This window comes from Neltuma alba, unplaced genomic scaffold (genome assembly GCF_004799145.2).
Source record: "Neltuma alba isolate B1F8T4 unplaced genomic scaffold, ASM479914v2 tig00011326_pilon, whole genome shotgun sequence".
Taxonomy (NCBI): domain Eukaryota; kingdom Viridiplantae; phylum Streptophyta; class Magnoliopsida; order Fabales; family Fabaceae; genus Neltuma; species Neltuma alba.
Window position 1 is genome coordinate 291603 of NW_021636032.1, and position 53780 is coordinate 345382.

General features: G+C 34.9%; 6 protein-coding genes, 1 non-coding gene and 1 pseudogene across 7 annotated transcripts; 2 read left to right on the forward strand and 6 right to left on the reverse strand.

Annotated features, from left to right (window-relative positions):
- Positions 1 to 657: 657 nt before the first annotated feature.
- On the reverse strand, positions 658 to 7925 carry LOC114712004 (uncharacterized). The gene is made up of 6 exons (XM_028896452.1): positions 7916 to 7925; positions 5640 to 5737; positions 2618 to 2663; positions 1864 to 2513; positions 1641 to 1755; positions 658 to 848 (listed from the first exon to the last, which is right to left on the reverse strand). The coding sequence occupies exons 1-6, from the start codon at positions 7923 to 7925 to the stop codon at positions 835 to 837; spliced, it is 933 nt and encodes a 310-aa protein (XP_028752285.1). The 3' UTR covers positions 658 to 834.
- A 1621-nt stretch (positions 7926 to 9546) lies between these two features.
- On the reverse strand, positions 9547 to 10710 carry LOC114712005 (formin-like protein 7). The gene has a single exon (XM_028896453.1). The coding sequence runs from the start codon at positions 10708 to 10710 to the stop codon at positions 9547 to 9549; it is 1164 nt and encodes a 387-aa protein (XP_028752286.1).
- An 11407-nt stretch (positions 10711 to 22117) lies between these two features.
- LOC114712018 (AAA-ATPase At2g46620-like) lies at positions 22118 to 23922 on the forward strand. The gene has a single exon (XM_028896467.1). The coding sequence runs from the start codon at positions 22435 to 22437 to the stop codon at positions 23857 to 23859; it is 1425 nt and encodes a 474-aa protein (XP_028752300.1). The 5' UTR covers positions 22118 to 22434; the 3' UTR covers positions 23860 to 23922.
- Positions 23923 to 29783: 5861 nt separating this feature from the next.
- TRNAE-CUC (transfer RNA glutamic acid (anticodon CUC)) lies at positions 29784 to 29856 on the reverse strand. Its single transcript has one exon. It is a non-coding gene; the product is annotated as a tRNA-Glu (tRNA).
- A 1224-nt stretch (positions 29857 to 31080) lies between these two features.
- On the forward strand, positions 31081 to 37047 carry LOC114712008 (U-box domain-containing protein 44-like). Its single transcript, XM_028896456.1, has 5 exons — positions 31081 to 31154; positions 31860 to 33178; positions 33923 to 34226; positions 34892 to 35379; positions 35893 to 37047. Exons 2-5 carry the CDS (start codon positions 31973 to 31975, stop codon positions 36880 to 36882), a joined length of 2988 nt encoding a protein of 995 aa, XP_028752289.1. The 5' UTR covers positions 31081 to 31154; positions 31860 to 31972; the 3' UTR covers positions 36883 to 37047.
- Positions 37048 to 39425: 2378 nt separating this feature from the next.
- On the reverse strand, positions 39426 to 40038 carry LOC114712022 (calcium-binding protein KIC). The gene has a single exon (XM_028896471.1). The coding sequence runs from the start codon at positions 39957 to 39959 to the stop codon at positions 39576 to 39578; it is 384 nt and encodes a 127-aa protein (XP_028752304.1). The 5' UTR covers positions 39960 to 40038; the 3' UTR covers positions 39426 to 39575.
- A 3415-nt stretch (positions 40039 to 43453) lies between these two features.
- Positions 43454 to 43936, reverse strand: LOC114712023 (protein yippee-like At4g27745; annotated as a pseudogene).
- Positions 43937 to 48207: 4271 nt separating this feature from the next.
- LOC114712006 (probable serine/threonine-protein kinase WNK4) lies at positions 48208 to 51365 on the reverse strand. Its single transcript, XM_028896454.1, is given in 10 exon segments — positions 48208 to 48339; positions 48342 to 48445; positions 48448 to 48501; positions 48629 to 48839; positions 48842 to 49036; positions 49128 to 49285; positions 49384 to 49604; positions 49694 to 49921; positions 50105 to 50142; positions 50736 to 51365. Coding segments are annotated over 10 exon segments (1437 nt in total). The 5' UTR covers positions 50832 to 51365.
- Positions 51366 to 53780: the final 2415 nt, after the last annotated feature.

The following is a 53780-nucleotide window of genomic DNA, read 5'->3' on the forward strand; positions in this document are numbered from 1 at the left end:
AAAATTGTTTCTAATAAAAAATATATGTTTAATTAAAAAAAAAGCATTACTCCAAAATAAAAAAGAACTCAGCGAAAAAGTAAGCGCCTTCACCGCCCTAACTTGGTCAGCATTGCATTTTCTCGGGCGGAGCTAGGTTCCCGGTGGTGGTTGACCTTTAATTGTCTTTATGAACTACATGGTTGTCAAAATCCATTCAAGCAGTTCAGATTTTGCCAGAGTCTCTCAAGGCTGACAGATATTTTTTTCTGTCTCACAAAAAAAAAAAATCTAAGACAAAAGGGCTGCGTGGTCCTCAAACCCCCCCCATGTCTCTCTTACTGTGCTAGTGTTGTGGGGCAGATGAGATCTGCGTTGTAGGCTATGAAGATCTTTTGGTCATTGGGCTTGTCTACTTCATTGGTCTGCCCTATTTTCTCTATCGTATGGGCTGTATTGTCTCTTGGACTTGTTGGGCCAGGCCCATCAAGTTTACGGGGTCATAGGGTAAGTGGAGTATTATGATATTAGCCTTTGGAATGGACAAAACTAAAACATAGGAAAACCATTAATCTCCTCAGGAAACGACTTGACCGAAAACAGAGAAAGGTTGTGATGAACGACTGACAAAAATGAGTGCTCAATGAATGATTACCCAAAATATTGCATCAAACACTATTTAAGTCAAAGTAATAAAATTCAACACAAACAAATTAGAGGTATCAGACAACACAATCACATGCTTTGTTCATAAAATACGCCAACAAAAATTAACCTGATTAGCATATGTCCTTACATTATCAAAAATAAAATATAAATACAATTGTAGCTAATCAACAGACTTCAGATTAGAGATCAACCGCTAGTGCCTGCAAGAAGAAGAAAGGGCATCCACATCAATTTAGATTAATTTAGTAATAGCTCAAAAAAATTTAGTAGTAATTTTTAAAATTGAAATTCACAAATGTTTAGTTTGTAATAAAGTAACCTGATTAAAAAATCAAATGACACAAAAAGGCCTAATGACCTATCGCTGATGACAATGTTAAAGCAAATGAAAATATCCATATATAGAGAAAGTCATGTGGCTGACAAAATTACATATTGATCAAATAGTTTTATAAAGTGGAATCACGTAATTAAATTGAGTTTTACTGATCTGCAGGCTGACTACAATATAATTATTCAATTTGGCATTCTTTGTTGGACTGTTCAGTTACTTTTTGTGGGAGGGCCCCAGACAGATAATAAATGACTCCTACCACATGGAAAATGACACCTCTTCGAATTAGGGTAAGCTTTTCATCAACTGATCACTTTGAATCTATCTTCCATTAAGCCGTATGCTGAGAATATACAAATTGTATCATGCAAGTAACAAGTTATTGCTAGCTAGCATAAATACGTATCATAAACTTCTTGAAACAAGTAAGTGAATAACGCCCTATAAATGTGTTCATTTGTCATTTGCTTAGAAAACAGGGGGGGGGGGGAAAAAAACCAGAATGAAAGCCAGTGACGTGGTAGAATATATAGAATTGGAAGCACTCTTGCCCTCCACAACTTGTGCATGCTTTGTCATATAAACCACTCGCAGAAAGCAAACAAATATATAAAACTAATAATGGACACCGCGGGAAAATTTGGATCAGCTGCCATACCTTCAGTCTTGTGATTGTCACAGATTTCACTTGCACTAGGTTTCTGGGCTCCTGATTTCTGATTCTTAACATCAACCTCAGGATGGATTTTCTTCTTTATCATCTTCTTCATCATCTAAATCATTAAGAAAGAAAGAAATCAAGTTGAATAATTCGATTCATGCAAGTTCTATGTTGATTTCAAAGTGAGATTGTGAGAATGGGAAGCTAATTGATGACTTACTCTCTGTATATTTTTAATTGGGTGTGGATTGTCCTTATTGACGCGAGCTATGAGCTTCTTGGCAAATGCAGGGCGTCCGTATTGTTTGGCTTTAAGGCTTTGTTTATCATCACTTGTCTGATCATCCAGCAAGACTTTTGCAGCGTCATGTTTTATTATTTTCCCAGAATCAGCCAAGAAAAGGTCAGCTAGAGTGATTCTTTCACCTTTCTTCTTCTCCTTCTGATCAGTCCCCACATGGATACATTCTATGACATCATCAGAATCCAAAGTTGGTGTCGGAATCACAAGAGCTCCCCCTTGGGCAGCATTGGCCAGATTAGGTTTCTCGTTTCCAACATCTTCAACGTTGTTCTCAAACTTGGTGCCAATAAGTGGTTTCATTTCCTCATGCTCACAATCACTGTACTTGTTTTCTTCCTCATCAGCATCATGTTGCTCTGCTTCATCTTCATCGCTTTCCAAAGCCAAGTAATCTTTGTGTTGGTTGGAGCACTTGAAGGGACCATAACAACCAAAAGTGCCAATGGTTAGAAAGCCATCTTTCCAACCACCATGGACATCAGCAAGAGCAACTTCTTTCAGTGAAGCTTGATCATCCCATTTGATAACATCAGGCTCAGCCTTTCTCACGTTGGAATCAAACCCATCTGTGTAAAAACAAAATATTCATGGAAAATACCTAAAATACAAATTAAAGCTTATATGCAGAGTTGTTCGAAAGAAGTTAGAAAGGTATATATATCAGTCAAACCCTTCAGAGCACCATGATGGAACGTCCTGTGCACCCAGTTGAAGATCTGTGACAAATTAACAATACTAAAAATTAACCAATGTATCTCAGCTAATCACGATGGAAAATGAGTATTGAACGTGAATGAGAAGCAAAATGGATGAATGCATGCATGACTTGCCATCACCTTCATTTTTCTTCCACTTTCCAAAAACAATGGTCAGAGATGCAGAGTGAGGGACTGGGGCTTAACCATTATGAGGATCAGGAATGAAACGCTCAAGGTGGACCAACCTGGTAGTCCAATTAAGTTGAGCCACGTGTTCCCCTAGATGGTGACCTACAGGTTAACCCATGCTGGTGGGTTCTCACATATAGAAGAATTATTGCCATAATCTAATTTAATCCCTTTACTCGAATTTGACTGACCATATCTTAAGAACATATAATAGACTCTTTCAATGATGGCTTATATGTCAAAGTTTTCTTCAAATGAAAATTGTAAAACGATGCTTCTGCATAAGTATGATGAAATTGGAACTCATCAAGTGATCTCAACATTCTGCTTACAATTTGAAAAGAGAAAGAATCAAAGAAAAGGAGAGTTCAAAGGGTAAAAGAAAAATTGGGAAAAGTATTGTTTGGCTAAAAAAGAGATGAAGAGATCAATGAGTGAAGCATGTTCTAAAGCATATGAGGAATTTTATAAGGAGTTAGGAGCAAAGACGGGAGAAAGAAATATTTACAAGATTATGAAGTAAAAAAAAGAGGGGAAAAAAAAAAGATTTGAACCAAGTAAGGTGTATAAAGGATGAAGAGGGTAAAGTTCTAGTTATTGATGGGGATATTAAAAATAGATGGGAGGCTGACTTTTACAAGTTGTTCAATAAGGAAAGCGAATATGCAATTCAGAACTTGGAGGACTTGCTAATTATGAAGATGATTAGAATTTGGCTTTTTACCACAGGATCCGTATTGAAGAGGTCAAGACAGCTCTTAAGAAAATAGATAATAGTAAAGCCATTGAATCTGATGGTATTCCTATCAAAGTTTGAAAATGTTTAAGCAAGGAGGTGAAAGGTGATTGACCAAGCTTTTTAATGAAATTTTACGCTCTAAAAATATGCTAGATGAATGGAAGAAAAACACTTTAGTTCCTATTTAAAAAAATAAGGAGATATTCAAAACTGTGCAAGCTACAGAGGGATGAAACTTACGAGCCATACGATGAAGTTGTGGGTTGTGGGAAAAAGTGATTAAACATAGGTTGAGGTTGGAGACTTTTATTTCAAAGAATCAATTTGGATTTATACGGGGAAAATCCATAACACAAGCAATTTACTTATTAAGAGGGTTAATAGAAAAATATAAAAGTAAAGAAAGGGATTTATATATGGTTTTTATTAACTTGAAAAAAGCTTATGATTGTGTGCCAAGAGAAGTACTTTGGAAGGCTTTGAAAAGAAAGGTATACGGGTTGCTTATATCAAAGCCATATAATATATGTATGAGGGGGTAATTACTAGCGTAAGAATGCCTAGAGGTGAGACAAAGGACTTTCCTATTAAGATTGACTTACATCAGGGATCTTCTTCAAGTCCTTATCTGTTTAATATTGTTCTAGACTTTTAACTGAGTTTATTCAAGAAAAAAAAATCCCTAAGTACATGCTTTTCATAGATGACATAATTCTTATGGCTGAATCAAAAGAAGAAATTAACTCTAGATTGGAGTTATGGAGAAGGACCATGGAGTCGAAAAGTTTTCACTTGAGCAAGAGCAAGACAAAATATATGCATTACAATTTTGAGGAGGCATGGCAATGGTGATTTGGAGATAAAGATGGGGGATCAAATCATTCCTCAAGTGTTAAAGTTCAAATATCTAGAACCTATTATACATGAGGATGGTGAAATTGATAGCGATGTTTCGCATATAACACAAGTCGGTTGGTTAAAGTGAAGGAAGGCTATCAAAGTTATTTGCGATAAGAAGGTACCTAAAAAACTTAAGGAAAAAATTTATCAGATTGCTATAAGACCAACTATGTTGTATGGTAGTGAATATTAGGCGATAAAGGAAAAACAAGAGCATAAAGTTGAGGTAGCAGAAGTGAAGATGTTGAGATGGATGTGTGATCATACGAAAAAAGGTAAGGTTTGAAATGAAATTATCAGAGCAAGAGTAGGTGTGGCGTCAATCAAAGAGAAAATGATTGAATATCACTTGAGATGGTTTGGATATGTACAGAGAAGGCCATTAGAGGCCCCGGTGAGAAGGGAAGATCAGACAATTTTGAGTCTTATAAAAAGGCGCAAAGGAAGGCTGAGAAAAACGCTCAACGAAATCATTGAAACGGACCTTCTAGTTAACAACATATCTAAGAACTTGGTTGTTGACAGAGCACATTAGCATCATGCGATTCATGTAGCCGACCTCACATGAGGCTTGTTGTTGTTGTTAGGAGAAACTATTTTCTCCCAACTTCACGTGAATACACAAGACTCACTTTTATTTATCAAAGACAACAATACTTTCACCTTAGAAGTTAAATTTGTTAGAATATTACAATCAAAGCTGTCTTCACATGACAATCAAAGCCGGAGAGAAAAACAAATGAATCGAGTTTCACAACCTTTACTTATCTGTATTCTTTTGCTGCAATATTGAAATAATAGTGAGGAGGCAGCTTAGATATTTCATATGCTGATTCTCTTGCAAACTACTACGAAACAAAAACAATGCTGTCAATGCTATGTTTTATATAAGTAGTATTTCCCAAAAATACGATAAGTTTCTTTGAACTCAAAACCATAGATGTCGAGTTGTATGTCATCTTATTAGGCTGATATACTTGAGCACTCAAAGTTTGCAGTTCATGAGATCAACCTAGTGTAATACTTTTAAACTTCGTTTTATTTAACTTTTTTTATTCTGATAATGCATATATTACAATCAGGAAGCAAAAATGCTGTCTACAATACTGCACCTATTGTAGCTAGCTCAGGATATTGCGCAGTAAAAAAAAAAAAAAAAATCTGACCATGTGACGCTGCTGGTGGTTGTTGCATATAGTCACATTTGATGAACCACTTGCTATAGTTACCTTCTCTTCTATCACAATGTGAATAAGCTTTTTATCTATCACCAAAAAAAAAAAAAGAATAAGCTTTTTATCTGTGTCCATTGAAAAGGGTTTCTTACAACTCTACGGGATTTTATTTTCTGTCTACTGACTAGGGTTTCAAACTTGGTTTTCACTTGACGAGGATAAGATGCTTTTGTTTTTATAACTGAAGTGAATTATCTTTCCTTGAGAATCTCTATCGCAGACTTTTGATGCAGATCCACTACCCTGTGATATGCCCAGAAGATTCATCAACCTAGAATTTGAACTTGTGACATACAAAGAATCTGAAGCTCACTTTCGATGCACATATACAGGGGATCTGCATCTGTAGCTGTTATGCTCACGAATCAATGTCTGTTAAAGATCAAAAGGGAGGGGCATTAATTATTAATGTGATGTCGACTTCACAAGAAGAATTAATGTTGTATGAAAGTGAAAGCTGAACCGGAGAAGATCTCTCCAAGAGGGCTTAGCCAAGCAGAAAACAGTGGCTAGGAAAATTCAGATACGTACAATTCCAATGATAGTGATCTTGGTCTCTCACCCTTATTGTCTGGTTGCTAGCTCTCATAGAATGCTTATAAAATGCTTTGGATTCTTCTTATATATGTGCCTGTGGGGGTCATATTGAGTGCTTCCACTCCATAAGCTTACAAATTTGTGTCCCAGCTAAGGCAAAATTTTTAGGAAGGAAAATGACATTTTTACAGTGATAACTTTTGAAAGTGATGCAAGTCTTAGAAACTATAGAGCATTAGAGCTCATAATGTCCATTTTAAGTCACTGCATCGAGCATGCTTCAATTTTTGGTTTTCTTTATCCGAGAAAAGAACGAAAGTTTCATTGAAAATTCACGCATGGTGCTAGTAAACGAGGCACATCAAACTAGATTTTTGGGTACTAATGTCTTAATGCACATCACAGAGCATAAAAAGGTCCAGAGAGAGAGAGATATGATGTGGAAGTTAACATTTGTGTATTTTGACCAAATCGAACATAAAGACCTTCGAAAGTGATAAGGCACACTCTTCTGGGTAAAGCTATCTTCTAGAGCTAGCCTACAAATGATCAGTTTATACATGATTACTCTTTGTTTTCTGCACCTTGCTGCTAAACATATTTATATCCCTTAAATTAATTAGTCATAATATGTACTTTTTTTTTTCTGGGAAAAAAACCAAAGTCAGACCGGGAAATACACTGAAATTTCTACATAAACTGGGGGAGTTACATTTGAGCGTTACCGAAAAAACCTGGAGTGATTTGGGCATACAGGAAAAAGTAGTTTCCTGAAGATGAAGAAAAATGAAAATTATTGCGATGAGGGAATGCCTTGTGTTAAGCAGTAAAAGAGAAAGTGGCAAGAAGAGTGGTTTCCAAAGGTGGAAATAACTGTCAAGAGCAAGAGTAGTATGAAAGAAGAACACAAGAGATTCAGGACAAATTCACAGACACACAAGAATCGTAATCAGTACGAATTCTCGTGACCATACAATCATAGTACGACTCCTCATATTATTCATTTACATCCATTTAGCTCCCAAGCTTCAGATTCGTCTTTTAGCACTGATCACTCTATGCATGCTTTTCATATTTCCTTAACCTTTGCTTACCCCCCAAGCTTTATTGTCCAGCATTATTAATGTACTCTTTTGGTTCTAAACGTAAGACTTATTTTGCAGTATAAATCACATTACAAAATAAATCTTACATTTAAAATCAGGAGAGTGTCATACTATGTTCACTTAATGTAAATGTCCTCCTGACCAATATATATCTGTGTGTGGATGTACTTTGCCGTTCATTAAAATTCAGTTCAGTTGCAAGTCTTCCATTTTTCTTAGATATTAATTACTTCTACAAATTCATAAAGTTTGGACCAAGTCTATCTATAACTGGCAAAAACAGAATTAACTTCTTAAAATAAAGTAGCCTTGGGGTAGTTTCTCCAACAGTGTAGGATGTGTCAGGCAAGCGTACGTAAGACTTATCCTAAAAATTTAGTGGCAATGAAGCACACCCACATGCGTGGTGGTGAAACTTGTTTTCTTATTCACAATTATTTGAGGATAGCTAAATGACCATGACAGTGACCCCGTTTTTGCACCAAAAAACAGAGAGAATATGATGACTATAACTGACCACACGCATGAGTTTGCATGAATAAGAAAAACGCTGTGCTCAATTACCATTTACCATGTGTACGTGCTTGTGTGTTTTTTTAATCCTTCAACCAAAGCATCTAAACATTTATATATAGAGGGATATAAAGTAAAAAAGCACTCTAAAATACTGTTCTGTCTTCTACTACTGGGGGTCAAAGTTATTATTAGAAGTTTAGATTTGGGTTTCAGACGATTGTTACAAGTTGCTTACATATTATCTATGCATGCAGTTTAAGATTGCAGGTCAGGTTCCAGACAGAGCCGGATGCTCAGGGGCTACGACCCATTGAAGCTCCTTTCAAAGGGTACATATTGATATAGTTCTCAAAATTTGTGTATTAGGCAACTGGATCGACCTTTCATATGTTTCTTTGTTTTCTTCTTCTTCACTATCTAATTTTCTCTGCAAATTCTCACCCGAATTAACCATGCTCTTTCTTATATCTCAATGCTTGCACATATATATTTCTTCCTGTATAAAGTTTACATTTCCTTTTGCCAAACCAGATAAGCCCTCGGCTCAATTAGAGCTTTTAATTAATCCCATATTTAAGTTTTATCCCAAAATTTGGCCCAAGAATAACAAATTAGCTTACAGAGAAAAATACATCCCGCATTTGTTAAAGTGCGTCTCTGTGAAGGGGAAACATTGTAGTTTGACTGTTTGGGTTGACCAAAGTGGATTTGGGTGGGAGATGGGGAGCATCATCAGCCTATGGGTAACCACAGAGCTCAGCCCAAACAGGTTGACATGTGACGTCTAAAACCAACGTTTAGTTTTCGACCCAAAAATAGTTTTGGAGCTTGCCTTTATAGGCCCAGTAGACCCAATCACCATTGGGCTCGGTTAAATTATTTTGACACAGTGCCTGTTAAGATTGGTGATAAATAAGTTGGATCTAGTAGAAGGGACTAGTCCCTCACAATGTGATAAACCAAAATTCAAATTCCTACAGGAAAAAAATGTCCACATTTAGTTTCCGATACTGCCTTGAATAAAACTGCCTCCAATAGGAGGATACTTATGCTTTAGAGAGAAAAAACAGATCGGTGATGAATAAATATAATTTCAAATGATCATTATTTTTATAAATAATGCTAGTATTAATTAAAGGTGATACTGATTCATCGTGCTTCACTAGTAAATCAAACAGGAATTAAGTTTCAAAATTGTGGTTAAAAAAATGTGGGGATAGAGTTGTTGATTGGTTCAAATTTCTATATTGTATATGACTTGTTAAAATTTTTATATTTTATATTGATAATGATAATTTTAATTTGCGTCTTAGAAAAGTAAAACTGACAAAACATAATTCTCCAACATATGTGTCGATTTCTCTGAAAAATCGAAGTTTGGATTCCAAATTCATCTTTATTCTTCAACTGGGAGGAGTGGTCTCCGCGGAATTACTCACTGGTTACAACCAAAATAACAAAAAATTAAAATAAAACAAAAGGCGACGATCAGGAGCGATTTTCCCATTTTGCCCCCGCTCCTAACCTTTATTTTCCAATGCATACCATAAAGCCCAAAGGCCGAAATGCACAAATCAAGCATGGCCAGTGCGGGCGCACCCCAGACATACATAACAAAAGAACCAGCTTCATTTTCCAATTGGAAAATGCTTCATTCAAACCAGAAGACCATCGTCGAATCAATCGTGCCTGCCATTGACGTTCTCATTGAGATGGAATCCTCCGCTCTCGAACGGCTTCCTCGTGAGAGAAAGGCGAACTCCTGCATCGTGATGGCTGCAGGAGGCATTGTACAAGAGGGAATTGTTAACGCACTGTACGTTACTATTCATGAACGCGGACGTCGGATGCGAAGATTTTGTTCTTCTGCTGTTTCTATTCTCCTTCCTTTTCCCATTACCTTCATCACTGCTCGAGCTCGCCGATTCTCCGCTCTCGCTTTTGGACTTCGAAACCCCGTTCTTGTAAAGATAATTGGGTGTGTCTCCGAATTCATGTTTCTTCTTTGATTGGATCAACTCCATGTATGCTCCTCTGTTTTCACCAGCAATAGTTATAACTTTCATCGGGGAATCCTCTGAACCCCAGGACTTTCTGTGATTGCCGTTCTGTTTCTCATTATGGTTCTTTCGGGTTTCCGCTGAATTGCCATTTCCCCACTGCTTAGGCTTTTCAATGCTGTTCTGAAGTATCACATTCTTGGACTCTGCTTCCTCTGGGATCTTAGGCTTAACCTCAGAGTTAGCTTTCAACTGCGCAGGCGGAAGAGTCAGAGGAGAAGGCGGTGGTGCGGTGGGTTTGGCCTTTGGTGACTGCATTAGAGTCTGAACCACCTGCTTCGTTGAGGGACTGGACCCTCGAGCCGTGGTCTCACTCTTGGCTGGGGAAGAAGCGGAATGAGGCGTGGTTGCTTTCTGGTTTGGAGAAGCAGAAGGCGGCGGCGTGGTGGGTTTGGCCTTCGGTGATTGCATTACATTCTGAACCACCTGCTTCGTGGAGGGAATGGTTCCACCCTTGGCTGGGGAAGAAGCAGAAAGTGGTGGAGATGTTTTCTGGGCTGGAGAAGGAGATGAAACTGAAGATACAGTTGAGACTGATCCATTCTGAAGAGGGGAATTTGGCAATGAAGAGGAGGACTGAACAGGAAGTTTCTGAGCTGGAGACGAAGGTACAGATCCTCTCTCCGCCGGAGCAGCAGATGGCGGCGGCGAAGAGTTGGTCCTATTAGTGGGCTGAACCAAAGAAGGACGAGGGTCTTGTGCAGGCGCAGGAGGAGGAGGAGGAACCACTGAGCGTAAAGAGGCTAAGCGAAACCACGGCCGGCCAGGGGCTTGGTTAGCCATAATGGAAATGGTAGTGATGACTCTTAAAGAAACAAAAGAAGCGAATGCAAATAATGAGAGGGGACTTAATATGGGCAAAAGAGCTATGAGATAGGCGAGGCCATGAAGTGTTATTTATAGATTGAAACAAAAAGGGAATTGAGATTAGCGTATTAATTAGTCCATGAAAGAAAAAAGAAATACAGAGAGAGGAGAATGGGAAAAGCATCGGATTCAATTGGCACCTCCAGCTGACACAGCACAAGATTGGTATCAACTACGAAAGATCCACTGCCTTTTTGAGAATCAAATTTAGTTTAGGTAACTCTTCCTAAAATTTTACTGCTAACTCTGTCCTACCTAGCTTTCATTCTTTTTGCGGTACTATCTACTTCCTTCGTTTTACTTGTAAATGCAATCACCATACCAGCTCTGTACTCAGTATTAAAGCTGGAGTTTGGTCTAAAATTGTGCTGTGACATTGTCACTTGTTTTTTTTGCCTTAGATCAATATAACATGCATTTAATGCTGTTTACATTTGGTTGATATGATGAATGATGCACACATAGAATGACATTGCTTCTGTTTCCTGGAAAGAATGATATTGCTTCTGAAATCGAGTTTGATTCCCTCTGAGAAGTACCCGCAAGCCTTAGACTAATTCATCAAGGCCAGCCGGACATCTCAGTTCCTATATCTTCCTCGCAATCAGGTACGACTGTGCTTGCCAATTGTCAAAATTCAAGCGCACGCAGTAACAAAACCAGATTCCACCCAAATAAAAATGAAAAAGAATTCTGACTTGCTGTTTGGCTTGCTTCTGACTTTGCTTGCTGAGGTAGTTTTCCACTTACCTCGGGTTTGTGCGTGCGAGGTTGCTTCAGAGGGACTTTTTCCCTTTAAGTGCGCTACCTATCATGTTGTCACAGCCATAACGTATCCTATTTCAACGATGTACAAGAAAAGAAGCAACAACTAAAGCCAGTTTTTCTGATTTGGCCAGGATCCTATGCTCATTTTAGACAACCAACCTATGTTAAGCACTAAAGAGAATAACTTGAAAAGTTTTGTTGTAAATTGTAATCAATTTTTAATGTTAAAACTTTTACTCTATGAAAGGCATCCATTTGATCATATGTGTGGACGGAGTTACATCAATGAAAATGATTTTAAGCCGTGAAAATGTAGTTTCGCTGACTCCATTGCTCCATGTCCTAAAAGCGTCTTTATTCTTTATTCTTTTTTCCCATTTTTTCTCCTTCTTCTTCTTCCCCTTATTATTTCTCCATTTCCAAAATACAAGGGTGATTTAAAAGTTTTCATTTCATCCTAAATATATGATCCAGTTCTGTCTAATCTATTATATTGTTTGTTTCTTTTAACCTGTAATACCCTTATTTATTGAAATATTTTTATCTCCACACATTAAATTTTAATCATTAAATAATAAGGTATATTAAAAAAAAAGTGTTATAAATTCTCTACATGTTGATTATAGATAAAGAATTGGTTTGCGCTGGTTTTTTTAAGTATGGGTGGACTTGAATTGATGTAAGAGATTCCATGTCGAATAAAACTGAGCTATAACATGAAAAAAACTAATAAAATTTTGAGTTAAGATGTGTGGTCTTGGACAATGCTATTGTCAAATTTTGTTTTCTTGCCCATTCTCCATTTGGCTCACCATTCCCAACAAGTTGATTTGATGAAAGATGAGAACTAAATGAATAAAAAAAATAAGGGGGCTTGATGAGTGCTTTCTCCATCACCACATATTCTAAAACCAACAGAATGTGGCTGCTGTGTGTTGTAGAGAGACATGACATCCCTAGTATTCCTGAAACTTGAGACTCCTACCGTTGATTGGTGAGGATTCCCGATTTTCTATTAATGGTGCCTTCCGAATATGTACTCTCTTCCAATATTATTTCTCATTCATTCAACATTAGTGCTTCCTCATTCGCCTTTCCATTTCTACTCACTTTTTAAGTTTTGAACATACCAGTGGCCACCAAGTTTTCGCTTGATTTTGACCTTTTTTTCCCTCAAGATATTATACTTTATCTTATCTATAATATAACCATGAACCATAAATATGGACCATGCAGACTCTGACGTACACAAGGAATAAACCAACATGTGTGCATTGCAAAAGTCTGTGACTGAATAAAAATCATATTAAAATATCTTATTATAATCATTATCTGGATTATTGGGAAAAAATACTATCGAACTTAAGAGAGTATCATAATGAGTGTGTTTGGATTGGTATTGGCCAAAACTAACTTCTAGTCTAACTAATTTTTGTAACTGAAGTAAGAGTAAATATCAGTTAGTGTAATGCGATTTATGTTTGGATAGGTGCTTATAAAAATTCAGTTGGAAAAGTTAAAAGTTGTTTGAATGATTAAATAGAAAAGTGAGTTCAATTATAAAATTTTTTAGGAAAACGTGAAACTGCAATTTGAAATAAAAAAGTCATATTTTCTTCCGTTGAATTTAACTGAAGTTGAAGGCTAAAAGTTGGTTGGGCTTTTAGCCCCATCCAAACAAACATTTGGTTCTAAGTAAGTCACAAACTACTGTTTCACGCTTTTCTATAGACTTTTACCGTTGTAAATTGCAATCCAAACATAGCCAATGTTTTTTTTAAAAAAAAAAAATCATACGTTGGCTCATAAATGAAGTAAAATATAATTTAAAATAATGAAAGAGAAGTTCAAGCTTCAAATGCATGTGGGAGGTCATTATTATTTTATTTGTAATTGTATTAAAAAAGATTATCCGTAAATAAATGAAGACATACTCTTGAAGACCCGGCATATTCTATGTTGATGGTTTGTAATTTTCATGATATTCCCCCCCCCCCCGGTTTTTTTTTGGGTTCAACATGTTTAACGTTTATGATGATGAGTGGAATCTAGCCCCCCCCCCCCCAACACACACATACACACACACATAAAAGAAAGCAGGGGAAAGCAAGCATATAGATTATCAATATACATCCGAATATATATCGAAATATTGAAATTAGTGGTGGCCGTATTCTACTATCAGTACTTTTAGCATAAAGTGCGTATTCTATGAATTTTTTCCTTATAAAAAAAAAAGTCATATAGTGGATGAGTTATAAATAGTTTAGAATTATATTTAACATTGGAAAATTCACTCTGCTGACATTACCATACAAAGACAAAGCCGGTGAAGGAAAAAGTTGGAGCCACCTGGTAAATGCAGACATTGGGTCAGTGAAACACCTCTACGTTCTCACATGAGAAGAAAATCAGCTACGGTTGACCTTTTTTGTTGGCCCATTATTTCATCAGCAGCCCATAAAACCTTGCTTTAACTTCGCCCAATCTCGGGATTTTTATCAAAATGCTACACACAGTAAAATAAATTACCATGATGCTACGCTATGAAAAGTATTTCCCTAAATGCTACACTCAAACTCGTTCATTACAAGAACGAGTTCAAATTTTCAAAGAAGTCGTTCAAGGGAAGAACGAGTTTCATGTCTGATCATTTTTTTTTTAACAAGATCGAAACTCGTTCAAGGCATGAACGAGTTTAGCCTGTCAGAGCGTCTCAGTCGGCTTCTTCTTTTCCTCTTTCATTTCAGCAAAATTTACAAACAAAGACCCATACCATCAACACATTCTTCCTTTTTCTTTAGACTTCGGAGACAATTGCAATTAATGACCCAACTCCTCCCCAACCACCGCTTTCGTTTTTTTTCCTTTGCTCTTCAGTCTATATTTTCAAAAAATATGAATCAATTGTACTTTACATCCTAATAATTAAATTTTAAAAAATATATAAAATAAATTTATTGAATATAAATTATTTATCAATATGATATAATATATGTAAAATTTACACCTGTTTAATATAGTCATTGTACAGATTGAAGGTCAAAGATTATGAGGGAATGAGTGGTGTTAAAATTTATTAAAATTAAACACAAATAATTATGTATAACCGCCTTGTAGCATTCTTGTATATAAAAATTTTTTTTAACAGAAATTATGTACATTTACAAATATTAGAAAAAACTTAGAAATTGATACCGGCTAAAATGATATCCTGTAAACAAATATTTACAATATATACTTAGATGCCGCATGCATCAAGACAGCCTTGTCATGATTTAATGACCATTTATTTATATTAATAATTCAAACACGTTTAATTTTTAGCTGATGGACAAATTCAAAGTTAGATTATGAATATTGTTAAAATTTATACTCCTATTTAATAATTACACATCTAAAAGTGATATATTTTGATTTATCATATATCTAAACAGGTTGCAATATGCTAAATTAAACTGACTTTTTTAAAAAGAATTCAAATATAAATTATAATAGTATTTCAATAAACTTATGTTTGGTTAAATTTAAACTTGCAAATTTTAAACCAAACACTTGCATGTTATGTTTTTTTTCAATAAATTGTTCCATAAATGTACATAATTTCTGTTAAAAAAATTTTTATATACAAGAATGCTACAAGGCGGTTGTACATAATTATTTGTGTTTAATTTTAATAAATTTTAACACCACTCATTCCCTCATAATCTTTGACCTTCAATCTGTCCAATGACTATATTAAATAGGTGTAAATTTTGCATATATTATATCATATTGATAAATAATTTATATTCAATAAATTTATTTTATATATTTTTTAAAATTTAATTATTAGGATGTAAAGTAAAATTGATTCATATTTTTTGGAAATATAGACTGAAGGGCAAAGGAAAAAAACGAAAGCGGTGGTTGGGGAGAGTTGGGTCATTAATTGCAATTCTCTCCGAAGTCTAGAGAAAAAGGAAGAATGTGTTGATGGTATGGGTCTTTGTTTGTAAATTTTGCTGAAATGAAAGAGGAAAAGAAGAAGCCGACTGAGACGCTCTGACAGGCTAAACTCGTTCATGCCTTGAACGAGTTTCGATCTTGTTTAAAAAAAAATGATCAGACATGAAACTCGTTCTTCCCTTGAACGACTTCTTTGAAAATTTGAACTCGTTCTTGTGATGAACGAGTTTGAGTGTAGCATTTAGGGAAATACTTTTCATAGTGTAGCATCATGGTAATTTATTTTACTGTGTGTAGCATTTTGATAAAAATCCCCCCAATCTCTATTAGGCTCAGTCAGGTCCCATTCCATCAGAATGGGCCGCGATGTTTGTGAATGTCATGGAGCCGAACCATCAGCATGGTGGTGTGTGTAAATCCTAGATCAATTTATTTATTATTCAACCAAGGTTTGAATCCTCACTGAGAGAGTTATCTACATTTAGTACATGATAGTGTCTCGAATAGGATTACTTTCAATAGAAGGATACTTATGCTTTAGCCCCAAAAAAAAATATTTATTATTCACCAATGGGGATTAGGTATAACAAAAATGACTAGTCTTTCACAACGTAGCAAACCAAGGTTCGAATCCTTGCTAGGAGAAGTGCCCACATTTAGTACCCGACAGTGTTTTGAATAGAATTACTTCCAATAAGAGAATACCTATGCTTTAGTCAAAAAAAATATTTATTATTCCACTGGCCAAAATTCTTATCATGTTACGGTGAGATTTCAAGAATTTGAGAGACTGATCTTACTCTGTTAGGCTAGCTTCATATTAATTAGGTGGTAAAAAGGAAAAGATTGACTTTCATTAGATTTAGAATGCCAGTCCATCCCTTCAGATTTTTTTTTTTCAACGGTCATAAAGTCCATGATATTATCATACTACCTCTAGTCCTAAATATAAGATTTAGTTGATTAATTTGAATAGATTAAGAAAGTTAGTTAAATTAGTTATTTATAATAAATAGATATTGTCTTTCCTAAAATATTCTTACTGATCAAGTATCTTGGCTAGAATTACTATTATTAGAAGGACTAATTTGAAAAAATACATAAATATAAGATATAAAGTGAAATTGAGTATTATATTTAAGACGAAAATAAAAATTAAATAAGATCTTATATTAATAACTGAAAGTAATATTAAAAATTACTTGGTGAAAACATATGGTCACATATACCTAAGAAGTGCCGAGGCAGTTGGGCTAATTAATGCTGAACACTTTCTTGAATCTTTTTTTTTTTTTTAAAGACAATTTCTTGAATCTTATTTATGCATGATATTGCATCTTCATTCCTTTGAAAATTTATTTGGAGTTATTTAGAACTTGTTTTATATAAGTGGAAGCAGAATTCCACTCATATATTTATTTTATATTTTATAAATCATAGTTAAAAAACTACTTATAAATTATTTTAAGCAAATTCTTAGTACTCATTCGGTTCTAAATATGAAATTTCTTTCGTAGTATAAATTACACTATGAAATAGATTTTATATTTAAAATCAGAGAAGTATAATTACTTTAATTAAGGCACCGTTTGGATGCACTTGCAAACCATGGTTTGGAAGCCCAAACCATGGTTTGCACAAAATGCTATCCAAACACCCCCTCAAAAATCAAAACCATGGTTTTGGCTCCAAAACCATGGTTTTGGAAAAAGCAAAAATTTTTTGCTTTTGGAGAAAAAAGAGAGAGTATGAGAGCCTATAGGATATGTATCTTGTTATTTTTTTTATAAACATATTTAATCTTATATTTTATAAATATATATACATATTAATTATTTATTAATTATATTATCTTATGTATTATTAATTATGTTAATAAAAAATATATTATTAACAATTTTATTCCTCTAAATTAAAATATATCATAAAATCTATTTTTTCTGTAATTATCATATTAACTTATTTCTTTTTTTTAGTAATTTGTATATATAAAAAGTGCTTCTGATAACAACTATCCAAACACTCTCACTTTTTAAAATCACTTTTTCATAAAATCTATTTTTTCCAGAATCTATTCTTTCCAGAATCTATTCTTCTCAAAATCTATTCTCCAGAATCACTTTTTCAAACCACAGTTTGGTTTCATCCAAACACACCCTAAGTTGAGGTGAAATTACTTTCACGCCTAGGATTTCACAAATCATGATATTTTAAATGTTCCAATGAGCATTCTAGTCGCGTCGATGGGTGCATGAGTTTCTTTATATGGATGAAGTGAAAAACAAGGGGGGAAAAAATACGGAAGAGGTTGGCGCAATGAATCTGAAATGTGGATGAATTGGAAAGACTTGGGATTCTCTCAACCTATTATGCTGCAGATGCCAGCACTCGATGGGACAAGACATTGACGGTCAACTTAATTGACGTGGCGCTGAACAAGACTGAACTGCGCTCAAATAAACCTTAATTAGTATGGTCTCTTTTTTTTCCCAAGAAAATTTCATTTAACTCTCACCAAGCAATAAATATCAGTCAACTTCAAAAAATTTTTAAAATTTTACTACAATGATCAAAATTTTATAGGAAAAAAAAAACAAAAGTATCCTTGCTTGATATGTCATAAAAATGAAATCCTTTTTCATTATTAATGCTTAATACCATGAAAACTATAAAATAGCCGTGTTATTTATGAGTTGTAAATTGTATAACTAAAATTTAAGATATGTCCAAGATGTTTAGTGGTTATGTTTATTTATAAATATACAGGAGGAGATAGAATTAAAACAAACACACACACACACACACACACAAAGTAGCTAAATCCCATAAGCACAAGGCAACTTGCATATGGCTGCATGCGTCAGCCAAAGTCTAAACATCCTACTAAGAAAGTAAAAAAATCTGTGTGTGCACAATGAAATTGAGATGGACGCATCGCACTAAAATTAGTGGAATATATTCATGGGAAAATTACACTCAGGTCCCACAGAGCATAATTAATATAAAAAAGGTCCCTCGAAATCGCGAAATGATTCTGAAGTCCCCAGGAACCTGTGTGTAATTAATTCTAATTGTGAAATTATATAGTTACCCTTGTTAATTTGAACTTATTTACAACCTTAACAGTGGATGTTAACAACCTGAGAAGAGGTGGTTAATAACCTCAACAACGGCCCTGGCATTCCACAGAGTGAGTTGTCATGAGCACTGCCGAGGTTGTCAATCACGTCTTCTCGGGTTGTTAACAGCCACTGTTGAGATTGTAAACGAATTGCTGCAATAAAATTAGAACCTATTTACAACCTCAACAGTAGCTGTTAACAACCCGAGAAGAGGTGGTTAACAACCTCAACAACGCCCCTGGCATTCTACAGAGTGAGTTGTCATGAGTACTGCCGAGGTTGTCAATCACGTCTTCTCGGGTTGTTAATAGCCACTGTTGAGATTGTAAACGAATTGCTGCAATAAAATTAACAGGGATAAGTAGGTAATTTCACAATTAGAATTAATTACACACAGGTCCCTGGGGACTTCAGAATCATTTCGCGATTTCGAGGGACCTTTTTGATATTAATTGTGCTCTGTAGGACCTGAGTGTAATTTTCCCTATATTCATTTCATAATAAATACTAAAAAAAACCTCTGGAATACAGGAAAAAGCATAGAATTCGCATTAAACTTGGGATCAACCATGGAATTAATAATCCAGAAAATATTCATGTCATAATTGGGGTCTTTAATAAAGTGCCTTTTTCTGTGTACCTTGGAACACTATCGTGTGGGAATTTATTCTCAGTGAAAAGAAAAATAAACATAATCAGAAATCAAAGTCTGTTAAGAAAATTGGAACCACACGTCATTATTCTGGAGTAATTAGTTTCATAATAAGAATAATTCATGAGAGAGAGCATGTCTTTGGACTATGGATCACACAATTAAAAGTTTAAAACAGCCACTTGTACATATTATTAAAAGTGAGGGAAGAAAGGATATCATAAAAAAGTGAGCTTAATATTTTGATATAAAGGCGACTCGTTTCTATACATGTAAGTGATCAGGGCCATGCGTTATATAATGAAAAGACAAATTAAAGCCAAACAGTGAAGAAAAATGCATCGATCATGATTTTCCTTTTTTCATGCAGAGATGATATAATGAAGAGATTAAAAAAAAGGCAAGATAATCCCAAGACGTCATAGCTGATGAAAAGAAGCTAAAGGATAACGGAAAGTGGAAAGTACGTGATGTGGGAAGAAGAAGATGATGGATGAAGGAGAGTAGAAAAGGGGAAATAAAGTTTAGAGAAAGTTTCCGAGCCAGTACGTGGATTATATTGCTCCTTCAGAAATACATGGAAACAGATCACTCTCAAAAAGCAAAGTTGGAAAGTCTCTCTCCCTTGTGTGCATGCCAGTCAAGAAGAAGTTATTGAGGTGAGGAATTGTGGAAGGCCACATGGTTCTAATTGTGGAGGAAGGATTAATTAGCAGCTAAGTTTGTATGAAAGTGATATATTGGACGTAAGAGAGAAAGCTACATGAAGAACGAAGAATATTCGGATATCTGTATAAGAGAACACAGGCAATATATATATATATATATATATATTTATATATGGAGGCTTGTTTATATTGGCTTCAGACCACTTTCCTAATTCTGCATGCGAAGGCTCTTGAAGCTCTTGCTCGGATATGTCAAGAAAGGTCTTAAGAATGACAACTTGATATTGTTCTACTGGCCTAAAAGAAATTGATCTGATATCCTTAGGTCCCATAAGACGACTTTTAGTTTTAGTGATTGTTAAGAGTTGTGGGGAAAAAAATTAACCAACGGGAGATTATAAAGGATTAAAGTAAAAGAATATAATAGAAGATGGCACGCGAAATTTAACGTGAAAAAATTCTCAATGTAAGGGACAACAAATTCATAGACAACCTGCAGCAAGAAATTTCACCATGAAAAAAAATAAATATTTTACAATGATCATCTAATCCTCATATAGACGGAGAGATTATATATATATATATAGAGAGAGAGAGAGAGAGCTTCTAAATAAAAGCAAAAATATTGAATTAGTTAATGAATACCGCCTCCTAGAATATTAATTATAAATATGATGAGGATAAAATAGATTTTGAACCAAAATAATAAATAAATATAATCTTAATGGACTATAGAAAATTGAGCCATAACTCATCCAACAAAAAAAAGAAAGAAAATTGAGCCATAATCTCTGAAAACTTTTTATTTTTTGAAGCAACAATAGAAAAATATCACGCTGTTGCCCTTTTTTCCTAATACAATTATATATGTCTTTGATTATTTTTGCTCAAAAGAATTATGCATGTATTATTTTCTTAATGCCAGGATGCCCGAATAAGATTTTAACTGTCAAGGTATACCTCAATTCTGATTGGGCTTTAAATGTGTCACTAATAATTGCTCATCATTTTCAGAGTTTTAAATGTTTCAAACTTTAATTTGGCACTGTTAGAATTGAATGTAGGTGAGCAAAAGTTCTTGAGCGAGTTAGTATTAAAAGCGACGCGTCTTATTTAAAACATCAATCATATATAAAAATTATAAAATTCACTTGTATCATCGGTCGGAACAATTAATTCATTTTAGTCATCAGAAATTTTTAGTACATAAAATGGTTAAAAAATGGCAAAATAATAATAAAAACAAATTATTATCCAATAATAAAGCTTGATATTTAAATTAGTAAAATCTATTAAAAATGTTTTATTTTTATCATGCTGAAAGGACTCTAAATTAGTAAATTGACTTGAGGTGATCTTCTACCAATTTTCCTACTTTGCCTCGCTAGTTATGATTTTTTAAATTGAAAAATTGCCATACGCATCAATTTTTATATCCTGTGCTGTGGATGATTGTAAATTAGTAAATTGCTTCTGCCCGCGCCTTTCTGGATTTTTTCTTCACTTTATTGGCAAACATTATTAAACTGTCACTTATCAAGAAAAGAAAAACAGAGAAAGAATAAAAAGAAGAGAAAAATTATTACTCTGTCATCTATGCTTATGCCCTGCCCGATGAAAACAATCGAAACATATTTTAATTAACATGTTTTTAATCTTTTAATGCGTAAATATTTTTCTATTTTTTCATTTTTGGCCAACTTTTTATTTTTTATTTTTTCATTCATTAAAATATTGCATTTTCAATGTTTTCCTACCTTTAGATTTTTTTTTTTATTAGGTCAAGTATAAAGATATGATACTCCGAATCTTAATTGCTATTAGACTTATCATGCGAAACACGCCCTTGTCAGTCTCGCGTGGAAGAGGTAGAAAATGAAGAATCCTGAATTTAGAAACTTATGTATATTTCAATTAATTCGTTAATAATGATCAGCCAAAAAATTAAAATCAAATCTTAAATTTAATAAAATTATAAACAAAATAGAAAATCTTGACGTTCACAATGTCCTTATTGAGGTATCTGATAGTAAAATTTAACTTTAATAAATAATTAATTGTGATTTTATGCGTTTCTGTTGTAATTTGTCAACTCCGTCCTTGAAATAACAATTTTTTTTTTGTTATAAAGCTTTAGAACTCAAACAAACAATATGAAATTTCGCACATATATACTGCTCTTCAAATCGGAATCACTGACTTCTATTTTGCATTAAACCTCACTTCCTTCCCTCCCTCTCGTATTTCAATCCGACACAAATTCAAGCTCTCTCCCGTTTTTTCCCGGTCTGTCCTATCATTTCTTCGCCAATCACCAATTCATTGTCTCAATCTTCATCGGTTTTTCTTTTTCTCCGATTGCTCCCTCTAACCTCTCATGAATATTTTCCCTGATGAGAAAAAAAATCCACACCTTCAGCTCCAAAACTCAGGCCTTGCTGTGCTCTGTTTTGCAATTTATTGTCTAGCTTAGATTGTCACCATGATTCTCCCCAACCCATTTTTCCTGTTCATTCTTATCATGTTTTTGTTGTATATGACTCGTGTGGCTTTGTTTAAAACTGGTTTGATGTACACCGTAAAGAAATGTTGGAGAATCATTGAAGATAGTTTTTATGTTTACCAGTACTTCAGAGTCCCAGAACTATACGAAGACATGCTGGAGAATCCGCTTTACAGGAAGGTCTCTCTGTATCTGCATTCTTTGCCTTCCCTTGAAGATTCCGATTTTACCAACTTGATCACGGGGAAGAAGAACAATGATATCGTTCTCTGCCTTGGCCCAAAACAAACCGTCGAGGACACTTTTCTCGGAGCTCGAGTTTTTTGGCTCAATGAAGGAGACGAGAAGTCCGAGTCAAACCGTAACAGAGCGTTCATCCTGAAGATCAGGAAAGCTGACAAGCGCCGAATCCTCCGCCCTTATCTTCAGCACATCCACACCATCGCTGACGAAATCGAGCAACAGGGAAAACGTGGTTTGAGGCTGTTCATGATCACCGACCCTATTGGCGGCGGGAAAGGACGGTGGAGATCCGTCCCGTTCACGCATCCCTCAACTTTCGACACCATCACCATGGAATGCGACCTCAAAAACAAGGTGAAATCCGATCTCGAATCGTTCCTCAAGGCAAAGCAATACTACAACCGACTCGGCCGCGTCTGGAAACGGAGCTTTCTCCTGTACGGCCCCTCAGGCACCGGGAAATCGAGTTTTGTCGCCGCGATGGCCAATTTTCTCTGCTACGACGTGTACGATATGGATCTCTCGAAAGTCCCGAGCGATTCGCACCTGAAATCCATGCTGCTCCAGACGACTGCAAAATCAATCATCGTCGTCGAAGACCTCGATCGGTTTCTTGTCGAGAAATCCAAGGCCGTGAGCTTATCGGGGATTCTGAACTTCATGGATGGGATTCTGACTTCGTGCTGTGCCCAGGAGATGATCATGGTGTTCACGATGAACAACAAGGAGCACGTGGATCCAGATGTGCTCCGTCCGGGGCGGGTCGACGTCCACATCCGGTTTAGCCTGTGTGATTTCCCCGCGTTCAAGACGCTAGCAAGTAGCTATTTGGGGTTGAAGGACCACAAGCTATTCCCTCAAGTGGAGGAGATGTTCCAGAAGGGGGCGAGTCTGAGCGCGGCGGAAATCGGCGAGTTGATGATCGCGAATCGCAGCTCACCGAGTCGGGCGATAAAATCGGTCATCAGCGCCCTGCAAACGGATGGCGATGGGAGGGGGCGCGGCGGGAAGATCGGGCGACAGTTAGTGGACGTAATGGACGAGCCGGATGGAGTTCTGTGCGGAGATGGTTTCCATACGGTTAAGGATTTGCGAAAACTGTACGGTTTTTTTAGATCAAAGAACCACAAGAAATCTCAACCGTTGTTGCTAAGGCGATGATGGGCCGGGGCACAGTAGTGAACAGGCGTCAGTTAACAATAGGCCTAGAAGTATAAACTGGCATCAGTGTAATTGTGGAGGGGTTAGGAAGGCAAAGGCAAGGAAGCTGTTTTTTTTTTTTTTTTGGTTGATAATTAAATTACATTGTTGGTTGGATGTAAATTGATCCCTCATTAAATGTGTTATTAAAGCACTGTAGATCATGATTCATACTTCAGCTCAACAAGGAAAAAAAAAAAATCCATAATTCACACTTGAGCACGTGCGTCAAATATTTGACTTCTTCAAATTGAGCTAAATGTGATCTTAGTGCTGTATATATTGGAAAGCCATGATTCGAATCTTCCCGTGTTAAATATGGCCACTTATATATGTATGTATATCAGCCTCTATATTCTGTCGTAGCCAAAACTCATGATATCGTTGTCAAAACTTGCAACTCAAGTGTAAAAGTAAACAGTAAAACGATGGAAATCAAAATTAAAAGACAAAATAAACTAGAATAGCTTTTTCCTTAACAGTATGCCTGTTTGGGAGGGTTTAAAAAATCTCTTATGAATATGTTTCACGTAAACTGAAACAAAATCTTTTTACATACTTGTTTTATATTCTATAAATCACTATTAAAAAACTATTTATAAGCTGTTCCAAATATGCTCAGTATTGATTAGCAGGAAATTAAAAAAGGAAATAGATAGGATTTGACCCTCATTGTACCAGGCACATTTCTCTAAATATCTGTAAGAAAAATGAAATCTATGGTTAAATAAAATTTTCTCAAAATCAACTTAAAGATGTTTTAGTCCTATTTATAAAGCAAAGAGAATTTTTTTTTTCTCATTTATAACTCACCTAAGTAAATTTAGTTTTTTTTAAAAAATAATTTGAAGAAGGATTTTTCTTTTTGAGGCTTGGAGCGCATATGTTTTTGGCCTTTCTGAATAAATACGTTTTTTAGGATTCCAAATTTAGTATTCTTCTTCTTACGAAAATGATGCCATTTACTATTTCAACCAACACCTTATTGGTCAGTGTAGATAATTTTTTTCAAATGATGTATTTATTAAATAAGGATAAAATTAAAAAGTTATATTATTTTAATGAAGAGTTAATACAATTTAAAATTTTTATTAGTTTGTGCGAAACATGTTATAAATGCCATATAAATATGACAAGATAAGTATTAAATTTGACAACTTTTTCAGAATTAATACTGTCCACTTGATTCAAACAATTCCCTATTGAATGGATTAAAGCATTGTTAGCAGATTACAATTGAAAATGCTCATTGTTTAAGAAGGAACTCAGCTCCTTCGGCCAGCCAAAAAGGAAGGAACTCATCTCAAGTCATCATTGACCTTTTCACCATCATCATATTTAAATAGACTAGCTGCATCGCAACAAAGGCAAGACCACGGTGCATAAAACGCTATTCTCACTTCATCCATTGAATGTTCCCAGGGATTATCTCTTACTACTTCTGTCCTATTTATTCATAAAACACTAATTCATATCTGAAGTTTTTTTTAAAAAAAAAAAAATTGTTTTCCTCCCTTGCGGATAAACTGAATTGATGAAGCATCAAATAATAAGATAGTGTTTGTTCCATATTCACCCTCTTTTTACTTTTATTTCCAAGTGGTCCACTAGGCATCTTTCTGGTGGACAAAAAGAAAATTAAAATACTCCATAATTAATATGCATGCGAATTCAGAAGAGTAGTTTTTACTTTCTGGTATTTTATTGGCTCTGTCCTCTTTGTTCCCCACCGAACTGCATGATTATCATCGTTGGCATCGAATGGAGAGCATGACATGTCAAAATTTCAAGATTTAATTAAGATTGAACAGTGTGCTGTACAATGAGCAAAGGTCTCTTCAATCATTAATGCTGAACTAAATTTAACATTGCTGTGGCCTGTCATACTAAACATGTTTCTTAATTTTCTCTGGTAAAAAAAAACATGTTTCTTAATTTTTTTTTTTCAAATGTGAAGTTACAACAAGACGAGTGTGCAAATTTCAGGTAAGGAATTAAAAAAATAAATTAAACATATTAAAAAAGTTAGTTAGACAGTTAAATTATTTAAACCTACTAACTTAATATTTCTCGATCTTATTTACAAGTCACTTTGAACGTGTTTTATACAGATTAAGAAAAATCTCAGATTTTATTAATTTTTATTTAAAATTTAACAATTTTATAACTTTATCTCTATTTAATATACATTATGCTCAATAAAAATAAAATCAACACAATAATAAATGAAGGATCAAATTACATAATCATATGAAAATTTTTTATCCCTGTCTTATAAATAGGACCAAAAAAAATTTCTTCACTCTTTGTTCTATGAATAGGACAAGAGGAGTATGCGTTTTTCTCCTGTAAAGTAAAAAAAATAAAAATACAATTATTACTATTATTTCATTCAATAAGCTTATTAAAAATTTCAAGAACAAAAAATATTCAACCATCACAATATTACACCACACATCTTATGAACCACAACAAAATTTTAGGGAACCCTTTGACAATAAAATTAAAAGCCGAGAGAGTATTAGATGATCCGATTAATATATTGAGTTTAACACCGTGCTGAAAGGGATCAATTTCGAAGTGGCCCATCAAAATAAATAACATCATATAAGCAGAGTGAATTGAATTATAAATAATTTTGTCATGGTAATTTTCATTTCAACGGAACCTTTTTTTTTTTTTTTGGTATGGGTGATAATATGAGAGTGAATTGATTTGATTTTATATTAAAAGGAGCTACGAGGGCCTGACATGATTGAGACTCGGAATCCCTATTTCCTATGTGCAGCACTTCTGCACACGCTATTTATTTCGATTGCGAGAGAACACAATTATAGAGTGTGTTTGGCCTCACGGGAGGGTGAGAAAGAGGAGAGAAAATGAACTTTTCTTGTTTAGTTATAAATTTTGAAACAGAGGGGAATCAAAATCTTCCCCACCCTTATTTTGACTCCTCTCAAATTACAAGTTTTTGGAAGGAAGTCAAGTATATTGACTATTTTGCCCTTATGATTTATGTAATATTTCAATAATGTTCTTAGATTAAAAAAAAAAAAAACCACCCGTTCCCTTTCATACTCATATGCTATTGGCCCGTCACAACCCTCACCCACAGCTCCTTTCCTCTGCATTTTGCTCAAATGTTTGGTTGTTTTTATATGTTCAATTAAAAAACTCCAATTGATCTGAAAAGATTTCTGAACGCTTTGTTTTTTCGGAAACGCGATGATGCTCAACAGTTTATAAAATTTCTAGGTCCTGGTCTTGGGTGGGTAATGAATCTGCTTCTTTTTAATAAATATATATTGGCATGGGAAGAGAAGCCATATTTGATTTATTTTTTAAGGAAGACAAGAACGAAATGAAAACCGTGGAGGTTTTAGAAATTTAAAAATATTTATATATCAGTTTTTTGTACACATCTAGACGATATTAATATATCACTGTACCAATATTTTAATACACATATTATTAACGTGGCCGAATAAATTTTTATTGAATTATGTAATTTGAATTAAGATGTAAATTAATTTATATAACATATACATATAAATATAAGTTAATATGTAAGGGTAAAATAGTAAATTAATTATTATTATCTCTTTCCTCCCTTTCTTGAACCAAACAAAGATTATTAAATATTATTTCTTTTTTTTTATCAAACCAAACAAGATAAAGTAAAAACCTCCCCCACTTTTCACTCCGTTCAAAGCAAACAGCCCTTAACTTATCTAATTCTTTCATTAATAGAAATTTTTTGATGTAGTTATGATAGCTTTGGTTGTTCGCTCTTCAAGAATTTTTGTTTAAATAGTTTATACCATCCATACATAATGTTTTGATCTAAGATTTCAATTCTTTTATGTTTCTGTAATAGCATATTGTTCCATGGAACTAAGGTCCAAAATATGAAAGAAACAAGTGTTTCCACGACTCTACCACCCAATTAATTCTGTTTCACTTAATCCCTATTTCATGGCCACATATCTTTCTGTCTAAGGAATGGGAAACTCTTCTTTTGTTACATGAATATCATTTTCATTTCATCTGGGAAAAGCCATCTTTTTCTCAACAATGTCTTTGTCATTTGATCCAATAGCATTTCATTAGATAGAAACAGATTTGATAAATACTGATAATCTCGATAGAGTATCAGAACGAAAAAATCCATTAGACAATGAACTATTGGTTCTAAGCCATCTCTAGCGATAAATCAACAATTCGAAATGCTTTTTTAAGAAATAATTTCAGTCATCTGATATATATAATTAAAAAGAATAGTGTAAAGAGATGATTATATTTTAAAAATAACTAATTTAAGTCTTCTTTTTTTTTTTGTAAAAAAATATGAATCGAAGGCAGGAAGCGGGTTGAGAGAGGATGATTGGATTGGAAGCGTACCGAGGGCGCGTGGTGGAAGAGAAAAATGAAAAATGATTGATTTTGGAGAAGCTGAGTTAGGCAACGAAAGGGGCAAGAGCGGGCAGGATCAATAATAGCGTGAATAATTTTGTCTAGAATGGAGATACACACTTTTGAATTAAGTTTTTTTTAAATGATTAACTACCTGTTTAGTGTAATTATGCGGTCCCCCCATTATGGGCCTTTTGTCCATCCAAACACAAGCATCATGATTTTTCCTGTCTTTCCCAGTCGCTGCAAACAGTAAGCCATTTTCCCCTGTCCATTCCAGACATTTAACTGCCCAATTACCACTTAGATCCTAACTGTAATTAAATCGTTTATAATATGTTTAATGCTTGTTTTCAAATTTACTTTTATTTAATTCTCATTAAAAAGAAAGAAAAAAAAAAGAAAGAGAATACAAAAGTGACTTGTAAATATAAAGAGAAAATTTTAAGAATAAAATTAAACATGATTTATGGCCAAACAGAATAAAACAAATCCAAATGGAAGGAGCAAACTCATCACCCACGTGTTCCTCTTGGGGTCACGGAATATGCAGGCTTTAACAAGCTGCTGCCAGCTTCATATGCTTTTAGAATTCCATATATGCACGAAATTCCTATCTTATTCACATTTGTCACCGGATTCAATGAACAGTAATCTTATCATATACTACCTCATTCGATTCTAATTATAAGATCTTTTTTGTAGTATAAGTTAGAATACGATTGTATATGATATATATTTGACGTTGAGGTCAAAAGAATCTGGGTTTGCAACGGAGGAGAGAATTGTAGAGTTGGGTCGAGGGATGCTTGCAGCCCAAGTTGAGGGAGGAATTCTCCCAAGTGTGTCATCTTTAATTCCTCAACCCGTGTCAATCAAAAGACCAGTATTTGCCCTGATCATGGATTCTGTACTTCTGAGTGTGGAAATTAAGATGATATGATTCGAATTTTATTTTATTTTTGGTCTATTTTTTTGGGTATGATTTGCTCATCTGAAGCATATGTACCTAAACCACGTACTTATATCAGTTAACAGGCTTGGTGTTTGAATTAGCAGAGAATTGATGAAACCTGGTACGTTCAGTTCGTGCTCTTCCACTTTCCAGAAAACAATTATTCGTCTCTGTGCATTCGGTGCCCTTGCTTATACCTTATTTCGGCCCAAACTGTTCTTCTCATTTCTACGATCTAAGAACTTCATATCATCAGATAAAACTTAGGAAGTCCCCGTAACAAAACAGATTCACAATTGGTTGCTTCCAAGCTTCACAGTAACCTCGCATGGTTTACCAGACCTGCTGCCTCAAACTTCTCTTCTGCGGACGAAGCTACAAACGCAGCGTAAATATTACTAAATCAAACCGAATGGAGTCGTTAAGAATCCGTTTTCTTTAGGGCCTTTTCAGCTTGATCAACAACGGAAAGGTTTCATTGCTGAGATTAATAAAAATGATCCGAAGGAAAAAAAAATTCCGTTGCCGGGAATCGAACCCGGGCCTCTCGGGTGAGAGCCGAGTATCCTAACCGACTAGACTACAACGGATTGCTTGCGGCCGTCAGCCTGATCTAAATTAATGTACGGATAGAAACTCTCCGCTTTTGACAGCCATGATCTGATTTTCCTAACTTCTTGTTGACCAATCAAACTTCAATTTCGTTGTAGTGAGACTATAGCATAAGAACTAACTATATATGCTTCAATTAATTTTTTTTCTTTTTCATTACTTTTAATTTTTTAAATTTGAGAGCCACCTATTCTAATTTGGTTGGATTTTTCTTTTTTTTTTGCAAATTAAAAGATTGAAATTAGTGGTGCTTAGTACTGCTCCGGATATTTTTCCCCAGAAAGGATATGGATATTCCACAACACCCAAATCCTCTATTGGTGCACTTCACTTTGGAAAAAATGAAGGAAATTCCATTGAACACGGTACTCACTGTTATCTGTATCCACGGGAAACAAAAGGAGCAAGATTGCACGCCCTGGAAATTTTTGACCATGCAATAGGATCTCACCAAGTGTCAACAACTTGGTTCAAAGCTTCCTCCGATGCCCACTCATTAGTCCTTTTTATGTGTGTCTCACTCCTGCTTGTTTCACACCCATATTTTAGCTATCCGGATATAATATAAGCTAATAATCAAGGATCACAAGTTTCTGTTTTCTTTTTTGACGATTGATTAAACAAATTTTATAAACTTGTATATTAATTTTTTACTGAGTTTTCAATTTTAGTATGTACAAAGTGTGGCATTGATTAAATTTTTTACATAAAAATATTATTAATTATTAATATTTTGAATTACGAGTGTAACCTGACAATCAAACTCTTCTAAACTCATTTTGCCCCCTTCCCATTCTGCTGAAAAGAGCTTGGCTTTTATATATATATATATATATATATATATATATTTTAATTAATCAATATATATTCCTGTGTATGTATCGAGGACATCTTTTTCCTTAAAATGCTTGACATATGGCAATGAATTTTCTTTCGGGTAGTTTGTGACAATGGCTAACGTGAAATACGTGTGTTTTAGGATGATGACAGTTTGTTTTTTTTTTTTCTGGGACTGCTTTTTTTTTTTTGAACAGTGACTTTTGTTTTGACGAGTGGAAAGAAGTAAACGTAGCCATGGCTCTTGGTGGCCCCTCCAGAAAAAACGCGGACATGCGGCTCTTTCTCTGTTTCTGCTAAGCTCCTAATGATTTCATAAGGCCGCTTTGCTCTGATAACTAAAGCAAGTTTCATCTCAGCAACCTTACTTTCTCCGGGAAATTTCACTGCTCAAAAGGATTCTGTAACTTCCACGCCAAAAGTCTTCAGCTTTCTGCAGGTTTCTCTTTTCTCTCTGTGTTTGTTTGTTTGCCCCGAATATGTAAATGGAATTACCCATATTTGCAGCTATGACCCTTATACAGTAGCAAGAAAGCTTTATTGATATCCCATTTGGCTTCAGTAACTTGAACTTAGACGTTATGCCTGGTTCATTGCCTTGTAGGTGGTAGTTCTGATATCCCATTTAGCGCCAATAACTTGAACCTAGACGTTATACATGGTTCATTTCCTTGTAGGTGGTAGCTCTGATCTCTATGCTTCTTCGTGAATTGTGTAGTTCCCGGTAAAAAAAGGGGAGGGAGGTTTATACAAACTGGAGAGATGATGTTCTAAGGGAACAAAGATAGCCGTGTAAAGATGATGACACTATTTGGCATGTGGAAAAGTCCACGGACAAGTCAAGTCAATAATAAGTAATTCTTCCTTACTTGCTTTGAACTTCGAATCCATTATCTGAGTTTTTTTTTTTTTTTTGTATTGTTTCTGGGTATTTGATATATATATATTTTTGAATAATCCTCAATTCTGCTGGTTTTTCATCGAAGATAAAGCCTGGTAAGAGGGGGAAGTTATAAGATGTTAATCACTCGATTTCACCAGCACCAAGAAATCTGCACATGCTCAAATTTAAGCGTCGGTTCTTTGTCTGCAATATCATCATTCATCAGTGACTAACTAAGAGTTTGCCATTTTTTTATGACAGTTTTCCATATGAACTTCTCATTAGATTCCACCAGGCTAAACAAATAAGTGAATGATTCGTTAAGGAATAATCCCTTAACCAGAAGCTGTAGTTGGCAGTTGCGTCCCGAGATTATGGCCTGTCCTACATCAGAAGCCATTTCTCACATTATAGATATTATTTCTGAGTTGGTAGTCTGTGCTAGTGGTGTCCTTGTGAAGAATAATAGTTTCAAGGAGCTTGCAGCTTACATGGAAAGAATTGTACCAATCTTGAAAGAATTGAAGACAAAAAAAGTCAGTAATTCTGAGGCCTTTACCAATGCCATTGACGTTCTGAATCGTGAAATTAGAGATGCAAGACAATTTACTCAAGAATGCTGCCAGAAGAGCAAGGTATACCTCCTAGTGAATGGCATGTCCATCAATAAGCGTTTACAGAAGACAATGCGTGAGATCAGCCGGACATTTGATCTTCTTCCTTTGGCCATGTCGGATCTTTCTTCTAACACAATTGAAGCAATTGGAAAGCTCTGTGATGATATGCAGAAAGCTGAGTTTAAGACAACTGTAGCAGAAGAGGAGATTTTGGAGAAAATTGAGTCAGGGATACAGGAAAATGGCGTTGATCGCTGCTATGCTAATAATTTGCTGATCCAAATTGCTGTTGCTGTTGGGGCTACTACAGAGAGGTCAACATTGAAGAAGGAACTTGAAGATTTTAAGATTGAAGTTGAAAATTGCCGCCTGAGGAAAGACGAGGCTGAAGCTATGTATATGGATCAGATCATTGCTTTGTTGGAAAGAGCTGATGCAGCGTCATCACCAAGGGAAAAGGAACTTAAGTACCTTTCCAAGCGGAATTCTTTGGGCAGTCAAACATTGGAGCCTCTTCAATCATTTTATTGCCCCATAACCCAGGAAGTTATGGAGGACCCTGTTGAAACTTCATCAGGGAAGACATTTGAGAGAAGAGCAATAGAAAAATGGTTTGCTGAAGGAAATAAACGATGTCCTCTGACCATGACTCCTTTAGACACATCAGTTTTACGATCTAACAAAATCTTGAAACAATCAATAAAAGAATGGAAGGATAGAAATACGATGACAACAATTGTTTTGACAAAAGAAAAACTCCATTCAGAAGATGATGATGAAGTGCTACATTGTCTAGAAAATCTACAGGATTTGTGCGAACAAAGTGATCTGCACAGGGAATGGCTGATGCTGGAGAATTACATACCAGTTCTCATCCAGATTCTTGGTGCCAGAAAGCATGATGTAAGAAACCGGGCTCTAGCCATCCTTAACATGTTGGCAAAGGATAGTGATGATGCTAAGGTACTAAATGATTTCCCCCGCTTTTTTGGCTTATCATTTTGTCTCCTTAATGCTTTTTCCTGGTTGTATAATGTAAAGAGGAGCCTAGCCTCACTCAAAATTTAGCTTTCAGCCGGAAACCTTTTGGTGAATTGAAGTTATAATTTCTGATGCTCTCCTGGTGAAATAAATTAATTGTGTTCTAGACATTTTTGCTGAAAATGAATCAAGCTCTCATGGAATGAATGTGGAATAATTTTCCATTCTTTCTTGCAATCTATGGACAGCCCTTATGCATAAACTTACTGGGTATCACAAATTCTTTATGCTAGAATAAGCTATGAATCAATAGTATAGTCCGAAATTAGCATGATTTAGCCTATCAGGCATCCATGGACAACACCAACTCTGAAATTCATAACACTGAGATTCACCACTAGAAAAAGTGCCCTAACTACATCTTTCTTTTCTAAGAATAGCACCCATTATTTTCACTATCTTATCTAGGATGATGACCTCTGAAAAGAAATGAGTGTCTTCTAAACATTAGAATTAAACACCCCTATATAAAATATTCAAAAGAGATTGGTTAGGGCCTTTTCATTTTGACCTAAATCATTTCGTTTATGAACTCAGGACGTTGCCAAAACACTTTCATTCATAACTTTGTGCTTAATGAGAATATAAAATTGCCTGCATAGATGTTGCTTTGTTTTATCTATAACTGGCTGCAATTTCACAATGCTAATGGTTAAGAGTTTTCAGGAAAGAATTGCCAACATTGATAATGCAGCTGTATCTATTGTTCATTTACTTGGACGCCGTGCGGGGGAAAGGAAGCTGGCGGTGGCATTACTACTGGAATTATCCAAGTTGGATTTGGTGCGAGACGAAATTGGAAAGGTTCAAGGTTGCATATTGCTACTTGTGACTATGTCCGGCAGTGACGATAACGAAGCTGCCAGATATGCAAAGGAGCTTTTGGAGAATCTTTCATACTCAGATAACAATGTTTTAAAGATGGCAAGGGCAAATTATTTCCAGCCTCTTGTACATCGTCTTTCCACAGGTTTAATTGCTGTTCTACATAATCTTTAGCCAATATGTTGATGTTTTTTTTCCTTTTCTTTTACTTTCTTCTCTTTCTATTGGAAGATATGCAATAATATCTACAAAGCAGTCTCTCTGTTTAAACATTTGGTTCCTTAAAACAAAATTATTTGTCCAGTTGCCGCTATTACATGTGATTTGTTCTTTTATGGTAAACACCATGCACTTCATTTTCAGCATTTCATCTTTGTCTTTTCTTAGCAATGGTGACTATGGTTTCTTCTTTAATGATTTGATTTATTAATTTTAGCATGCCCGGTCATTTCACTATGACATTGCCGCTGAATAAGCTTTGATCAATGAAGCACCAAAACTTCATATGTTTTATCATGCTTGACTTTCTTCCATGTGGAAAACTACTGAATTGTTGTTTTTTTTTTAATGAATTTTATCATCCTATAAGCAGCATAAGCAGTGTTTCTTACCTTAATTATACATGTTGAATCTTTGATATGCTTTGAAGATAAACCGGCTAAATTCGGTGGTACTGCTACTTCAAATTATCTTTAATCTGTCTCCTAGTACATCAAAGTCTTCAAAATTATTAACCAAAATGGCCAGGGGGGATGTAGTCCTGGTTTGAAAATAGAGCCTTTGCCTTAACTCATCTCTTCCTGTATGCAGGACCAGATGATGTGAAAATGATTATGGCAACAGCCCTTGCGGAAATGGAGTTAACCAACCTCAATAAAGCATCTGTGTTTGAAGGTGGTGTCCTGGATCCTCTTCTCCATTTAGTTTCACATTCTGATATTCAAGTGAAAACAGTGGCCATTAGGGCTTTACGTAACCTATCCAGTTTGAAGGAAAATGGTCTGGAGATGATTCGACAAGGAGTGGTACGCCCTATGCTTGACCTTCTATTCCAGGCTGGGCTGCTATCCTTAAGTTTAAAGGAACACATATCAGCCATAATCATGCAACTTGCGGTTTCAACAATCTCTAAAGATGGCCAGGCACCAACTTTATTGTTAGAATCTGACGAAGATGCTTTAAAACTCTTCTCTTTAATTAGTTTCACGAGGCCCGATGTGCAGCAAAACATTTTACAGACCTTCTATGCGTTGTGCCAGTCCCCCTCAGCCTCATTTATCAGGGGCAAGTTAAGAGAGGTATGAATCTTACTGAAACTAATGAAGTTGCCCATAGCCCGATGAATTACTAGCTCCAAAGTAGGTAAGGCAGGCTACATTTTATAGGATGCAACCAGGAACAAAGGTCCATCATGCTACATAGTGCATATCATGTAAAGGACAAAGAAAAGTGAAGAACAGCTTGCATTTCGTACAGCATACTTTGATTTATATTATATTCTTCATTCAAGTGCTTCAGTCTGTTGTAACTTCTGCCTTGTATGTATGACAGTATATGTAAATAAAGACAACTACAAACCTAGTTAAATTGTATCCTCAAACCAGCAAATATTTTGTGGTTTCAAGTGCCCCGTCAAGTTTATTATGCAGAAATTCCATCACTTTGGGCAGCAGTGACAGAAAACATACTGGCTGCTTTTATTTTCCTGAACTCTTATATCATGCAGAGAACTATATTAATAAATGTGCAATTTCCATCTATCAATTTCATTTGTATCTCAGTATTTTGAATTATTTCACTCATGCATGCAGTGGTCAGTTTTTGAAGTTTTGGTTCAGCTCTGTCAGGAGGAGAATCTAAATCTACGGGCAAGTGCTGTAAAGCTGTTTGCTTACTTGGTGTGCGATGAAGCCAGCATCCCGGAAAACGTAAATCAGAAATGTGCTGAAGCTATGCTCCAGATCCTGAGATCTTCTTCAGATGAAGAGGAAATTTCTTTTGCTCTGGGCATACTACGTTATCTTCCAAAAGTTCACCAGATCACGCAGTGGCTTCTGGACGCTGGAGCACTTCGTATCATATGTAATCATCTTCAAGATTGGAAGGACACAGATTGCCAAAAGAGCAAGTTGGTAGAGAATGCTGTTGGGGCCTTGAGTCAATTCACTGTTTCAACAAACCTAGAGTGGCAAAAGAGTGCTGCAGAAACCGGGGTTATATCTGTTCTAGTGCATTTGCTTGAATGTGGAACCGCATCAACAAAACAGCAAGCGGCATCATCTCTGGCTCAATTTTCAAAGAGTTCACTTGGTCTGAGCAGACCAGCATCCAAGCCCAAGGGCCTTTGGTGCTTCTCAGCTCCAACACAAATTAGCTGCTTGGTTCATGGAGGAATATGCGCTGTCAAGTCATCATTTTGCCTTGTTGAGGCGGATGCAGTGAGGCCATTAGTGAGGACACTCGGGGAATCTGATCCAGGAGCTTCTGAGGCTTCTTTAGATGCACTATTGACATTAGTCGAAGGAGAAAGACTGCAAAGTGGTAGTAAAGTGCTTGAAGAAGCAAATGCCATACCAGTAATAATCAAATGTCTTAATTCCACTTCTCCTGGACTACAAGAGAAGTCTCTACATGCTGTGGAAAGGATTTTTCGGCAAGTGGAGTTCAAGCAGTTGTATGGAGCCTCAGCTCATATGCCTCTAGTTGATTTAACTCAAAGAGGAACTGATCATGTGAGATCTCTGGCAGCTAGAGTTTTGGCACATTTAAACGTGCTTCATTATCAGTCTTCTTATTTCTAAAGAAAACCGATGATCACATTCATGCACTGAGGAGCTAAAAGGCCGTGATTATGAATGACATCGACAATCAGGTATTCTTAGGATACTTGTTAGCAAAAGATGTGCAGGATTGAACAGAATCATTTCAGAGTCACATGGATATGGCATACTTTCTATCACCTTTGATATGCTTGTGTCTTTCTATGATTGATTTGGTCTATCCTTGGCCAACCTAGTCCAAAGGAAGGACGTGACAGTAAGTCTACATGCATGATATAATTATTTTAGAGGCGATGTCCTTATCTCTTGATAATTTGCTTGGTCTATCCATTATGTCATCTCTGCAACAGCATAACATGGCTTCAGCATCTAGGAGAACCCAACTTGGTGTTTCTGAATCTGGCTGAACTTTTGATCAATGTTGAGCCTTTTTCATTTTGTTACCTCTTATGTAAAAATCATATAGACACTGGACATTGTACAATAAGTGACCAACATCCAGTTTGAGCCGTTGTCCTTTGGGAGTAGCAGCACCATGAACTGTTGGAGTAGGGACTTACTTGGGGCTTATATTGAATGTCCCAGATAGTTTGTACATTATTGTATTGTCTTGATTCTTGTCCAAAAGGAAAGACTATAGTTCTCTTTCCTGTGCGCTCTCTTGTTTCACTTTTTGGAACTTTTTTTTTTTTTTTTTTAATTTCACATTGAAAACTACCATGATAAATTTTTACATGAAACCAAACACGCACTTGGACTCGTTGAGATTTCTCAAATTCAGTTGAAGGGGTACAAGAATATATGAATGATATTTAGATCCACTTTGGAACCTACACAGTATTTAGATCCGCTAAATTACATGGCGATTCAGTCTGTGCACAAATTAATTCATTTATAAACATATTTATAGGTATCCGCTCTAACAACGATGTTTTAGCCGCTGCTAGTACGAGCATCGCACAACTCTGAACAGTGAACAGTCAAAAAAGTAAAGTGCTATATCCCCCCCCCCCAAAAAAAAAGTAGAAGGGCTATGGATTATAATCCTTTGGGACCGCAAAGTCATACTACCTCCGATACTAATTATAAGACATCATTTGTAGTTTACAAACAAATATAAAACCAAAGGTAGTACTATTTTTTTGGGGGCTGGAAATATGGAGGCCAAAGGACCAATGATATTACATGGAAGAGAGAATTGGCAAGCTCAGAGATATAACGTGTTTTACCCGATTATAGGTAAGCTTTTTCCAAAAGTTGGCTATGAAAAAAGGGAGGTTGTTACTCCTGAGGATAAAATAATGATTTTTTTTTTTGGCTTTTAAAAAGAATAACAGTAAAAGATTTTTTTTGCGTGTGAAAATTATCTAATCCAACTAGATATGTGTATTTCGCTCAGCTATGATTAAATTTTTAATAATAAAATGATATAGTATCTCTTAATCATCAAAACTATATTATAGATGAATCCTTCGAAGTAAATATTCGGTGAAGTTTCATCACTTCAAATGGATTTTTTTTTTTACTATAACCTATAATATATTTTAACTTAAAATTATTCATTTTAAAATTTTAATAATGCATACATCCTTAAGTTTATCGAAGATAATGGCATTTTTTTGGGCCAGCTCGAAGATAATGACACTGACATAAAGAAATTTTTTTTTTAAAAAAAAAAATCACTCATGGATCGGGCAAATTATGCTTGATATTCATCAGGTAAAATTGAAAGCCTCTATACAGGAAAAATCATTTAGAAAAGGTACCCACATCAAATATGACAAATTTGTGAATAGAAATTAGGGACTAGTATGGTTGTTAATATATGACCTAATTATAGAGTTGATTTTGATCCTAAATATAAGAGCAAATTCTTATATCTATAAGTTTTTTTCCAAATCACCCTTATTGATACTCCCTCACCATAATTAAGTATGAGAGGGAGGGAAGATATAATGAAGATGATTAAGGCATTTTAAAAAAAATATGTCATATTTATTATAGTTAACTGACTTATCTAACTTTTTTAGTTTAATCAAATTAATTAAATAGGTCTTATATTAAGGACTGTAGGAAGACTAGATAGTTTTTTTGGGGGGGGGGGAAGAGAACATTTCTCTGAAAAAACAATGCCATGATCCTGTTGGGGGGTAGAAAAAAGAGAAATTGCTTTAAGCACAAGCCACAAATGAAAAAATTTGAAACATGAGATTGCCATATATGAAATTATAAGTGAGATCCAACTTACAGCGTCCCATTTACAAGAGAGCTTACATGTTACTAGATAACAAGGTTATTGGCACCCTATTGCTTTGTTAAATTGACACAGATAAGTAATTAAGGATGGGATGAGAGTTGCCTTCTTACTTGTTACCTCCTGTCTTAATTATAAGATCTCGTTTGTAGCTGGAGGTAGCATTAATTAGACCTAGAGCACGAGGAGTGGAGTAATGAGTTCGAATATCTTTCTCAAATCATTTTAAGTCAGGAGGCTTCATTTATGAGATGAGTAAGAGGCTGCACCCCAAAATCGAGGTGCAACTGGGCAGCTCACACCCCAGTTCTGAGTATTAATTGATGGAAGGAGTGAATTGAAATAAAATAAAATTCTGTTACAAGACAAGACTGTTTGCATCTCCATCATCAAAGTTTAAAGTTGGAAAGATATTACAGGACTTACAATTGATTGACAAAAATAGAAGAAGAGTGTGTAATTAAGATTCAGACTTGGAGAGTTGTTGGTGAAGAGCTTTCTCAAGCCAGGCCTCAGCATGCTGCATCATGCCAGGGCTAAGCCTGACCATCAGAATACAAAACTCAGTCTCATCCAGCTTCCCATCTCCGTCCAGATCTCCCTGCCTTATCATCTCCTCTGCTTCTTCTCTGTTCATCCCTTCCATCCCCAGAAGTGCAGCGTTCCTCCTCAGACTCTCCCCTGTGATCAGTCCCATTTCCGGATCCGATAGAAGCTTGAAGCCTGCACACAGTTCTGAAACAAACGCCTCCACGTCCAGCTTCTCCGCCATAACCGGAAGCAAGTCCTCGAATTCAGATTCTGCGGAGGAAAGTTGATTCTTTGCGGCTTCTTTTCTCTCCATTGGAGCTGCTTTCAAAAGGCTGTGTGGGGGAAGAACGAGGAATTAGTGAGGAAGGAAGAGGGGAGTTTATAGCGGAAATGTCAAAGGTTCGTGTTTCTGTGGCTTTTGGAAGAAATGTAAAGTGGTAGCGTTTTCGTGCCATGAGCTTCGTCCAATTGTCCAATTGCAGATTCACATTCTGCATGGGCCCTACCTGTCCTTCCATTATTTATTGCCCTCCAATATGCCCAATTATTCAACTCAATCCATATAGAATTTCTGGAAAATCAAAAAAATATATAACAAACTATTATAATATTTACAAACAGTGTAATAATGCAACTTATTGGCACTTTCAGCTTATGCCAGAGGGCTTTTGCATCTAACTGCATGAGTGTGGAGATTTTTTCACATAATATGCCATCAATAAAGTTGTTGTATATGGGAGCAGAGATTTGTGAGAAGCCAAGGTAATTTTTTTCATTATTATTATTATTATTGGGGGATTGGATATATATAAATACGGGAGGGCAAATAATATTTGGAGGAGGGAAGGAAGGTTTCTAGGAAGGTGCCTTTGGGTGGGGAAAGATGGAAAAGGAATATTCTGCCAAGGAACATGTCATCTTCTTTGCCTGTCGTTAATTAGCTTATTGAATCAGATTGCTTCTCTTGTTTCCATGAACCTTCCTCCTCCTCCTCCTCTTCCTCTTCTCAATTCTTTTATATATACAAGTTTTTTGTCTGGGTCTCCCATGTCCCCATCATTCTATGCATCACCCCACAAATATTACTCCCCGATCCTAAATATAAGACCTATTTTGTAGTGTAATTTATATTACAAAATAGATTTTATATTTAGGACCGGAGGAGAATTATATTTCTTTGCCTTCAATCATTTTAATGTTATCATATCAAAATCAGGGTTTTTATTTGCAATTTTTCCATTGTTTTATGCTTAATAAAATGGGGGAAAAAACATAAAAACGATGAAGAGAATGAGATTTATCAATTTATTGACGTGACTGAGAAAGCTAAATTGAGTTTTTTAATTCCATGCAGTTTCCACGTTGCCACTCCCCCAATGTAACCAAACCATGCCGATCTTTATCGCTTTTTTTCTTTCCTTCTCCCTCTTTCTCCTGCTACTCACAGGAAAGATTCGGATCTTTTCATATCTTCTTTCTTATTTTCCTGCCTCCATTATTTAAAATAAATAGATCACAGGGCAAACCAAAATACAAGTAGAATGGAAGACTTGATCTTTTATCTATTCCTTTTATTCTAAATATGAGCCATATTTTATAGTATAATTTAAAATAAATAGATCACGAGGCAAACCAAATATTAGTACAATGTAAGACTTAATTAAGAAGTTGATGTTGATATTTTATGTAAGGTTTACTTTTCCAGTTCTAAATATAAGACATATTTTGTAGTATAAACACCGGAGTAGTATTTTACATATTATCATTTTTTTTAAATTAATCCTTATGATATTCTTTTAAACAATAATTAAGTATAAGAGGAAGGAAAGAAATTAATATGCTATTTCAGAAAAAACATACCATATTAGCTAATTTAACTAATATTCTTAGCCTATTTAAATTATTTAATTAAGTCTTATATTAATCCATTAGATCCGTGTCGTACATTATTAGAGTGATTTGGAAATGCCGGCAAGCCGCATTGTTTCTGTTCTATTTTATTTCCCCCATAAACCACAACGACAAGCAGAGGGCGACGCAGCGAAATAAATTTGACGCACAAATAATATATAATTGCAGTAATTAACAAGTGGATGAGGCTATCTTCCACAATTTATTAAGCATTTAGTGGTTGAGCTTGACGTGTCCTCCATATACCCAATACATGAACAACCTGCTCATCTCTCCATGATTTTCAAAATATTATTTCATTTGTAACGTTATTTTAAATTCTTTTGAAATTTTATGTTCTTTTTTTAAAAATGAAACTTCTAATAAATAGTTGACGTCATGTTATCACTCTCCCTTCCTTCTAATTAATAATGTCCCGTTAACAACAAACAAAGATCAAATTCAGAAGGAAAATGATGGTGCACAGCAAGTCCTTCTAATCATCATTACCACTACTCTAATCATGATCATTATAACTAAACCCACATAAAGATCTGCCATCTCTTGGAGGGCTGTAATTGAATATTTCACCCTCCCTCTGATCTCCATTGGAGCCCAAGTTTTGGGAGGAAATCACAATTACAGAATTATCATCGCTCCCATTTCAATTCTTATTTCATGCTAACTTTTTGACTCATACAAGTACTCTGTTCAAAATTTGACATCTCATTCTTGCCACACAACTTCAGTACTTAATTTTCAGGATTTCTTTTGGATCAAGTTAATGAACAAGGTACTGCCCATATTGTCCTATGAATAAGGGACGTACGGGGTATTGTTTTCTTAAGACCCAAAATGCTGACAACTTAATAATTCACATTATTTTAATGGAAACGAACAACGTAAAATAGAACATGGCAAGCAGAATCAGAACACGTTGTAACTTGCAAGATAGTGTTCACTACTTTCCTTGGATTTCATCAGAAAGTCCCAGCCTGTACTGATCTGTCATACAATCATTAAACTTGATACAGTATCTTTTATAGTCCGATGTCATTGGAAACCCAGACACAGAGGCTCATAACTCTAAAGGTTCGAGGCAACCCACAACAACAAACTCATACGCTATCCTGGTTTTCTCTGATGGAACATGGTATACGATCATGTTGAGTGTGTCAACAAATCATCATCGGATCCGTTTCATTTCTGGAAGAGGTTGTTGTGGTTGTTCTTTTTTATATTTTTCAAAATAAAGCTTTAATATTCGAACACATATTCTTTCTTTCTTTCTTTCTTCAATTTCATCTTTTTAAAATGTTAACATGCTGGCGACGCCATTTTTTGAGAATAAAAACAATTGCGCGGATAGTTTTTTTTGGCCACTCGTTTGTCAAGACCGAAGATGGATCAAATCATGTTATTTAATATTGATACAAATATTCAACAGGTTATCCATATTAAAAAAAACATCAACAGGAATCTACAAAAGTTTAGGTGAATTGGTGACAAATAAAACTCTCACATGATTTGGACTCATGATCCTATGTGTTATAAATCAACTTGTTACTAGCTAGTTGGTAAAACAAATTATTATATTATTAACTACAAGTAATAGTAGCATTTTTAAACTCTCTGTAGTTTGTACAACGAATAAAAAAAAAAAGGTCACAATTAATACAAAATGGTAAAAAGCAGTTTTGAATTTGGATCCTTCAACTGATGCAAAGATGCCAGATTGTGATATTAATTGAAAAAAACTATGAACAACTAGTGGCTATATCTTTCTTTGACAGTGATTCTCTCGTTATATGTAGCCATCTGGCAAAACCATAAATCAGGACGGATCTAATAGCTAGTGAGGAAGAATCTGAAATATACTTATGCTTGAATTGAAATCATATTCGCACAATGAAGCTTTGTGCAGAATACTTTACAATTGATCTGTTGGGTGAAAGTGCGACTGGACGATGATCTTGAAGTTTTCTAGTACGAACTTTCCTTCCTTGTACTTCTGGGTTTCATCAAAGGCCTTTGTGTATGTCCATCCCAATTCCTCTCCGCAATCACTGCAATACACATCACTCACTCTGTGCAGACCACTCAGGAGCTGCCTATCCTCCTGTGCTCCTTCCTTTATGTTCATTGCGTGAGAAAACAGAAATGCTCTTCCATGGCTTCCCTGTTATAAATCTTGTCATGTCCTTGTCGCAGTAACTTAAATGTGTGCGCGCGCGTGTGTGCATATGCATAAAGAATCATATTCAAACAAGGAAAAAAGGGGGATAAAGGATTAATGGATTAACCCGAAACTCTTTGGAAATGATATCACACATGGCAAGCGATCTGGTTTCGGCACTTAAAGCAGCAGTATATCCCGGCTGATCCCATCAAATCCGCCATTTGCTATCAATTTTGCTTCTGCACTTGAAATAAGAATTATAAATGAGGCGTCAAAATATAAAGTAAAAAAGTTGTGACTAGATGCAAAGGCCTTTCTTATTAAGTCTTTCTTAAATGTTAAGTTGTGAGTTCTTGTGGCGTATAGCAGGTATAATGGGTGTGTGAGTTGTGGGAAAAGAAAAATTTTGTGACCATTCCAGACCAAAACACTAGGAGTCGGTCTTCTTCTAATCACCAGAATCTGGAAATGGCTATGTGGATGTATGAGAGATCAAGTGTCATCAGGCTAAAGTGGAATTGATGAATGCTCAATCATTGAGAAATGAAAGCGAGTTTGATTTGAGATAAAAGTGGTTGATTCGGACGGGATTAATTAAAGATAAAAGTGATTTGGTCAGAGAATGATGCAAGTATCGAAGTATACTAACTAATTAAGAAGGTCTATTACTGTGTCGATCCTGGAGTATATCGAGGTTCTGAAGAAGTATGATATCACCGACAGATCAAAATTACCTATCTGTCTGTCTCTCTCTGGGGAAACACACACACACACACAATAGTATCTATGTATATGTATATGTACACACCCATACTCTTTGATTCTATTTATAAAGCACTTTCAGTATGTTTCACACAGACCAAGAAAACTTAAACTTCATTAACTCTCATTTAAAATTTAATGACTTTCCAACTTTATCCTTATTTAATATACATTATACCTCATATAAACAAAGTCAACGTAATAATAAATGAGGGTAAAATTGTACATTCATACAAAAGAATTTTCTCAGTGCCCTATAAATAGGACCAAAAGTACATTCTTTCTCTACTCTATAAATAGGACCAGAGAAGTATATATTATATATATTTCTTCTTTCGTTCCTTATTATAAGATTCAATTTTTTGAATGGGTCTGTCCCTTTTTATAAATCTCTTTGGAGTTTGTCCTGAGCATTTAATACATTATTATCTATTTTCTCTTTAATTTAATGTATTTAATACATTCTCTTTCTTTGTTTTATCTCACTATTACTTTATTACATTTACCCATTTATATATAAGACAGTGACACAATAAGAAGCTGAAAATCTGTAAATAAGGAATGTCAATAAAATTTATTGTCACTTACAAATTCAGAATTGTCAATACCAAATAAAATTGTGTAACCAAACCTGATTTGGAATTTGTAATTTCCAGCTTTTTTTCTGTCATGTCTTCCCCTTTATATAGAGGTATATTTAGAAAAAAAATTGCATTTATTATTTTAACTGTTTTCTTTTTTTAAATTGTACAATTTAATTAAAGAGATCGTATAATAAGAGACAGGAGACCAGTAGACAATAGCCCCCCATTCTATGAACTCAATAAATGACCGAATTTATGATCCATGAAAATCCGTCTCTAACCAAACCGGCTTGTTCGAGATGTTTAATAATCGCATAGGGCATTTAATGAATTTAACTCATTTTATGATCCATTAAAGGAGTAGTGTTTTTTTTTTTTTGGACCGGATTAAAGGAGTAGTGTTAAAACAATAGTAATTAACACACTAATAAAGGGGGAAAAAATTAACCACATCACTATAGAAGGATGTTTAAAGATGCCAAATATGCAACCCCCACCAACCTGTTGCGTAGATCAGGGTGGTTTATTAATGACTAGGCTTCTCTCACACCACCATGACGGATACTTTTTAGCACTTCACTTGATTTTTTAAATATTGCATGTCTTGCAGTTTACTCAACCACCACAAGGTTTAAATATTGTACTTCTCCTGTCCTTAATATATATCCAATTTTTGAGTTGGTTTTGGTCCTAAATATAAGATCCATTTATCATATTTATCAGTTTTCTCTAAATTACCCCTATGAATACTCCTTCAACTATAATCAAGTAGAAGAGGGAGAGGGGTATTAAGAAAGATGATTATGATGTTTTGGGAAAAAATGTGTTACTTTTCTTATAATTAACTAATTTACCTAACTTCCTTAATCTAATCAAATTAGTTAAATAGGTCTTACATTAAGGATCGGAGGAGTATTGGTTTATTAATGAGAATAATATAAGTTGGGTCAAATTAAACTTAAAATTAGCAAATACTCCTTTAATTTCCTAAATGTAAAATCCTTATACATACTAATCAATTATTGTAAGTAGAGTGTTTATTTATATTTAATACCGGAGGAGTAACAATTAATCAATTATGCCCAGTTCTCTGCTTAGCAAAGTCACGGAAACTAAGATAAAAGAAAAATTTTACAAAAAGGATATGAAAATTACTAAATTCTAAACAGAAATTTTTAAAAAATGTGTTGTTATTTACAAGTGAAGTATAGTGAAAACTTATTAAAGTGTAAGAAATAATCCTGATTTAGGATTTAGTAATTTTCAAGTTCCTATTGTGGGATTTTGCTGAAGATATATCTACACATAATAACATAAGAGAGCCTATTTATATATACTCAGTTCATTGTACATACATAGGAGAAGACGTTCACTGCTTTGTTCATCAAATATAGAAATTATGCTGAGGCAAATATATGCGAGTGTGTGTTGGCATGTGGGTGCACATTGCTCTTTCTCATTGGATAATTAATTACTTAAATGCACCTCATTTCATTTATATACATGCGTGACTAATTTTTTATTATGGATGAGAGGCAAGAAACATGTGTGCATATATCTTTCAATTATTTATATGTGTATGGGCCTGAATCACTTTTGAAATATTCACTGAATCTACTTATCCATGAATCATTCTAATCCATCAATAGTCCAAGAACATCAAGTCGTTCAATGAATTTAGCAACAAACTTTTTTAAGTTTGTAAATTAAACGTTCCCTCATTAATTAACTTTCAAACTTTCGTCAATTGTCCAATTTCAATAGAAATGAATGTATCACCGGGATTCATTTTTGGCCAATGAATGTATCATCACCAGGATTAAACCTTGTGGATTTATTAGGTAGCAGTATCAAAACATTTTCTTTGACATTTGTCAAACAATATATTAAATAATTAAGTTCGTGCATGCACAAGAATCTTAATAACCATAACCACGCGTGAACTTTTTTAGGAGAATAACGATCACCCTTTTTTTTGTTTTAATATCATTATTAGATATCTAATTATGTTATATTTAGGCATTCGCTGGCTTAATTGGAGGTAGCCTATGATTCAATGCATCTTTAGAATTTGAATCCAAAAAAAAAAAAAAATCCAGATCTCTCACCTAACCCGTTTGGGTTTGCATGATCTCACTGAGTTATGAATAATGTGCATGGATGTTTTTTTTTTTTTTGTTTAGTTTATATGGATAGGTTGATTTGACCTACGAAAACAAAAGCCAAATTGCTAGTGAAATCTGGGAAAATGTGATAAAAAGCATTATTAATACTCCTATTGACTTATTTATAAAATACTTTCAGCATATTTCATACAAATCAAAAAACACTTTAAAATGTATTAACTCTCCATTTAACATATAATAATTTTTTAACTTTACCTATATTTAATATATACAACCTTTCAAAAAAGCTAACTATCTATACTATAATAGAAGGACAAAATAGTACATTCACACTAAAAATTTAATGAAGTGACTTATAAATATGATTAAAAAAAAACATTCTCTCTCTGTCTTATAAATAGGATCAGAGGAGTATAACCAAAGGAATTGCAGAAAATAATTCTAGGAGAAGTCGAAAGTCAAAAAACTATAATTACAAAGAAAAACAAGTATTTCAGATTTCCATAACATTGAAAATGGGTTTTGCGAGGAACAGGCTTTCATTCCGAGAAGATTAACATAATCAATGAGCGGCCAATCTTTTCTTATCAGACCATCTCTTTCGGGTGGCTTCTAATTCTTGCCATTTCATCCTAGAAAGCTTCTCGAACCATTGCCGATACTGTACCTCGATTGCATCAACTTCTGGCTTAAGCTCAACATCAGCATCTTTTTCTGCTAAGGATAAAAGAGTACAGTTACTTGTGAAGCTCAAAATATTAGACGCTGGACTAAACAATGGAGTTGCTGACCTTGTGTTCTCTCTGAATTTACTGATCACTATGTCCACTTCAACATTGTTACTGCTCTCCTGCTCGAAATATGTACTCCTCGTAAGCTTTGCAAAGACGTGTTTCCACAGCTGTCTCGGAAGCAGCAGATCCTAGCGACTGTTGATCTTCCAAGTTAGTCAAACCAAGAGCAGAAGAAAAATAAGTCTGAAAATCGGCATTATCAACATTGTCACACAAAGCCTTTTGATCAGTACTCTCGTCCAGAGGGAACATTATCTGGAATAGAATCCCATGCGCATGTTGTTACAGTTCGTCCATCCCCAGGTATCGGAGACTCACCATTCAGACTTGCTCCTCCACACGAGGAATAATCAGAAGGGTCTTCCACTCAGGCATAAGTCTCATTATCAAGTAATCAATAAGCTCAGCTATGAAGACAACATCATGATTGGCCAACTCTAATTGTTCACCCATCTCTGAGGCACAGAGAGTGCAGTATCTGAATCAAGGTAAAAGAGAAAAAGTATATTCTTTGCTCGACCTGGAGTCAATAGAACAACTATGTGTTAAGATCTAATTAAATGAAAATTATAGCTTCGCCACACACTGTCGAGGTACATAAAAGCATGGCCAAAAAAGAGGGAGGCAAAGAAAGAGCATATGCTCACCATCTGAATCAGCTATACGCAATGTCAATGACATTGAGGTATCATCATTTTTCGTCCCTTTTAACCTAAATTCGTTGTTCTCAAGTGTCCTCTGAAATTCTATAACGGGACTATGTGGTGGACTTCCAGAGTTACTTTCTGTGTTCACACTCCCGGAAATCTGTTTGTATTCAACATCCATGTCCGTAGAGAGAGGATCGGACTTAGACAAATCCACAGCTTTGGGGCTTGACAAGATAAATCCAGAAGATCAGGGATTGGTTCCCTTGGACTCTCATCGACTTGGAGAAATGGATCTTTGAGAAGCTCCTCTGCAGACAATCTCTGAGAGGCTGAAACAATGCATTTTTCAATAAACTCCTTAACTTGAGAGTCCTTCACTTTACTAAGCGAAGCAGGCTTGATGCCCTTGAAAGAGTATACACAAGATATCAATGCAATAATTACAGCTATAAGCATACCGTAAATAGTATTAAATATGCTAATGATTGCTACTTACACAAGTAACCTTCTTGAAGATCTGAGCAGGACTTTTGCACTCAATATATGGATACTCTAAAGCAACCATCTCTAATATGCACATCCCAAAAGAATAAATGTCAACAAGTTCATTGTACTCCTCTTCATATAACTCCGGAGCCATAAACTCGGGAGTGCCTTATAATATAAAAGAAAAATCAACAAATAAAGGCAGAGTTCAGTACTTCAAACTGGGTCGATATGCTGAAAACTAAACAAGGAAAGTAGCATGTCACCAATGACACTGTGAGCTGTCGACTGCTTCAAGATAATTGCCAGGCCAAGCTCCCCTATTTTCGCCTCTCCTTGGTTTCCATTCACAAAGATGTTGTCACATTTCAAGTCTCTGTGAATAATAGGTGGCTTGTGACCATGTAGATATGCCAAGCCTCGAAGAATCTGTCTAGCCCAATTCTTTATAGCCTTCATGTCAACATATCTATGCTTCTCCCGGTATCTGTTAGCCAAAGGAAAACAATCATTTGAATCTCATATTACAATCAACCAAAATATAAACAAAGATTAAAGGCAACGAAGAAGACATACTGCCTCAAATTTCCAGAGGTGAAGAGCTCAGTGATCATGTTAACAGTTTTCTTCTGGTCATCAATCCACGAATTATAGAACTTAATGATATTTTCATGCTTCAAAGACTTCAAAAGATGAACTTCAGAATATAATTTTGATAGATCTTCTGCTGACTGGAGGAGATCATCAATCCTAATTTGGTTCCAAGCGACTTCTATCCCATTAACTTCGTCGAATCCCCTATAACTGCCCAAAAGGAAGATAATGAGTTTGAGTAATCTGCTGCCAAAAAATAATTGCATATTTACATAAATTTGTTGGAATACAACTAAAAATCTGAATAGAACTATTAAGACTAAGAACTGATATGGTGAGCATAGATATTGGGTGGAAACGGAATAAAATAAGAGATAAGTATCAGAATCATACACAGTCTTGAAAGCACCCCTGCCCAAGATTTCATTGTACTGTCGAAAAAAAGAGAGGACAAAATTAAATAAACATGGGAAAATAGGAATTATAGATGTTAAGATATCTGCTAAGAAGAGCTGTTGTCTTTGCCCCTGGTTATGCTTTAACAAAAGGTCCTTGATGCTTCCCCACCAAACATTATCTTTATTGGTGTAGCGAATACCAAGAAGGGAAGTCCCAAAGTAGATATAAATCCAAAATCACAAGGGGCATTTAAAGCTCCATTTAGTTGACCCAATCCAGAACAACGGATATGAGATGTTTCACTGCAGTATCCACACTTACCAGAACAAGGAGAGTTGATCACAGCCGAACTTACCTTCCTTGCATTGTAATCAATGCATTGCATAAGGGTAAAATAAGATGAGGTTCTGGTTCCAGCGAGGTCAGTGGTTTTTACCATTATATTTACTTTGAGGTCATCTTTAAACTAAAAGGTAATAAAGTCCCACACATAACATCACCAACCGATAATACCATCCAATCCATAATAAATCAATATCCGGCACCATCAGACTCAGAAGATAATAGAAGACAGGAAAACCGTAAATAAAACATCAAAAGCTAAGTTTCGTAGAATATAAAGTACCCGAATATAGAGGGCTGTAGGATCTTTCTCTACAAAATCTTCCTCGAACTCGGGAGGCTTCCTAGCCCTGTGTCCATTATCTGCATTCGGATTCATTCCGGGCTGAAAATCCAATAACTAAACAAAAAAGCCAATGATTTCTGTTTTGTTAGATTTTCGTTGTAACTCAATATTGCTTGGGGTCAAAGCCGACGCTGATTATCAAACCGAATCGGAATGAAAGAACAAACACTGTCAGATAAAGCTCGGGATGCAATGCTGAAGCTAAACGAATCGAATGCCGACAGCAAAAGGCATCGGCATTCGATGACATTTGGAGGCAGAGAATCTAAATCTAGAACTCCACCATCCATACCATAACAATGATTCATTCTCAAACCAAACCCAACACGATTTTCTCACCAAAATCCATTTCCCTTCGGTAGCCCAACTCCTGAAACCTCAGAAAAAGTCAAACTTGAGCATATGGGATTTGAATATAGTCTGCAAAGAAATTTACTTCGAAGATACCGGGGGGAAAAAAAACAAATCAGCAAGAAAAGGAAATAGGAAATGAATTTGCTGATGGCTGACAAGAAAGAAGGCGAAGCCGTTGAGATTGAGAATATGAAAGCTAATTGGGGGAGCGAGAGAGAAGGCTAGAATGGACACTTGAATGGAGCGCGCGACTGTTTCTGCAAATATGTAGAATCTCCCAGCGGGGAGGAGTACGTCATTCGCGGCTTCTTTTTTAAATTTTTTTAAAAAAAAAACTGTCGGAACAACGGGAGTTCAGAAAGGGTGTTAAAAAAGATGATTATGTTATTTTAGAAAAAACGTATCACATTTCTTATAATTAACTAACTTATCTAACTTTTTTAATCTAATCAAATTAATTAAATAAGTCTTATATTAAAACCGGTGGAGTATAATGCTGGAGGGAAACGTTGGCCAAAAAAGAAAAAATACCGGAGGGAAACAATATAAACAAATCCAACTCTCTTGAACTCTTTATTAAAAAGAAAATTTTAACGTGGATATAGTTCTTTCACATATATATCATAAAAAAGTAACTAGGTAGGTAAATAAATTATAAATAACAAATTGCTAAGGGAAACTGATTCAGTGGTTTTTAAATTATATATTTATTCTGAACACAAAAAATAAATTATTACATTTCTATGTTCTTCATTTTCAAAATTAATAAATAAATAATACTAGTGTGTTTTTCTCATAAGTTCTCTCTGAATTTCTCTCTTCTTCTGAAAACTTCACTTATAATATCTTTCTTCTGTCGTCAAATATTCTGAATATGCTCAGAAATAGAATCCGACCATGATCCATGAAGGAGTGTTTAGTGACAATCTTTCCAGTTATCCTAGATCTGGTGTTCAAAGTTGAGAGTCCTAATGTGGTCCGTTAGTGAATTGAGAATGAGTGGCCTTATCTGAACTAAAGTTTTGATATCAGGTTATGTTAACTTGGTCCGAATCAACAACTAACACACCCGGGTGGCATTAGAACCAGAACAATTTTGACAGAAGTAAGATATTATTTGTGAATGTGAATAAGAAGATATCATCTTATCATGAGTAAAACCTCAAATATATCTTGAACCCGTACGCCTTTCTTCTTTCTTTACCCGCAAAGACTTCCCTTCTCTGTTGGCAGAACTCTTTCCAAAAAAATAGAAAATCTTGTTGAAATAGATCATTTTCTGAAAGACATTAGAATTCAGGAACATATCTATCTCTTCTCAGTCTTTATAGTCTTACTATCGAACCAACCGTGTCTCCAGAAATATTAGAAGCTGATCTCCACCAAAAAGCCCCATATAAAAGAGATTGTCCAGTCTACTAATTTGAAAAACTAGATAGCGACATAAGATAGTCTTTGACGGGTCCCCCTTATCTTCATATTGACGCAAAGAAGATTTCTAGGAGATTTCCTGATGTTGGTGTTTCCTAATCTTTGTAGATAAGTTTATGGCGAGGGGACAATAACGTGGATTAATCCAAATAATACACACGATAAAACATGTCTATTATGATTAAAAATGTGAAGCATTCATTTATTTATTTTTATAATTTAAACTAGCATAATATAATAATTGAACACACGACCTTGAGTTTATTTATGAATTTGTGTTTAAAACAAAATTCTTATTCAATACTATTTCCTGTTTTTAATACAAAAGCTAGTTGATTGATTTGAGTAGACTAAAGAAATTAATTGTGTTCGTTATTGATAATAAATAGATATTTCTTTTCTAAAAATCTCTACTAATCAAATATATTAGTTAAAACTATTATTATAATGACTATTTTAAAAAAATAATAATTATAAGAGACAAAATGGATTGAAATATTATATTAAAATCAAAATAAAAATCAAACAGATCATATATTAAAGACCGGGATAGTATAAATATTGTCTAGGCCAAACTCCAAATGCTTCGAGTAGTTTTTCTTTTACATTTTTTGGGAACTTTCTTTTACCAAGAAAATTTCTTAGGAACAACATTATGGAGATATTTAGATAAAAGCAAAACTATGGTTTTAAAAGTATTTTTACGGTATACAAAATAAATATGTGAAGGAGTTTATTTTATTTTGCGAAAAAATACTTCTAAGAAGTATTTTTGGGTGCTTCCAAACACCTCTTAATATCTTTGTCCGCAAACAGATTTAATAATAGTAATATATAAAAAACATTTCATGATTTTTCAAACTCATGATGATTATTCACGCACATACGTTTTTTATTTTATTTATTTTCCGGATATTTGGTTTATATCCATTAAATTTTAATTAAAAAATTTTAATTAAAATATTGAAAACAAATTATTAATAAGAATTGTAAGAAAATCAGCTTCAGGGTCAAAAAAATCCACTTCAGTTCATTTGTGAGATATTTCTTTTCGAGTTAATAAATTGAAAAAATGAAAAGATTCTCGCGTGAGATTGAGATGCATGAATTCCTCACGCCCGCCACCCCGACCACCGAGTGGCATTTCTTTCTCCTTTAAAATCCAAGAGGCCCGCGATTCTGCATTGCTTGGAATTT

What these genes read in the sequence shown, in the direction of transcription:
- LOC114712004 (XM_028896452.1), bottom strand. An exon ending in ACCACCAGCAGCGTCACATG is followed by an intron (nt 2,664 to 5,639) that starts GTCAGATTTTTT and finishes AATTTGTCACAG; the next exon opens with ATCTTCAACTGGGTGCACAG. An exon ending in CCATCATGGTGCTCTGAAGG is followed by an intron (nt 2,514 to 2,617) that starts GTTTGACTGATA and finishes GTTTTTACACAG; the next exon opens with ATGGGTTTGATTCCAACGTG.
- LOC114712005 (XM_028896453.1), bottom strand. Translation starts at nt 10,710, where the DNA reads ATGGCTAACCAAGCCCCTGGCCGGCCGTGGTTTCGCTTAGCCTCTTTA.
- LOC114712018 (XM_028896467.1), top strand. Translation starts at nt 22,435, where the DNA reads ATGATTCTCCCCAACCCATTTTTCCTGTTCATTCTTATCATGTTTTTG.
- LOC114712008 (XM_028896456.1), top strand. Translation starts at nt 31,973, where the DNA reads ATGGCCTGTCCTACATCAGAAGCCATTTCTCACATTATAGATATTATT. An exon ending in TGTACATCGTCTTTCCACAG is followed by an intron (nt 34,227 to 34,891) that starts GTTTAATTGCTG and finishes TCCTGTATGCAG; the next exon opens with GACCAGATGATGTGAAAATG. An exon ending in TCAGGGGCAAGTTAAGAGAG is followed by an intron (nt 35,380 to 35,892) that starts GTATGAATCTTA and finishes TCATGCATGCAG; the next exon opens with TGGTCAGTTTTTGAAGTTTT.
- LOC114712022 (XM_028896471.1), bottom strand. Translation starts at nt 39,959, where the DNA reads ATGGAGAGAAAAGAAGCCGCAAAGAATCAACTTTCCTCCGCAGAATCT.